Raw genomic sequence first — 72089 nt, forward strand, 5'->3', positions numbered from 1 at the left:
GAATGGAATTCTTCATCAGACATCTGATCCATATACACCGGCTCATAACGGAGTCGTAGAAAGAAGACAAGGGGTTCTACAAACCATGATGCGTTGTCTTCTAGAAGATGCCAATCTCAGTAACGCATACTGGGGTGAAGCAATCAAATATGCAAATTACATTGTCAACCGTACTTGGAGCAGTGTAATCAATCAAACTCCTTTCTACATGCTGTATGGCTACAAGCCTGATCTCAAGAACCTCCACATTTTTGGTTCATATGCTATGGTGAACACTCCCTTAAGTCAAAGAAGAAAGGGAGGTACAGTAGCAAAGAGACTAAGATTTATGGGTATTGATGATAATTCAAAATGGTACAAATTCATTGATACTAAACATGTGATTGTCATTTCACAATCTGCTAATTTTTGAGGAAAATATTGACTGGTCCAGGATTCATTCCAATGATCCTGAAGTTTATTTTCCTAGAGATGGTGTTCCAGATGCCACGCAGCCTGATGACAATTCGCAGGCAGATGTTCCTTCTACCAGTTCTTCACAACCTGATGTTCCGTCTTCGCAAGCCGCGGATGCTGATGCTAGCGACGAACGTGAGGACGAGGATGATGATGATGAAGAAGAAGAAGACTGGTCTGTTGTTCCTAGACGCTCCAAGAGGGCCACAAAAGGAATCCCTCCACAACGTTATTCATGGCAACTGACAAAGTCACCATTACCTTTGATTTGCAACGTTACTCTTCCTCCAGAGACATTCACACAAATCAAACAGCTTCCTGATTCAGAACAAGACAAGTGGTATGATGCAATGCAGGATGAAATGGACAGTTTAAAGAAACTTAATGTATTCACACCTGCAAAACCTCCAGCAAACAAGAAAGTCATTGGCACCCGATGGGTCTACAGAATCAAGAAGAAACCAAATGGTGAGTCTTTATACAAAGCCAGACTTGTAGCTCAGGGTTTCGCTCAACGTTATCCTGAGGACTACACAAACACTTACTCACCAACAGTCAGAACTGAAAGTGTAAAAATTGCCTTAACCACTGCAACTATTCTTGGTTTAGAAGTTTTCCAGTTTGATGTGGACACAGCTTATCTACATGCAGACCTAGATGAAGAGATCTACGTGAGAAGCCCTCCAGGATTCCGAAAGCAAGAAGGGGATACCTGGTTCCTGAACAAAAGTCTTTATGGTCTGAAACAGTCAGGTTTAATGTGGTATTTATGTCTTACTGACAAACTAAATTCAATGGGCTTTATTAAGTCCAAAACTGATGAATGCGTGTTCACAAAAAGATCTAACAATGCATATGAGATAATTCTTGTTTATGTTGATGATATTGTTTATATTGGTCCAAATAAGAAAATGAGTGAGATTTTTGCCAAAAGTTTGCAGAGATACTTCACACTAAAATCTTTAGGACACATTAGCACTTATTTAGGTGTTCAAATTGAAAAGACACAGAAGGGGTTTAGTCTTTCACAAGAAGAGAAAATTGACCACATTCTACATCATTGCAACATGAAAGATGCTAGCACAACAAAGACACCCATGCAAACAGATTTTCACAACTTAACACATGAACCAAGTCCTGAGTTCGAGGATCAAACACTTTATCGTTCAGTCATTGGTTCACTATTATACATTAGTAGTTGGACCAGACCTGACATCGCACTTAGTGTTAATCTTTTGTCACGACACGTAGGTAAGGCAACACAATTTCATTGGTCATGCATTAAGAAGTTGTTGAAATACCTAAAACACACTAAACACATGAAGTTATTGCTAGAACCAACACACACTGATCAACCAAAGTTGATTTGTTTTGCTGATTCCGACTGGGCGAGCGACAAGAAGTCACGCAAAAGCACTTCTGGTTACATGATGTTCCTAAATGGTTGTCCTGTTTACTGGCAAGTGAGAAAACAGAGTTTTGTTTCATGTTCATCTACTGAAGCTGAATATGCTTGTGTTTCAGATGCTTGTAATTCTCTAACGTGGTTTGATGCTTTGATCACAGATATCTGGACACGTCCGATTCGACCAATCACCGTGATGGAAGATAATGTATCTGTTGTTTATATTTCTGAGTCACATTTCACAGGTTCTAGGTCCAGACACATTGACATTCGTTATCAAAACACAAAACAATTAGTTAAGCAAGGTTTTGTTAAATTGCAATATGTTTCTACACATGATCAGATCGCAGACATGCTTAACAAACCACTTGCCGCAAATCAACACGAGTATCTGCGAAAGAAGATGTGCCTTAATTGATGATTTGATGACGTCAGCCCAGACTAGCAAAAGAAGGGGTGTCACGATGTTAAAAAGTTTGCTAGGCCTGAACTGAATGAATTGACATTCAAGAGTTAAACTAAGAAAGCTTTATTGCGCAGGTCATAAAACAAAATGTTATCTGAAAGTGATTTATTGCGCATGCGGTTACACATTCCAAAATTCCTTTCTTCTTTGTTCGGCTGCCAACATGGCAACCGGAGCTTTCATTATCAAAATGTAACAATTTAGTTAACTTTCTGTTTTATTTTATTATTAAAGTTTGTTTATTAATTAGAATATACTTGTCAAAGACTTTTATTTTATTTTTCTTAATATCTCAAAAGATATGCGGAAGGGAATCAGCCATGGTCCATTGATCTCAGATATCAGGCGTTTTTTCCCCCTGACACTCCTGGCCGGTATTTTAAATTTTCGGGGGTTAACTTTTTAAGCTGTTCTTAATTTTTACTATTATTGTACAGACTCCATATTTAATTTGTTTTTAAGGGGTTTCTAATATTTTCTTATTGTGTATATGGTTTTTTAGCAATTCTGTCTGTGCACCACCCCGAGTCCCTTTGGGGAGAGGGGGCGGTCTATAAATTCAATTAATAAATAAATAATAAATAAATAAACATTGGTATTCTTGAATTGTGAGCTCTCAGGAAAGTATCCCCTCCTTGTATGTTGCAAACAGCCATTTCCAGTGGGAAAAACAGGACAAAGCATAGGGGGGGGGGGATATTTTCCTTTGCTATATTTCCAGTCTGAATTAGACCATGGCAGGGTCCCTACAAGAGAGCCCTATTAAGGATTATGTGTTAGGGATGTAACCCTAGGCTTTGCTTGGCAATGTATATAAGCTATGATTACTTTACTGTTACTTTAAATGCTTAAGAGATGTAATTGGTTTGTTACCTCAAGCAGCCATAAGAGGGAGCCAGAATGGCTGTTAGATCTCTGTTTTGTTAGACGCTGGTTGGTGTTTTGAGGTATTGTGGTTTGCTACTGTTTAGCTATACTTTGTGTGTTAGACTGACTATTTTGATAACTGAATTACTGAACCGTGTATGACTTGGACTGTTAACTGGACTCTGAATACTTCTATATTTCTACATAGTAAACTACTATATTTTTATACTATTCAGTGTCTCTGTATGCTGGTTTGTGCGTGTTATTCCATATCACTCTCATTACACTTCTCTGCATACTCGCTCTCCCAATGGGGAGCTTAATTACTTAACACTATGTATTCATAGGAAAGCAACTAACTTACCTCTGTTTCTAAAGTGCTAAAGCTGTTGCACATAACAAACAGTGGAGCTCTGATCAACTATCACAGTACAGCCACAGCTGTACTGTTGTGTGTGGATGCCCCCACTAAATGCAAGTACAGGATAAACTGAGCCTGGTTTGTTCTCATTCTTTTAAGTGGCCATGAACTACTAGCAAAAGTGGCATTTGATCACAACAGAGGCATCGAGAAATGTTTCCCCTTTTGCATTTGAGCATCAAGAAAGGACAAGAAAGGAGAAAGGGGAAGAGGAAAGACAAAGAAAAAGAAGGAAAGAGGGGAAGAGAGCAAGGAAGGAAAAAGAAGGAAAGGGGAAGGAAGGAGAAAGAATGAATGAAGATGGAAGGAAAAAGAAGAAAAGGAAGGGAAGGAAGGACATTATAATGAGAGTGAGGGAGGGTCTGAGGAAAGTCCTACCTTAGCAGTTGGCCATCAGCAGCCTTGCTGCCTTTTTGCCATCAAATCCAGGTCTCCTCGCATGAAGGAGGAGTGGGCCTTCCTCTGACCCAAACACTTTGCCCTCACACACACATCATGAGCAACCTGGCCAAGGAGAGAGAGCACAGCAGCAGTAGCCTCGAGGAGGAGGTAAGTGCAACCAGGCAGCCCCTTGGGGAAGTTAGGCAGGGTTGGAAACTTGCCCTCCACTGCCCAGGGCTCCAGGCAGTCTGCGCCGCCATCCAAGGGTCCTCCGCGTGGCCTGAGAGGGATGGCAAAGCTTCTCTGGTGGACAAGGGTTTGGCGCTCACTCTGGTCTTGCCTTCCTCTGCTGGAGACAATGGATCCCCCCAGCCCCACCTGGGCCACCACCAGGCGATGTCAAGCTGGCCACACCTACGGTCACACCCACCACAGGCCCCCAAGGTCAACCACAAGCCTAATGCGGCCCTCAATGAAATTGAGTTTGACACACCTGTTTTAAAATATCTGGAACAAATAATATCCAGAAGGGATATTACTTCAGTCCTTAAGTAACAAATGTCATCAACACAATTTATATCCCACTTTTTGAGTCCCCAATTTGTGGGCTCCTGCTTTTGTTGGCATTAATACAGGAAATGTATGGGCTTTGTTACTCAAAAATACTTGGGGGGGGGGTGCTCTGTTGAATTCTGCAAAGTTATACATGCAAAAGCTTGCATTGTGAGTTTCTTTGAAGCACTGGGGAATATTTGGTAACATCAAAGTTCTTAACATAGAGTCCTGAATGGTATTCCAGTTTTTCTCCAACAACCTTCCTTAACTCTTACGCAAATCCTGATTTTCCCAACATAGTCACTTGAGTTTCCTGATCATAAACTGAAATGTTGATTTTTCCACTTGCAAGGACAAACCCAACTAAAATGTTTATCTACATCTCACAAATTTTTCTTTGGAAGATTCATTCAGTGTGATCAGTTTTGATGGATCTGATTAAATTATCAAATTATCACTGCAGCTAAGACTGAACTGGAGATACTATCATTTCTTACATATCCTTTTAATATTCACATGAGATGGAGAATAATGAAATGTGATACATCTTGGCTTCTCTTGCATTGTTATTCACATCTGCTCCCTACTTCTGCCTGGCTTTAACTTGCCTGCAGCAAATATAAAATTGTTATGGAAAGTGGAAATTAAATGCTGGAATACTCTCTTGTAATGGACAAACATTTCCCAATTGCAATCTGAAAATATTTTATTTGGATGTCTTTCTTCCAGTTTTCTTACTGCTGAACTACTCCTGCTTTGACAACTCAGGAAATATTGGTCAAAGATCCACTGCAGATAAAATTCTTACCAGCTTTCTATAAAGGAATTGTTTTTTGACAGTGAACTAAAGATTGTCAGGCTGTGTCACATCAGTATTTAAAACATTTTCATTTTTCTCTGCAATCTCTAGAGAACATCAGGGCAAAATGTTATTTATTTATTGAAAGAACAGCCCGATTGCAAATTTACAATTTAAAAAGAAGGAAAAGGGACATTGAGGAAAGTGGGGAAAAAAGCAGGACAGGCATCCATTATGTGAAATAGTACTGTAGCACTGAAATCATATGGTTCAGGGAAGAGACTGATGAACTTGATCTTTCAGGTCATTTGATAGCTGTCCATGTATGTCTTTGCTGCTTGAGAAATGAGTCCAGTGGAGCTGGTTTTCAAGAGATATGTAGGTAGCCATGCTTCTGTTTTTAAAGTCATGCTGGACCTCAGTTCCACCAGGAAACAATCCTTGCACTCTACTGGAAGACATATGCCTGATAGGTAAAGGCTCCCTCAACTGTGTAGTAGCAAAAGAAACTACACTGAATAATTTCATGGGTATTTAGTTCTATTCCACACACACACCTGAGGGTTTAAGATAACTACAGAAGAAATTAACATGGGGGAGCATGTGTGGATGAAAATTTCATAATTATCAAATACTAGCCTAGTGTGCTCACCATTCTAAGCCACACTTTGATAATTATAGTTTACAGAACATATCACTGTTGGTTGGGTTGAGCAACACAGAGGCCAAATGTGAACTAATCATATTGTAATATGAGCATAGTCGTTATTAATTTCAAAGTAGCCTCAGCCTTTGTTGTCAAAACACCTTTCATCTACCATGACTTCCACCACCCTCTTTGTTGCAGCTGATGCGTCCACCTAATAAGGGTAACATGTCAACTTGGCTCTCACTGGCTGTTCCATCATCCGTCAAGGATTAAAGCATGTGATCAGGAGCACCATGGAGGTGAGTGGCTTGAGTCATAAAACTAGGGGTGAATATAACAGGATGGAGAACTGGAATTATTTTTCCCTCCTCCTTACAGTATTTTCAAAGTAAATTATTCTAAGCTCACCTGAAATTAACTTGGCAATAGTCCATGTTCTTTTATCCTCCTCTCGGCTCCCCCTTGGTGAAATACTGAATTTCAAAATCCATTGAAACTGGAAAAAGAAACACTTTTAATAGGGGTAAGATGGAAAAGATGTATTTATATATATTTATTTATTTATATAGAAATTTTCTGACAGTTAGAACAATTAATTAGTGGAACAGCTTGCCTCCAGACGTTGTGAATGCCCCAACACTGGAAGTCTTTAAGAAGATGTTGGATAGCTATTTGTCTGAAACGGTATAGGGTTTCCTGCCTAGGCAGGGGGTTGGACTAGAAGACCTCCAAGGTCCCTTCCAACTCTACTATTGTATTGTATTGTATATATTATTGATTTTAATTACTATATCCTACTTTTATGGATACTGGGGGGTGGGTGGGTTTAACAACTAGGTTACCATCAAATATTCAAAGAAAAAGTAGACAACTTAACTGAATACTGCCATTGCAATTCATAGCCAGCAGATACAGAAGATTTTTTCAAACTTGCCTGCTAAAAGCTTCTTCTCATGTCGGAGAGAGACTGGCAGAGGAGTCAAACAAGGAATTAGTCTGGAATCTCTGTGTAGGCACAAGAGGGCAAGGTCTGACTCCTTTTGAATGCCATTGAACCTTACGTAGCCTGGCCTAAATGCAATCCACCAGTCTGAGAAGATTCCTGTGTTATAGGCATGAGCAATAAAACAGCTAATTGAACTCTTCACGTGTGGATCTGATTGTTCGCACCTGACACAGGTCTCTTGGCATCAGTTGGGGGGGGGGGCAGAATTGGACATAGTGTGTTAGAAATAGGAGTTTTCATGGGTAATAAGCAAGATAACAGAAGTCCCACCTCCATAGAGAACTCTTGAACGTAATGGGACAATTCCAATCTATTCAATTCAGTGAAATTAAAAGGAGGGGGAGCAAGGAATCCCAACAATATTTATTATTAATTTTACTATAAGCCTAAAATGATTCCTGAGGTTAGCCTTTGACAATCCCATTAAATTTGTTTTGTACTTTAGTTTTGTATGTCTCTCTCTCTCTCTCTTTGTTCCACTTACTGGTCTGAAGGTCTTACCTATTCTTTGGTTCACAACCATGTTTTACTGTCTTATCACAGGATATAATTCCCCAAATTCAATCATGTTTTTGTTGACACACAGATTTATAAGTGCTGATTGATTTTCCAAAATGCTCTTAGTGAAGTTGGGACACCTGCTCTTGGGAGTCTCCCTTTTCCTATTTCCCCTAACAATAAAGCAAAGCTTCTGCTTTCCAGTCATATGAAAAAAGGTTATTTGGCTGCTTTTTTCTCAGCCTACATGTGGAAAATGCTGAGTGGAAAGGTTGCTGGCTGAGGACAGAAGGGTTTCTGTTTGTTTTGTACAAAGACTTCATGCCAACCACCAGTTTGCAAACTGCATTGAGAGAAATCCAGAGCTCTGTCTCATTCTGCAAGGAAGTTAATGTCATTCTTTTTTTCCTGTACCAACAAGCTGTTATGCTATATCATTGATTGAAAAACACACTTAGGAAAAGAAATGATTCAGTATAAAGGTTTTAACTTTCTTCTTTCCCCCTTCCTTCCTACAGGGTGCAGATTACCAATTGCCTTCAGCCAGTGTTGCCCTTCCTTCTCCTTCCTCCTCTTCCAGTGATGAAGCTGACATTATGGCTTTTAATGGGGAGCTGGACTTACAATATTATTCTAATGGGCCAGGGGGGACAGGAGGGGAGGCTCGTCCTTATCCCTGCCCTATCTGTGGCAAGCGTTTCCGCTTTAACAGCATCTTAGCATTGCATACCCGCATCCACACCAGCTCCTATCCACTCACTTGTCCCTACTGTGGCCACCGGGCAGGGCAGCGTGCCAGCTTACGTCTTCACTTGTGCTCTCATTGTCCTGAGGCCCACACCCGGTTCAGTCACCAGAGCCGCCTGCTGCTTGAATTGGAAGAGCGGGCACTTCTGCGGGGTCAAGAAGAAGAAGAGGAGGAGGAGGAAGAGGAAGAGATGACTGCTCCTATTCCACCCCGACATCTACCCACCTTTCACTGCTCTTTCTGCAAGGGCAGGTTTCGCACTGCAGGGGAATGTGAGCGCCACCTTCGCATCCTCCATCAGCCATACAAGTGTGGGCAATGTTTTTTTGCTGCCACACAGGAGTCAGAACTTCAGTGGCACAACCAACAGGCTCATAACTCCCCAGCAGCTTGGACACCTACCCCTGTGCCCACCACTACAGCTCCACCCACCCCTCCTGCTTCAACACCCACCCGTTCCTCCTCTGCCTCCACCCCTATAGAGTTCTGCTGCCAGATCTGTGGTCAAGCCTTCACCCAGTCCTGGTTCCTTAAGGGTCACATGCGGAAGCACAAAGACTCCTTTGACCATAAACGTCAGGTGTGTGGGCGTGGCTTCAAGGAACCATGGTTCCTGAAAAACCACATGAAGGTTCATCTCAGCAAGCTGGGCCTCCAGAGTGAACAAACAGGACCAGGACCAGGATGGTCAGCACAGAGTTTACTTGTTGGTTGTGAGACCCTGTATCCATTTCTCCTCTCTCCTCTGCCAACAGACAAAGCCAGTAGGGGCAGTTTCCTGGGTTACAGTGATGCGAGCTGTGCTGAACAACTGCAGGTCACAGCTCGTGCCGTGGAGAGTAGTCAGCAGTGGTGGGAACATTCTTATATAGTAGGGTCCAAGCTTCTGAGAGAAGACTCAGGGGGGAACCATTGCTGCCCAGACTGTAACCAGACCTTTGGTACATTCCAGCAGATGGCCTTGCATCAGCAAAGCCACCTATCCTGTGTGAGACAGTGGAACAAGGGACAGTCACTGGGTTCTCACCTTTTCAGTGGACACTGGCTTCCCACAAATGCGAGAGCTTCTACTGCAGCCAACACCAGCTCACCTCTGCTGACCCAGAAGGAAAAAGGCAAGTACAGATGGAGTCCAGACCACACTTAGCAATTTTATGGGAATGAATGAGCTGGGTGGAGGTGACTGCCTGTGGTTACAGAGAATAAGAAGCAAGACTTTCATTTAGTTTGAGGCAAACAGTGGCCCAGGGCTGCATTTAACGTGGCCAGAATTGAAGTTTCAATTAATAGAATTAAGTCTGTTTTGAATTTTGTAAGACAATTTGTGTTTTTTCTTTAAAAAAAACCCAAACCCTAAAGTTGCATGCATGAATGTAGGCATCTCTAGTGAAATTATATGCTTTAGTGAATGCCCAAGCAAACAGAAACTGACACAACCTCTACATGATACAAACCTAAACAGGCCATCTTGCTGCAAATTTGAATGCATAATTACTGTTTACATGCAGCTGTTTACAGATTCAGAATAAGAAAACTAGTACAAAGTCTGGAAACCAGTGATGAAATCTAAAAAAATTTCCTACCGGTTCTGTGGGCGTGGCTTGGTGGTGGTGGGGTCATGTGACTGGATGGGCGTGGCTATGTAGGCATGTGACCGGGGGGGGTGTTCAAAAGACAGAAACTCGCTTTAACAATGTCCTGCTGGAGCAGGGGGTTGGACTAGAAGAACTCCAGGTCCCTTCCATCCCTGGATTGCTGTGCTCTTTCAAGGTATCCTCTGAAGCTGCGTCTAGTGCCAGGTTTGTGGTCCTTCCTCCCTCTCCTTTTTCCCTCCTTTCTTTCTTTCTTTCTTTCTTTCTTTCTTTCTTTCTTTCTTTCTTTCTTTCTTTCTTTCTTTCTTTCTTTCTTTCTTTCTTTCTTTTGCAGCACCCCCACCCCCACCCCGTTTTTGGCCTAGCAGGCCTCTGGGAAGCCTCCTGGGAACAAAAACGGACCCCAAATGCTAAAAAAAAGTAAAAAAAAAAGTTCCTACCATTGTGCAGCACAACTGATCGTCGGAACTTTTTTTTACTTTGTTAAGCATTTTTTTACTACCCCTTCAGGCGAACGGTAGCATTTCACCCCTGCTGGAAACCCTTAAGACTGTACTTTTTAATTCTTTGACAAAAATAAGAAACATTTCGTGAAGCCGGGGAAGAGTCTCCTCCTCCTTTTTCTCTACTTCACCCCTCTTCCTCCTCCTCCTCCTTTTCTTGGAAGTGTTTTACCTCCTTCCTAGGGCTGATAAGAGTGTGACATGTTTGGGATCTTTTCCCTCAGATTTTCAAAAATATTCTTGTTTGAGAACTGTGACAGCCACCCCAAAAACTTTATCTTTATTTCCTGTAAGTATTTATAGATGATTTAGAAGTTTTTTCATGTCATAACTACAATGAAATATCTGAACATTTTTCAGCTTCAATTTTCTCAGTTATAGAACATGAAGTTGTACAATATGTGAATATTTAGTTAATTCCACCCCACAAGTTGCTGTCATACAACCCCAAATATAATACAGCCACCTCCATTCTTATTGGATGATAACGTTTTTCTTAAAAATGATTCATCTTTTTACTTCCAAATGTATCTTGTGAATGTCATCATTAGTCCAAAGCACTTTCTACCAAACCATTTCAAGCTTGTCAAGGTTTTCTTCTGCTATTTTAAATGGTGACTTTTGTGAAGAGGTCAGAGACAACGTCCCTTCTAAACTGCGTGCCTGCGCGGCTGCGCACATCACAAGAAAATGCCGCGCAGAAGTTTCAAACTGCAGCGCAGTGTTTTTTAATGTCTTAAAATATGACTGAAAATATCCCCCCTCGCTCCCTTCTCTCTCTCTCTCTATCTGCACCGAACTCTCTCTTCCATCTGTGATTGGTGAAATCAAGAAAGACTCTGCCCAGAGACAGATGATGCTGCAGAAGGGAGAATTCCCATTGGTCCTATGGGGCTTCGTTGGTTCCTGGGAAAACATGATTCGCTGGTTGTAGCCTGCTTTTCTCTGCACATCCAGGGTTTCTCAGGCATTGCGTTGTCTGAAGCCCCGTTCTGGACTGGGCAGTCTTTCTGCGATCCCTTTGCTTTTGGGAGAGAGGGAACCAGCATGGAATTGGACTGCCTGAGCCAAAGGGGTCCACGGGATCTTGAGACTTGATTTTTGAGCCAATCCTTTCCACTCTTTCCTTTCCCTTTCTGTCCTTCTTCTATCTTCCTTTCCCTTTCCTTTCCTTTCTCTTTTCCTTTCATTTCTCCTTTCCTTTTTCCTTTCCTTCTTTTCCTTTCCTTCTTTTCCATTTCCTTCCTTTCTCCTTTCCTTTCCTTTTTCCTTTCCATCTTTTCCATTTCCTTTCTCTTTTCCTTTACTTCTTTTCCATTTCCTTTCCTTTCTCTTTTCCTTTCCTTTTTCCATTTCCTTTCCTTTCTCCTTTCCTTTCCTTTCTCTTTTCCTTTCCTTTCTTCTTTCCCATTTCCTATCCTTTTTCCTTTCCTTCATTTCCATTTCCTTTCCTTTTTTCCCATTTCCTTTCCCTCTCCCTCCCTTCCCTTCCTTCCTTCCTTCCTAGGGGTCTGAGGGAGAGGGAGGGGACCCTTTTCCTCCTTGCCCCCCTCCCCAACATCTGCTCTGATGGCAATTATGGCTAAAAAAAAATCAGGTGCCCAGGCATGAAAATGTGCCGCTCAAACACTATACTTTTCTGCACACACTGAAAAAAAATTTAGAGGGAACATTGGTCAGAGAAAAGGTTTCCTTCTGATAACATTCCCATGCACAACATTATTGTGAAGGAGGGAGAGTTCCCCCCCCCTGAATTAATGAGGTGTGAATCGTCAGCTTTTCAAGCAGCATATTTCCAGATAAGCAGAAAATAAAACCCGAGAACATATTCTAATAAACAACTTTTAATATGGAATAAAATAAAATACAAATCTTACTATCTAAATCTTACATTTTGGCAAGAGCTATTTTGCCCACCTCCTTCGGCAGGCGAACGGAAGATCAGAAGGAAAGTAAGAAAATGTGTGACGTATTATGAGACATGCGCCTTAATCATTGTCAGATAAGAAACATTTCTACTGTATAACTCAGCATATAAGCTCAAGTTGACAAACTAATTAATGCAGTGACAATTATTGCATAAGCAACACTGTACTGTGGATAAACTTTTCAGCAGGCTTTTCAGATCTAACCAGCTTTCATATAATTATAACAGATTTTTCCTGGTCTTCCAGATCTTGTTGACTTCAGCAATTCATGTAACTTTCATTACCTAATAATGTTTCTCAAAATTAAAGTTGTTAGCTGGAAACATTCAAATATTTTATAGCCTTTCCTTGCTTTACTGCTTTATAAGTAATTTATGTTCATTTTCAAATATTCCAAGCAGGCAACTGCTTAGAAGAACTGTTGGTTGTTGAAAATAAACAGAACACTCACAACTTGAGAAGTTAGAAGGGTTAGAGCAGGGGTGTCAAACTCATGTCCTCACGGTGGCGTCACGTGATGTATTGGGACTTTTTTCCCCTTTGCTAAACCGGGCATGGGCGTGGCCAGCACATGACGCATCCGGCCCATGGGCCAGGAGTTTGACAGCTCTGGGTTAGAGTATTTGCTTACCAGTGGAGTTGTCTTCACTTGAGTAACTTTAGACCTAACAAATAAATCACTTTTTGAAGCTTTAACAATTCGATGATAATAAAAGAACAGTGAATTAGTGTTTCTAGTCTCATAGTGATGGAAAATCACATTGGAAATGTTCATCAAAATTGATCAGAATGTCAAAACCCCCTGCTTTGTAGGGCACATGCGCCTGTAGATCTAAACTGATTTGTGCTTTAAATGCTACAAGCAAGTCTTTGTCCCAGAACCCTTCCTTCCCAAACAATACAGCGAGAAATAAAGATATTAGACATGCTTGCACAATGTGGCTGACCCAGCCAGCTGCTCTCCTGATTACTCATCCCATACACTGCATGATCAAGAGTCAGCTGGGAAGCAGCCATTTTCTGTGCCTTCCAAATTACTGCAAAGGAAAACAGAATGTGTGTTTGGGCATAGGATATTTTGGGGAGGAGCAAAACCTCCCACCCCCAGTGTAAAAATCCTCAGTGTTTCAGTTTAGAGCAACATCAAGAAGAATCTTTACCCCTTTGGTCTCTGACCAAGATTATGTCATTTGTTCCTGACAATGCCAACTTGTAAACATCTCTGGGAAAGCAAAATTTGGATTTCCATGTCCCATACAAACTGGTTTGATAGGATGTACCAGATAATACATGTGCCATGGAAATAAAAAAAAAAAAACCTCTTCCGCACAGGTAGAAGATATATTTCAGTTGCCCTGATGCACTTCTCAAATTGCCTCTTCCAATGCTTTTCCCTGTCCTTCAACACACTACTGTTTTGATGTTATTGCCTTTGCTTCCTAGTTATAAGAAGTTTGGTTAAAGAAATGTTGTCTGCCTCTCCCAATTCAAAGTATGCATGAAAGAGATTCAAAGTATGTTGTGAAAGCATAGGGTACATTTATGCAAATGAATACAATATGATGTAACATTGCTTCTAAGTACTTTTTTATTGCATGCAGGCATTCCAGTTTCATTCATTTCATTGTTCTGAATTTTCTTAGAAAATGCAAGGAATGCATCTTGGTGACAGTGTTATACATTTTCTAAAGTTACTCAAGTGAAGTCAACTCCACTGGTAAGCAAATACTCTAACCCAGAGCTGTCAAACTCCTGGCCCATGGACCAGCTGCGTTTTCTAAGACTTTTCAAGCTCCACAGAGACCTACAGTTCTAATAAAGGAGAATATTTGTGGCTTAGGGTTGAAATGATGGGTCCTTAGCGCTCTCTGAGCTTGGTTGTTTTCTTGCAGACATTTCATTACCCAAACTATGTAACATCAGCAGCACTGATGATGTTACCTAGTTTTGGTAATGAAACATCTGCAAGAAAACAACCAAGCTCAGAGAGCACCAAGGAACCCTCACCTACAGTTCTCAGTCTTCTTGATGAGAAATAATTTCTTATTAAACAAGATTACATTTGTAGTGTAGAGGTGGACTAATTTTCATACTATTTGCCACTTTGGGGGGCAAAACCTATACTGTACAGTTGGAATCACATCAGGTTACACAAGAAAATTTGGCCATGTCATTTTGTATGGTGGATATGTTATGCCCTCGGGTGGCAAGAGCTGGAATTTATCACACTACACACAATAATTATTAGGCTTTGAGATGATATAGTCTGGTAAATTGTATTCTTTCCACCTGAGGCTCTTTAACAAAACATTAATGCAATAATGCAGGGCAGTATCCCTCATCTGTCTATATTATATGTGAATTTCATCTTTACTTCAAGACCAGTATAAAGCCAATTAAAAACATTTTGCCAGATTTTTTTGATTTTTTTTATCTCTGCTACTGGATGAAACTGCTGAAGGAAGAGATTTGCTCATTTACAAGCTGGTTGTCAGGAATGAAAATAATTGGCCCGTTAGGGTTTTCTGAATATTTGCATATCTTTACTACTGAATGTTGAACAGAACTCATATGAATCCTAGTAATATGTAAAGGAACTTTGAGAAAACGGATAACACTGAGGTTTGGTGTTTCATTTATTTTATAAATAAAAACATCTAAGATGAGGTCTGCCAGTATGGAAAATAATGTCCCTTTCCATGTTTTATGAACTGGGATAAGTAGGGCTAGCACTTCTTTGAACATTTGGAGCTGTTAGCCTGGTCTCATAACAATCTCACAAACTTTGGCTTCCCTCATATTGAAATTCCTACTACACAGATTTAGAGTCATATTAGGCTTCTTCAAAATAAATTTCTGAAGTTCTACATAAACAAATTATTAATGTTCTTTAGTCTGGAAAAGTTGCAGAACCATTTCAAAAGCTCTGGAGCTCTACAATCCTCAAAGACACTGTCTTGAAAGGGAAAAAGTAGTGAATAGTGAATCTTAGAATTACCATCCTGTCAAATCACTCCCAAGTTCAACATACCATTGTCAATGAAGTCACATAGAACCCCAGTACAATATCTAACAATCTACCAGCCTAACTTGCTTTGGTTAAAAATAAGAGTTTATGACTCCATGATCAGAAAAGCGTTGGATAAAAAGAGGATTCCTATGTTCAACCCTAAATTGCATAGAAATGTTATGGCAGGATGAGAAATGAGCATTTGTTCCTAGAAAGCCACAAAATATTACTGAGTTGCCTAAAATTAAGTCAGGTAGTGGAGGTGCAACTAGTTACAGAATATGAAGGGGGGGTGGGGTGGGGTGTTACAATTTCACTGGCACCTCAGTTTGTCCTTCCAGCAGACTTAGGCCACTATGTTTTGTGGTTTTGGTTTAGGTTTAGGTTTATTGGATTTATATGCCGCCCTTCTCCCAAAGGACTCAGGGTGGCGTACAACATAAAAACACACATTACAAAAGTTGAAAGAAAGATTAAATAGAATACCCCCCCCAAAAAAACCCAATAGACATTTACAATGAGATTTAGAAATTAAATTTAAATTAACAATTAAAATTAATAATTTATTTTATTCAGGCCAGGCCGGCTTGCTGGAATTGTTGTTGGAATTGTTGTTGAACAGAATACGTGGGTCTGTTTCTGTTTCTGCTTATTTGGATTTTCTTCTAAACTAAGCCGCGTATCCAGGAGGACTCCCAGATTGCGGGCCCTCTCTGAGGGGGCTAAAATTTCTCCCCCTATCATCAAAGATGGTACAAGTTGCACAAATTGGAATGACGGAAACGACAGCCACTCAGTCTTGGAGGGATTGAGCTTGTGCCTGTTCGTCCCCATCCAGATCCGTACAGCCTCCAGGCAACGGAACATCACATCGAGGGCATCGTTTGGGTGGTTTGGAGTAGAGATGAAAAGTTGGGTATCATCAGTGTATTGATGATACCGTACCCCAAAACCACGGATGATCTCACCCAGCGGTTTCATGTATATGTTGAACAGGAGGGGTGAGAGAACCGACCAATGTTCCCTCTAAATTTTTTTCAGTGTGTGCAGAATAGTATAGTGTTTGAATGGCACATTTTCATGCCTGAGCACCTGATTTTTTTTTTAGCCATAATTGCCATCAGAGCAGATGTTGGGGAGGGGGGCAAGGAGGAAAAGGGTCCCCTCCCTCTCCCTCAGACCCCTAGGAAGGAAGGAAGGAACGGAAGGGAGGGGGAGGGGAAGGAAAGGAAATGGGAAAGAAGAAAAGGAAAGGAAATGGAAAAGAAGGAAAGGAAAAAGGATAGGAAATGGGAAAGAAGAAAGGAAAGGAAAAGAGAAAGGAAAGGGAAAGAAAAAGGAAAGGGAAAGGAAAAGAAGGAAAGGAAAAAGGAAAGAAAAGGAAAAGAGAAAGGAAAGGAAAGGAGAAAGAAAAGGAAATGGAAAAAGGAAAGGAAAAGAGAAAGGAAAGGAAATGGAAAAGAAGTAAAGGAAAAGAGAAAGGAAATGGAAAAGATGGAAAGGAAAAAGGAAAGGAAAGGAAAAGAGAAAGGAAAGGAAAGGAGAAAGGAAAGGAAAGGAGAAAGGAAAGGAAATGGAAAAGAAGTAAAGGAAAAGAGAGGAAATGGAAAAGATGGAAAGGAAAAAGCTTCTTGTTCTGCCCTCAGATGCCTTGGAGAATAGCTTGACTCCCTCTTCTTTGTGGCAACCCCTGAGATATTGGAACACTGCTATCATGTCTCCCCTAGTCCTTCTTTCTCTTAAGCTAGACATACCTAGTTCCTGCAACCGTTCTTCATATGTTTCACATTCATTTCCTTCATATGTTTCACATTCATTTCCTCTTTTTCATATCTCCTTTTTTCTAACTTCTGTTTCTATTCTCTAACCATTGATAAAATACCATATTTTTCGGAGTATAAGATGCACTGGAGTTAAGACGCACCAAGGTTTTGAAGAGGCAAATTTTTTTAAAAAAGTTTTTGCACTCTGCAAACCTGCTAAAAACTGCCCATTTTTCACAAAAATGGGCCAGGGTTTTTTTTCCCAAAAAGGGCATGAATAGCCCTTAGGAAACTTTTAGAGTGTTCCTGGGGGGGGGAGCCAAAAACGAGCAAAAAATGGGCCCATTTTTTGTCAAAAGGGGGGGGGCATTAGGAGTGCTCCTGGGGACTAGGGTGGTGGTGGCAAAATTGAGCAAAAAATGGCCCGTTTTTTGCTCATTTCTGCCCTCCCCAGCCCCCAGGAGCTTTCTGAAAGCCGCCTACAAGCTATGCACAGCCATTTTTCAAAGGGGGCGGGGTTTCAGGAAGCAAAAAAAATGCTGAATTCAGTGTATAAGACGCACCCAGTTTTTCAGCATCTTTTTTGAGGGAAAAGGGTGCGTCTTATACTCCGAAAAATACGGTACATCCCACGTCAGAAAATATTTAGTTTCTTCTTTATCCTTAATAATAAGCCTTAATATATCCATTTCTGCACATTCTAATATTTTCATAATTACACTATCATCTGACAGTATTTCGTTGCTTTTCCACTGTTGTACAAATACAATTCTAGCTGCAGTTAATATATGTAAAATCAGATCTTTTTGTCATATTTTTCTGGTAGAATGCCCAACAAAAATAGCTCAGGTTTCAAGTCAATATGCTGTTTTATCATTTTTTCCAACCAAGTGTGTATTTTCGTCCAAACTTTTTTGGCTTTTGGGTAAGTCCACCACATATGGTAGTATGACCCTAATGATTGATTACATTTCCAACATTTAACAGATCTATTTTTATACATTTTGGCCAGTCTTGCCGGTGCAAAGTGCCATCTATAAAACATTTTATGCAAATTTTCTTTATATGCAGTTGACATAGTCAATTTAACATTTCTATCCCATAGTTTCTGCCACTTATCTAGTTCTATTGCATATCCAAAGTTTTTGGCCCAGGCAATCATTGTCTCCTTTACCTGCTCACTTTCAAGTTTAATACTTAATATATAACAATATAATCTCTTTATCAGTTTATCATCTGTTCCAGTTCTTCTAATATCTGGCCTAACTTTAACTTTATTCAATTTCTAGACCGCCCCTCTCTCAAAAGAGACTCGGGGAGGTGTACAGTCATATTAAAATAATTGAACAATAAATATACATGGTATAAATACAAAATAAATTAATTAAATATGGGACTGGAGGAGGTAGTAATGATTCACTGTACAATTTAGTTAAGTTAGATTAAAATTTTAAAAATTATAAAAACATTTACCCTAAAAATTATCCCAGATAAAATATCCGCCAGGAGGTAAGAGTAGAATTATAAGTGGGCCAGGCCGGCTAATCGGAACAGGTGAGTCTTAAGTTTTTGTCGGAAGGAGCGGAAGTCGGTAGTAGTTCTAATATCGGGGGGGAGGTCATTCCAGAGGGTTGGGCCCATCACAGAGAAGGCTCTACTCCTAGGCGCCGCCCGTTGGCATTGCTTGGTGGACGGCACCCGGAGGAGTCCCTCCCTGTGAGAGTGAATTGGTCGCAGGGATGTATGTGGTAGGATGCGATCCCGCAGGTAGCTAGGTCCTGTGCCATGGAGCGCTTTGAAGATGGTGATCAACACCTTGAAACGCACCCGAAAAACCACAGGCAGCCAGTGCAGCTCGCGCAGGAGAGGTGTTATGTGGGAGTACCTAGTACTCCCCGTGATGGCCCGCGCGGCCGCATTCTGAACTAGCTGTAGTCTTCGGGTGCATCCCAAGGGGAGCCCCATGTAGAGAGCGTTGCAGTAGTCCAGACGAGACGTCACCAGCGCATGAGTGACTGTGCGAAGGGCATCCTGGTCCAATAGGGGGCGCAATTGGCGCACCAGGCGAACCTGGTGGAACGCCCCCCTCGCCACGGCTGCCACATGGTCATCCATCGACAGCCCTAGGAGGACGCCCAAATTGCGCGCCCGTTCCACAGGGGGCAATTGTTCGCCCCCTATGGCCAGTGATGGAATCAACTGATTGAACCGAGGTGCCGGTAACCACAGCCACTCGGTCTTGGAGGGGTTAAGCTTGAGTCTGTTGTCCCCCATCCAGACCCGGACGGCTTCCAAACACCGGGACATCATTTCGACAGCCTCGTTGGGGTGGTTTGGGGTGGAAATGTACAGCTGAGTGTCATCAGCGTACAGATGGTATCCAACCCCAAAACCACGGATGATCTCACCCAGTGGCTTCACATATGTGTTGAACAGAAGGGGCGAGAGGACCGACCCCTGCGGCACCCCACAGGTGAGTGACCTCAGGGTCGACCTCTGCCCCCCTGCCAACACACATTGCATCCAGTCGGAGAGGTAGGAGCCGAACCACCGCAAAACGGTGCCCCCAACTCCCATCCCCTCCAGCCGGCGCAATAGGATACCATGGTCGATGGTATCAAAAGCTGCTGACAGATCTAATAGGACCAGGATAGAGGAGCAACCCCTATCTCTGGCCCTCCAGAGATCATCAACCAACGCGACCAAGGCCGTCTCCGTGCTGTGACCGGGTCGGAAACCGGACTGGCACAGGTCTAGATAATCGGTTTCTTCCAGGTGTCGCGGAAACTGCTGTGCCACCACATTCTCTACAACCTTCGCTAGAAAGGGAAGGTTGGAGACAGGACGATAATTAGCTAGTTCCGTCGGGTCCAGGGAAGGCCTCTTGAGTAAGGGCCTCACCACCACCTCTTTCAAGGCGGCCGGTAAGGACCCCTCACCCAATGAGGCGTTCACTAGGCCCAGGAGCCAGCCTCGTGTCACTTCCCAGGATGCCAGTACCAGCCAGGAGGGGCACGGGTCCAATAAACATGTAGTGGGTCGCAGCCGTCTGCGTAACCTGTCCAAATCCTCGGGGGCAACAGAATCAAACTCCTCCCAGAATGGTCTCTCAAGACTCGTTGTTGATGGCTCCTCCGGTCCACTGAAGGGGGCCCATCCACTCCGGATCTGAGCGATTTTGTCCTGCAGATTTTGTCCTGCCTAGTTCTGTTAACTATTAAAACCATACAGTTTCACATCTTTGTCATAATGAGATTGTATCTGCAGTTGTGGCCACCATGCTATATCTATCCCTTGACAACTAAGGTCTTGTTTAGTTTAGTTTTAGTTTTTAATTCCCCTTCGTTGTTCAATATTTCTTTATATCTTACAATTTTTTCCATATTAATAAAATTAGGATGTACCAATGCCTCCATAGTGGAAAGCCAGATTGGTATTTTCAAATAATGCTGATCTTTTAAGCCAAACTGATAACAATGCATTTCTAACATAGTGTCTCTGGAAATAACTATGCATCTTATTCTTCCCATACCATAAAAAAGTGTGCCAGTCTAGTTGAAGATCATGCCCTTCTAATGTTAATAATCTTGTATGTCTCAAATTAATCAATTATTTCACCCATGTAAGTACTGAGGCCTGGTAGTATAATTCCCAATCTGGTAGTCCAAAACCCTCTCTTATTTTGGCTTGCAACATTTTAAAGTCTATTCTTGCTTTCCTTCCTAGCCAAACAAATCTTAATATTATTTTATTTAATTCTTCAAAGTATTTTTTTCTCCAGTTTTATTGGTATCGTTTGAAACAAGTATAGTATACTTGGCAGAACGTTCATTTTTATAGTTGCTATTCTTCCTGATAGTGACAATTGTAAGTCCTTTCATTTTTCCAAGTCCTGCTTAATTTGCCTCATCAGTTTCATATAATTATCCTCTTTTAATTGTTGCACATTTCACTGTCAATTGTATACCTAAATACTTCACTTTTGGATCACTCCATGTCAAGTGGTCTGATTTCAGAAAAGTGCCCAGCTTGACCATCACGGATTTTGATGAAATTTTGTCTGAACATGCACACATGTCCCCAATGAACATTGGTAAAGTGTTACGTGTGCCAATGCAATACTTGCGGAGATATAGTCATTTGTTTGACCCCATACCGCAGCCTTCTACAGTATGACTCTGAGCTTTCAGCAACTTTGAGACATAATATCTTTGGCAATATTTTGTTAAAAGAAACAAAACTTGGCCATCTTGTACAACTTGTGCTCTATTAAACAAAATAATAAAAACATTCTCATCTAGATAATTTGGAGCAAAGTTGGCCAAAAATGACTGCAGCTCCAAAAAAGGTTAAAATTTGGCTTGTTATATATCTGGAAGGAAAGGTATGAGAAATGTGAAACTTTGTGCATAATAACTTAGCAACACAAGGTTTTCGAATATAAAATTTCATTCTCCTACTGTTTTCCAATAGTTCACAAATTGAGTGTAAAGTTGACGATTTTTGTAAAAATGCCAAAAATAGGGTATCTTCAGCCCGCTTTTACAAAAAAAGACCTACATTCACATGCATTCTATTATTGTTTCATCTTTTTTCTTTTATATAGGCATCTGTTCTGACCCCCCTCTCTCCACGCCTGTGAACAACGAAAACACAGGCTTGGCTGTTTGCCACTGTTTAACTGCAAGATAACAAACCCTTTGGCCGAGGACCCAGATAACTCAAAATACAAGAAAAACAAACCAGATATTCAAACACGGTTCTAAGACATTGACTTTCTTCACTGCTAATTTCGAACGGTTGTTTCCTGCAAATGTCCCCTCCCAATGCCTCACCTATAAGCTCTCTTGGGAGGGGCCAATCTACAACCACCTGTGCTAATTATTGTCTGTGAGCCTGCCTATGAAGCTGCTGCTTTTGTTTCTCAGCCCTTCTCACTCTAGCATCAGGGACTGACTGCCTTTGATCCTCCCCACTGCTCCATGCCTCAGGTGCCTCCTGGTGGCCAACCAGTCCCTCTGGTCCTTTCTCTGAATCTGCAACCTGCACAGGGTCTTCCACATCATCCAGGGCAGACTGAAATGATCCCTCGCTATCCGAGTCCAGCAGCAGCTGAACCGGATCCTGCTGGGCCACAACAGGCATTATTACTACTATTATATTGCATTGATCCATGGTGACATTGTCACTACCAGTTCAGGCACTTGACCCAGGAACCCCATCGCCATAGGGGGCACACCCAATAGCCATGCAATACCAGCCACCAGTGGGTTTCTTGGTTCAGGATCCCAAGCCTGTAGTTTGGTTTCTTCCTCAAGGTTCCAAAGCCTTATGTGAGTATCTGTCCGGTTCCCAAGCCGACAATTGGGCAGCTTATCCTAGGTTCCCAAGCCTAAAGTGGGTATCTTATATGGTTCCCAAGCCAAAGTCCATACTGTTCATACTGCCAAATTCCAACAATCACTTATTTATTATTGAATTTACATGCCATGTTCTTTAGCGTCACTTCTGGGAATTTATACTGTTGACCTGATGATGTAACTGAAGGCGCTGGAAGCACGCATATGAGATGTGGTTCTGGAACCCAACAAACTCAATTTATGGTCTACAAGTTAAAGAACCTTTTTCCAACAGTGACCACAGCATGATTGATTTTTGTCTCAATTTACGTCCTTGCAAGGAGGGTCATAATGATGGGACACCAAATTATAATTTTAAAAACACTAACTATGATCTCATAACTGCCGACCTCACATCTCTGGTTGGCACCTTTTGTTCACTGGCTGTAATACTGCAGAAGACCATTATAACACTTTTTTGCTCAAAGTCAATAGAGTAATTTATTTTATTTTTATTTATTAAATTTGTTAGCCGCTCCCTCTCCACAAAGGGACTCGGGGCGGCGTACAATAAATAAAAACACATATTATAAAATTACACATTGTACGGAGGAGGTATAAAACACAATACAATCATTATAATAACATAGAAATATTAAAATAAGTTAAAATTAAAACCCCAATGGAAATTACAAGTTTAAAAATTGCCAGGAGGAATAAAATGGAGCTATGGTTGAGCCAGGCCTGCTAGTTGAAAAAGGTGGGTCTTGAGTTTTGAACGGAAGGAGAGGAGGTCGGTGGTAATCCTAATATCCGGGGGGAGGTCATTCCAGAGGGCTGGGCCCATCACAGAGAAGGCCCTACTCCTGGGCGCCGCCCTTTGGCACTGCTTAGTGGACGGCACCCGGAGAAGTCCCTCTCTGTGAGAGCGAATTGGTCGTAGGGATGTATGGGGCAGGATGCGATCCCGCAGGTAGCTAGGTCCTGTGCCATGGAGCGCTTTGAAGATGGTAATCAATACCTTGAAGCGCACCCGATAGACCACAGGAAGCCAGTGCAGCTCGCGCAGGAGAGGTGTTATATGGGAGTATCTCGTACTCCCCATAATCACCCGCGCGGCCGCGTTCTGGACCAGCTGCAGTCTTCGAGTGCATCTCAAGGGAAGCCCCATGTAGAGAGCATTACAGTAGTCTAGGCGGGACGTCACCAGCGCATGAGTGACTGTGCGAAGGGCATCCCGGTCCAATAGGGGGCGCAATTGGCGCACCAGGCGAACCTGGTGGAACGCCCCCCTCGCCACGGCTGCCACATGGTCATCCATGGACAGCCAGGCATCCAGGAGGACGCCCAAATTGCGCGCCCGTTCCATGGGGGCCAGTTGTTCGCCCCCAATGGCCAGTGTTGGGATTAGCTGGTTGAACCGGGGGGCCGGAAGCCACAGCCACTCCGTCTTGGAGGGGTTGAGTTTGAGTCGGTTGTCACCCATCCAGACCCGTACGGCTTCTAAACACCGGGACATCATTTCAACGGCCTCGTTGGGGTGGTTCGGGGTGGAGATGTACAGCTGTGTATCATCAGCGTACAGATGATATCCCACCCCAAAACCACGGATGATCTCACCCAGCGGTTTCATATATGTGTTGAACAGGAGAGGCGAGAGGACTGACCCGCGCGGCACCCCACAAGTGAGAGGCCTCAGGGACGACCTCTGCTCTCCTGCCAACACACACTGCGTCCGGTCGGAGAGGTAGGAACAGAACCACCGTAGAACGGTGCCCCTTACCCCCAGCCCCTCCAGCCGGTGCAGGAGGATACCATGGTCGATGGTATCAAAAGCCGCTGAGAGATCTAATAGGACCAGGATAGAGGAACAACCCCTATCCCTGGCCCTCCAGAGATCATCTACCAACGCGACCAAGGCCGTCTCTGTGCTGTGCCCGGGTCGGAAGCCGGACTGGCGCGGGTCTAGATACTCAGTTTCCTCCAGGTGACGTGGGAACTGTTGGGCCACCACACTCTCTACAACCTTCGCTAAAAAGGGAAGGTTGGAGACGGGACGATAATTAGCTAGCTCAGATGGGTCCAGGGAAGGCTTCTTGAGTAAGGGCCTCACAACCGCCTCTTTCAAGGCGGCCGGTAAGGACCCCTCGCCCAATGAAGCGTTCACTAGTCCCAAGAGCCAGTCTCGTGTGACCTCCCAGGATGCCAGTACAAGCCAGGAGGGACACGGGTCCAATAAACATGTGGTGGCTCGTAGTCGCCCACGCAACCTGTCCAAATCATCGGTGGCAACCGAGTCAAACTCCTCCCAGAATGGTGTCTCAAGACTCGCCTCGGGCGTCCCTCCTGGCCCACTGAGGGGGACCCATTCCCTCCGGATTTGAGCGATTTTATCCTGCAGATATTCCCCAAATTCCTCTGCCCTGCCCTGTAAGGGGGCTTCCCACGGCCTCTGTGACAGAAGGGAGCGGGTCACCCGAAACAGGGCGGCAGGGCGGTTATCTGCGGACGCAATAAGAGCGGCACAATGTCGACGTTTGGCCGCTCTTAATGCCACAAGGTATGTCCTTAAATAGGTTCTTACCTGTGTTTGGTCAAATTCGGAACGGGAGGATCTCCATCTGCTCTCTAGGCATCTCTTGTGGCATTTCATCACCCTTAGCTCCTCGGTAAACCAAGGGGCCAGGGTGGTTCGTTGCCGCAGGAGAGGCCGCAAAGGCGCCACCCGGTCTAAGGCCCCGGCAGCCGCATTATTCCAGGTCCTCTATCCGGGGGCGGGTCAGGTCTACAGGAGGTGGCCCAAGCTCCGTCTGGAACCTTTCCGGTTCCATCAGGCGCCTGGGGCAGAACCACCTAGGATATTCCGGTTCCGCCTCCCCGCGGCGGGGGGTAGCACCAGGGAAGTCAAGTCGGAGAAGTGAGTGGTCTGACCATGACAGGGGAGTAATAGCTATGTCCCCTATTCCCAGATCACTCGTCCACTGGTCAGAGACAAAAACAAGATCCAGTGTGTGGCCTCCCTCGTGTGTGGGACCCTGAATTAACTGAGTCAGGTCCATGGCTGTCATGGAAGCCATGAACTCCTGAACCACCTCAGATGCTTCTCCCACCGATGGCAAGTTGAAGTCCCCCATGACCAAAAGTTTAGGGGTCTCAACTGCCATCGTTGCGATCAGCTCGAGGAGCTCAGGCAGGGCCGCTGATGTATAGCGAGGAGCCAGGTATACAATCAGCAGGCCCAACTGTCTCCCTGGGCCCCATCTCACGACAAGGGATTCACACCCGGATGTCTGTGGCACAGTGAACTCTCTCGGCTCCAGGTCTTCCCGGATAATTACCGCTACCCCACCGCCCCTACCCTGGGCCCGTGGCTGGTGGAATGCTCGATAACCTGGTGGGCACATGTCCACTAGGGGTACACCTCCCTCGTGGCCCATCCAGGTCTCTGTTATTCCTGCGAGGTCCGGCTCCCCCTCCAAAATCAGGTCATTGATGAGGGGGGCCTTGTTAACAGCGGACCTCGCATTGCATAACATCAGCCTAAGGCCCTGGCTCTGTAGATCCTGGCCACCTAGAGTGCGGGGGTTGGTACAAGCGACCGGGTTTAACCAACAACCACGGTCTCCCAACTGACTGCAGGTTCTTAGTCTGTCCTCGCACCCACCCCTCCCCATGACCGTTGGTATAACAGAGCCCTGTACTGGAATGCTATTGTCCCCCTCCTCCCCCACTCCGCTCCCTCCCCTCCCGACCACACCTGTTTGCCTGGCTCTACTTTCCCTCCTGGCCTGAGTCCCCTTCCCCCCTACCCTGGAACCCCTTAAGACTGTTAAAAAACGATTAATTAAAAAAACCCTTAATTTCCGCTTCCTCCACCTCTCTGGGTTAATTAAACTACATGTACCATTAATAACCCCCAAAGCCAAAAAAAACCAAATTAGCTATAACACAGTGCTTCTCAATTATTTTCTGTCATGCCCCCCCTAGGAAGAAGAAAACATTTCGCGCCCCCCCCCCCCCCCCCGTGCGACTGTAAATAGTATAATTTGTCTATAAAATTGTTATAAGTACACCTCTGCATAACATAGCACACCGGTCTTTCCTCGTCTCCCACCGTAGTCACATGCTTTCTTTCCTCTTTCCCTCTTACTTGTCTATCCTTCCTTCCACCCTCCCTTCCTCCTTCCCTTCCTTCCTGCCTCCCTTCCAGTTCCCTCCTTCCTCTTTCCCCCTGCCTGCCTGCCTTCTTTCCTCTTTCCCTATCCTCCTATCCTTCCTTTCTCCCTCCCTCCTTCCCTGCCTCCCTTCCAGTTCCATTCTTCCCTCCTTCCTTCTGCCTCCTTCCTGCCTGCTTGCCTTCTTTCCTCTTTCCCTCTTGCTTGTCTATCCTTCCTTCCACCCTCCCTTCCTCCTTCCCTTCCTTCCTGCCTCCCTTCCAGTTCCCTCCTTCCTCTTTCCCCCTGCCTGCCTGCCTTCTTTCCTCTTTCCCTATCCTCCTATCCTTCCTTTCTCCCTCCCTCCTTCCCTGCCTCCCTTCCAGTTCCATTCTTCCCTCCTTCCTTCTGCCTCCTTCCTGCCTGCTTGCCTTCTTTCCTCTTTCCCTCTTGCTTGTCTATCCTTCCTTCCACCCTCCCTTCCTCCTTCCCTTCCTTCCTGCCTCCCTTCCAGTTCCCTCCTTCCTCTTTCCCCCTGCCTGCCTGCCTTCTTTCCTCTTTCCCTATCCTCCTATCCTTCCTTTCTCCCTCCCTCCTTCCCTGCCTCCCTTCCAGTTCCATTCTTCCCTCCTTCCTTCTGCCTCCTTCCTGCCTGCTTGCCTTCTTTCCTCTTTCCCTCTTGCTTGTCTATCCTTACTCCCTCCTCCCTTTCTTCCCTCCCTCCCTGCCAGCAGCTCCTCCAGCATCCCAGCTGGAAGCAGCAGCACAACAGTCGCCGTTACCAGGGGCGAAGGGGTGGCGGTGGCAAGATCGGGCGACCGCCGCCCCTTTGTCCCTTCCCCAACAGCGGCTGTTGCGCTTCCGCTTCCAGACGGAATCCTGGCGGTGGAGCTGCTGGCGGGGAGGCGAGCTACCTGCATAAAGACACCGCCGAGGGCATGGCAGAATATATCCCGGCTTGAAGTGGCAGCGCTGGGGACTGCTCAGAGACTCATCAGAGCCGCGGGCTGGAGCTGTGCAAAAAGTCTGCTTGGGTTGGGGGGGGGAAGGGAGGGAAGCCTGGGACAGCCATGCTTCCCTCCCTCCCACCCCCGCCCGAGCAGGCTTCTTGCACAGCTCCAGCCTGCGGCTCCAATGAAAATCCACAGTCCGAAGTGCTGCCACTTCCAGGCGGGATATATTATGCCTCGCCCACGCCGCCGCCGTTGCACCCAGATGGAAAGGGAGCCTTCGCGCCCCCCTTTACGGAGCCTCGCGCCCCCCCAGGGGGGCGCGGCCCACTATTTGAGAACCGCTGGCTATAACAATAAGAAAGCTTCAATCAAAAAAAAAAATCTTTGGTGAGAAACCAAAACTGGCTACGTATCTAACTTTAAAAACCACTACAAAACCTTATGCCGCCAGATAAAGACACAATGCACCAATTACCATTGCAAACAGGAGGAAGAGCTGTTACACTCAAAATCCACCCGAGCCGTCTATAATTTCGTAAATGCCAAACTTAAAAGACTCGAAAACTATCCCACCCCTAAAAGGGCCTAACGAGGGAGACTGTAATGATGAAACCATTAAGGCCAACCTCTTCAACATGTTCTTCAGTTCAGTTTTTGTCAACAGCAATGGCTTCTTCCCCAGATTTCCTAGTTGTACCACAACTAATTGCAACGATCTGCTACATATTGATTTTACAGTAGATAACGTTGAAACGGCACTACCTAACCTAAAGCCATCTCTACTGGCCCTGATTGATTATGTGCCTACTTCTTGAAAAAGCTTTCCACTGCCATAGCGGAACCTCTAAGCACAATCTATGAGGTATCTTTCAGAACCAGCTCCTTGTCCAACCTATGGTCATTAGCCACAGTCATACCTATCTTCAAAAAGGGAGACCCCAGCCTAGTAGAAAATTACAGACCAATCTCACTGTGTTGCGTCACCTGTAAAGTCATGAATTAATTATAAACCAATCCATCACCCTCCACTTAGAGACAAACAATCTGCTTTCTAACAAGCAGTTTGGTTTCAGGAAAAATTTGTTCTGTAATCTACAACTCCTACACTGCAGAAACATTTGGACCACACAACTTGACAAGGGTAAAGCAATAGACACAATTTAAATAGACTTCTGCAAAGCCTTTGATTCAGTGGTACATGACAAACTACTGTTAAAACTAAGCTCTTACAGCATTTCCGGATCCCTGCACAAGTGGATAGCCGCGTTCTTGTCAAACAGGCAACAAGTAGTCAAAATAGGGAGTGCCCTATCAAACCCGGCACCAGTTAACAGCGGTGTCCCCCAAGGCAGCGTTTTAGAACGCACACTCTTTCTGCTTTACATAAATGACCTTTGCAATCATATTATAAGCAGCTGCGTCCTCTTCGCTGATGAAGTTAAACTATTTAACACCACCGACAATGCTGCTGCCGTACAAAGCGACCTTGATTATGTGTCAGAATGGTCACGCAATTGGCAATTCCAAATCTCTGTCTTACACATTGGCAACAAAAATCAGAACACCAAATACAAGCTGGATGGATATGACCTCGTAGACGACCCTCACTCTGTCAAGGCCTAGGAGTACTCGTCCCAAACGATCTAGGCCCCAGAGCTCACCATAACAGCATTGCCAAAAAGGCATTAAGAATTGTTAACCTAATTTTGCAAAGCAGCTTCTCAGGTAACATTGTACTGGAAACTAGGGCATACAAAACCTTTGCCAGACCAATTCTCAAATGCAGCTTGTCTGCCTGGAATCCACACTGCATATTAATACAATTGAGCGGGTCCAGAGGTATTTTACGAGAAGAGTACTCCATTCCTCTGCTCACAATAGAATCCCTTATGCCACCAGGCTCAAAAGTTTCGGCTTGGACAACCTGGAACTACGCTGCCTACAGTCTGACCTAAGCATAGTACACAAAATTGTCTGCTACAACATCCTACCTGTTAATGACTACTTTAGCTTCAACCTCAATAATACACGGGCAAACAATAGATACAAACTCAAGGTTAACCACTCCAAACTCGATTGCAGAAAATACGACTTCAACAACAGAGTGGTCAACTCCTGGAATGCTCTACCTGACTCCGTTGTTACATCCTCAAACCCCCACAGCTTCAACCTTAAACTGTCTACTGTGGACCTCACCCCATTCCTAAGAGGTTTGTAAAGGGGGCGTGCATAAGCGTACCAGCGTGCCTACCATCCCTGTCCTACTGTCCCCATTTATTTGTACTCATTTCTTTTGTTCATGTCCATGTTTATACTTATACCTGTTATCTTTTACATGTTTGACAAGCTAAATAAATAAAATAAATAAACATCTTGTCTTTCAAGCCAATAAAAGGAATGAGGAGGGCCTCGTGGATGCATAAATGTTACCAACGCATCATTTTGTTCGATCGAAATTTCCACGGTGTTGCCTACCCACCATTTTTTGTCATAAATGTAGGCAACATAACAACCAGGAAATATGTCAGCCAATTTTAAATTTGGATCGATAGTATTGGACATTTTGGTCACAAAGTTAATTGTGTAATTTCAAACTTTCCTGAAAGAAATTGAACTTAGATCAACTGGCACAAACTGGTGATGATCTCTTATGCCAGCTATTGTGCTGCTAACTTTCCATGCTCTTGCAGCATCCTGCTTTTTTCGATTTCTTCCTTCAGAACGTGTATCTATTTAATTCCATTAATGTTTCTGTCACAAAAGTTGAACAGATCTGTCGGCGTCAGTACTTGGTCGGTTGATAGTCGCTGGAGGCTGGAGCAGCCAAACGTTTAGTCGTGCTGCCAAATCTGTCGCATGGTGATTTGGTGAAACAAAATCACATGGTGAAACATTCACAGAATTATATATATATACATTCTGAAGGAAGAAATCGAATTGTTGGCTTGGGAAGTGGACAGATACCCACACAAGGCTTTGGAACCTCAAGGAAAAAACCAAACTACAGGCTTGGGATCCTGAACCAAGAAACCCACTGGTGGCTGGTATTGCATGGCTATTGGGCATGCCCCCTATGGTGATGGGGCTCCTGGGTCAAGTGTCTGAACTGGTAGTGACAATGTCACCATGGACCAAGGCAATATAATAATAATGATGCCTATATAAAACAAAAAAGACGAAACAATAATAAAATGCATGTGACGTTGCCATACAACATCCTCAACTTTGTCCCTATTTTTAGGCCTTTATGCGTCAGCGATGAAAAACCAACCATACTTTTTTAGGGGTTTTGAAACAGGCTCTTTCTAATGAGAATGATTTAACAGAGTTGCCAGAAGGTCTTTTTTTGTAAAAGCAGGCTGAAGATACCCTATTTTGGCAACTTTACACTCAATTTGTGAACTATTGGAAAGCAGTAGGAGAATGAAATTTTATATTCGAAAACCCTGGGTTGCTAAGTTATTACGCACAAAGTTTCACATTTCTCATACCTTTCCTTCCAAAGATATAACAAGCCAAACGTTAACCCTTTTTCAAGCCGCAGTCATTTTTGGCAAACTTTGCTCCAAATTATCTAGATGGAGATCACTCATGAGAATGTTTTTATTATTTTGTTTAATAGAGCACAACAAGTTGTACAAGATGGCCAGGTTTTGTTTCTCTTAACAAAATATTGCCAAAGATATTATGCCTCAAAGTTGCTGAACCCTCAGGATCATACTGTAGAAGGCTGTTATTATGCACAAAGTTTGACATTTCTCATACCTTTCCTTCCAGAGATGGGGTCAAACAAACGACTATATGTCCACAAGTATTGCATTGGCACACGTAACACTTTACCAATGTTCATTGGGGACATGTGTGCATGTTCACACAAAATTTCATCAAAATCCTTGATGGTCGAGCAGGGAGCCCCAGACTACTTGACATGGAATGACCCATTCTTTTTTGTGTATCTGTAAAATTCTTAACTAAAATCTTTGTCTTATCCCTATTTATTTTCAATCCCGCTACTTCCCCATATTCTTCTATTTTTCTAATCAGCTTTGGTCCGGTTTCTAGGGGGTCCTCTAGTTGAAAACCAGATCATCTGCCAATGGCTGTAATTTATATTTCTCTTTTTTTAGTTCCATTCCTTTTATTTCTTCATCTTGTTGGATGTTTCTCATTTAACACTTCCAAAGTCAATATGAATAACAATGGAGATAATGGACATCCCTGTCTAGTGCCTTTTTTTATATCAAAATACTCTGTCATGTCTCCATTCACTATCACCTTGGCTGATTGTTTACAACATATTGCTTTGATCATATTGATAAACCTCTCCCCAAAGTCCATATATTTTAAGTGTGCTAACATAAATTGCCAATTAACGTTGTCAAAGGCTTTCTGTGCATCTAGAAACTTCAACACCATTTGTTTTCCCTGATGTATGTCGTAGTACTCTAATGTGCTTAAGATCATTCTCATATTGTTTTTAATCTGTCTTTTTGGTAAGAATCCATTCTGGTCTGGATGTATAAATTCATTCAAATATCTTTTTAATTTCTCTGCTATTATAGAAGCATATATTTTGTAATCTGCATTCAATAGAGATATTGGCCTATAGTTTTTATTTGTGTTAAGTCTGAGTCCTCTTTCGGTATAAGGGTGGTGTTTGCTTCCATCCATGACTTTGGTATTTTTGCTTCTAGTAGTACTTCATTGCAAACTTCCACCATCACTGGGCTTAGTACTTCTTCTAGTTGTTTGTAGAATTCTGCCGGTAACCCATCTGGCTCTGGTGTTTTGTTGTTTTTTTGCCTCTTAATCGCCTCTGTGACTTCCATCATAGTTATCCGTTCATTCAACATGTCCTTAATGGTATCTGGTATCTTAAAAAGTTCAGACTGTTCCAAGTACTGTTGTATTTTATTTTCCAAGATTTCCTCCTTATCATATAGTTTCTCATAGTACTCTTTTATGATAGCTTTTTTCCTTGTTCTGATAATGAAGAGTTCCTTTCTCATCAGTCAAACAATGTATCAATGTATTCTTTCTTTTTTCAATTTATATGCCACCCATCTTCTTGAAGACAGATTAAATTTGATTTTGATTTCTCTAATTTGTTAAAAAGTTTCGTTTCATTGGTGAATTCAGTTCATTTATGTTAATTGATAGTAATTTTACTTCTTCCTCCATTGTTTACTTGTAAATAGGTTTAGTTGTCCTAGTTGATCTTACTTCTCTCTGTTCTTTCTGTTTTGCTCCTTCTCTTTCCCTTCTCCCTTTTTCTTCTGCTTCAGTAGCTTCTTGTTGTGTCTTTCCTTCTACTGTTGCTTCCTGGTATCTTTACTTGCTCTCTTTTCTTTTCTTCCTCTTGTCTTGTACTTTAAAGTGTTGATCGTAGTGACGTAGGAAAAAGAGGGGACTAAGCCAAGCACTTCGGTGTGGGAATGAGTTTATTATGCATAGGTTCAAACGTCCAAAACAGGGCAATGTGTTTGAACCCTGAGGGGTTTACAAAAGCAGGGTTTTATACCTCAAATTACGTATACATTAGCTGGGTGTTACATTTGACATATATGGTCCTAAAAGGAACTGAAAACGCCTCGTACAGATTTTTAGTTGCTGATTACAGAAAGGAAAGGGGGTTACATGCATCTAATGAATTATGCAGACGTTATCGTATTCCATCTACTGCTTGAGGGGTGAAAAGCAGAAGTGAACAACAGGATACACCCGTCTGGGTCAGTCTGCTCTGTTACAGATAAAAATACCATATGTCATTTCAGCAACTCCTTCAAACAGGAAGAGGAACCTAACCTTGACCAGAGTTTCGGGCCTTTAATATGAACACTATTTTGCCTGAACCAACGTTTCAGCCTAGCTCACTCCCCCCTTTGTGACTCATCTGACATATCCAGAAGAGTCACATATTCCGGTTCTCCTTCAGGTTCCTCCCTTGGGCGAAGCCTCTCATATTCCCACATAGCCATTACCTGAGCGGTTGCTTTCCTTTCTGCTAATAGGGATAAACTATTAGTGATAGCTTTAACAAAGATAGGTAATACACACGGGAGTAATACACAACCAGCAGCAATTAACCCCACAAGACCCACAATGGCTTGTAAACCAGGCAATTTAGGCCACCATCCTGAGAATATGTCTTCTAAGTTAAGACCTTTCCAGGTTTGTACTGGTACATGGGCTATTTTAACCATTTTATCAGTGATTTCTTCAATTACCTTGCCACTTTCATCTATTTCAATACAACAGTTGGTTAAATTGAACTTTCCACATACTCCTCCTTCCTTAGCTAACAAATAATCTAAAGCTAATCTGTTTTGCATGATATAAGTTCTTGATTTTGCACTTTCTCTGGCTAACTGGGTGAGACCCTTTACTGTTTCATTAGTTATGATTTCAACCACTGCTTGCAAACGAATCAGGCGATTTAGGATGTACACAGGGGTGCGATAGCCATACATGCCATTTTCCGCCCATGTAGCCGGTCCATATACCTGGATGATTCGTTCGGCAGGCCATTCTTCATCTCCCCAATTATGATGATTACCTCCTACATTGACTTTCCCTATAATGGATGTGTCTACATCTCTTTTCCTTCTATTCACATTTCCAACCTCATCATAAACGGGGACACCCAGGACCTGCCTAGTTTTTAATGGAAGTAAAAGGAATCCAGGCCTAATTATGCCAAGAACACATGTTCCACACCAATTTTCAGGTAGATATCCATATGCCATTTTCCCACAGATCCAGTATAGTCCATCGGGGGCTAACCATACAAGGGTTCGATTATCAGGATCATTCAAAAACTCCAGCCCCTTGATTTTAAACAGGGCCTGTTCATCAACTCCCTCTGTGGTATTGCTCCCCGACCACCATACTCCACTTTCCCATTTTCCGATGCATATTAAGTTACCTACTTCTTTGCATCCGGTTATACTTCTCCTCCTGAAACATACGTTTCCTACCAAATTGGTGGTAAGGGTCCAATCTCCATCTTTTCCTTAAGAGAGGTTACCTTGTTGCTCCATTTCTAACACTTTAGAGTGGTTAAGTTCTTGGGCTTCCCACGGCCATTTCTCTCCCATGTTAGTTCCTCCACACACAAAACAGTTAGATACATTCAGAGTATGAGCTATGTCTTCAGCTAATTTAATAAAGGTATTGGTTACATATCGGGGAATTTCTGGTATGTTCAATTTTTCCATTTCCAGATAAAATGACCAAAATAAACCCTTAGTGTCCTGTAATTTTCTTGTAATTTTGGTGATTTTCCATTTAAGTGTTACATGAGGGTCTGCTCCTTTTGCATAAATTCCTAAACCATACAACCCTTCCCAGGTTTTCGTGGGGGTGCAAGTTAGCTTTACGGGGTTTCATCTATTTTTCTGACAATTACTAGTTGCCACCCCTGTTTCCAATTTACACATTTGATTACCTCCTGGTGGGTCTCCTGACCACATGATTACACAAGACCAATAGGGACAGTAGCTATAAGTATCTCGATCAAAAAATTCTCCCTTATTATGACACATATATTTTTGTTCTAACATGTAACTCCTTTCCCATTCTAGCGTACCACATGTAGCCTTTAGGCAATTACGGTTAATAGCCATGCAGGCATCAAAGGTCAATTCCACTGGTTTGTTCAAGGACCTAAATTCAGTTTTATTTAATAATTCCTCTCTTCCACATTCAGTTTTATATATGGACATTTCATATGTAGTAATGGATTTAGCCTCAGCTGGATTGTAGCACTGAACCTTGCCCTTCAAAGTACACATGTGATATATAGTAGTGTTTACTTGACATGTGGGTGGTGCGTGAGGTGAACATCCATCAGGCTTACTAGTATGGTATATCAGGGTGTTAGATATTAAAGTACCTCGGACTGTAACCTTGATACAGGGACTGCATTCTTTCTTCCTTTCTAATGTTGGTTTTACCATAGGTGTTACTAGGGGCTTTATTGTAGGGTATGTGTTCTGACCCCCTCCTCTTGTATACCAAGACACTCCGACACAAAGTCTCTTCAAATATGTTTATTGACATACAGGTTCCACCTTGGCAGCAATCCAGCCTGCCAAGGTCAAGATAGCACTCTGGGCAACAATCCAGCTACAGCGACACCCCTTGGCAGCAATCCAGCTACCAAGCTCCAGATAATCACCTTAGCAGCACTCCTGCCTGCCAAGGTCCAGGGAACAGATTGACAGCAATCCAGGTAAAACCTTTAGCAGCAATCCAGCCTGCCAAAGTACGACACAGATCTGAGCTTCTCCAACTCCAATGATCAGTTGATTCCTGCAAAGGGTGTGTCCACAAGCAGTCCCTTTATAGTCTGGAGAGGAGTCTAATGATCAGCAGCTGAGAGCCATTATCTCCTGTAATTGCTCAATTGCTCCTTACGCCAGGAAGCACGTCGGTAACGAGCATCTAATAGCTCACTGCTGATGTCTGACTCACTGTCCTGTGACTCCTCCCCACTGCTCCAAGGCATGACATCAGGAGCCCCCTTCCTTTGGCTTTCACCACTGCTCCATGCCTCAGGCGCCCCCTGGTGGCCAACCAGCCTCTCTGCGCCCTGCTCAGCGTCGGAACCCTGTCCAGGGTCCCCCACCTCCTCTTGAGCCGACTCAGAGGACACCTCGCTGTCGGAGTCTGGTGGCAACTCCAACGGCTCCTGCTGGGCCACAACAGGTATGCTTTAGTTACTGGAACAAAATTTCCCCCAGTGTGATGTGTGGGTACTAATGAGGTAGTCCTTTTTGTGCGTTCCCCAAGTGTTTCCTCCAATGTGAACTTTCCCTTTCTTGGGGTATAACACAGCACTCCCTTTGTCCCATTGCATCTGTTAACCATTAGGGGGTGGTCGGTGCCAAATACACTTGTAGTCAGGTCAAACTGTTCACATGTTTTAGGTACTCCCACCTTCATTCGGATAACGCAGCCATCCTGACGTACACATGGAGTACATGGACCTAATCCTGTATAGCCTTTGGCCTCTCTAATTGTTCTCAACTTTCTTTGGTTTCGTTGGTTTTTTATTGTTGCTCCAAATTCAATAGAAGTCACCTGTAAAACACACGTCCCCTGCCATCCAGATCGTAATTGGGAGGGAGAAATAACGCGCCCCCATCCCCAATACTGAGGTGTTCCACAGTCCAGGGTGAGTGAAGTGCTCCCTTCCTTTGATGGGGTTTCCCACATATTGACAAGCCTTAGGATTGGAATATCCTCGAGCCTGACAAACAACTGCAGCTATTTTATCAAACAATTTCGGAGTTGTACAAGGGTGGGGCAGAATGCCATTCCAACAATCTGGGGTAAACAGGATAGGTGGCGGGCCATCACAGCTCCCTGCTCCAATATTAAATGCTTGTATTATGCGAGGCTGTTCCTCTGGTTTACTCCACTGGCCCAAGTTGCTAACACATACCAGGTTACTATTCACTCCTTGCATCATTGCACTTACCCATATCCATACAATACCATATCTTAGGAGCATGATTATCAGCTTCACGTTCCCTTCGAGCTTCCTTGCAAGCTTCTTCCAGTACCGTCCTGATGGTGGGGCAGGATTTGAGTGTATAATAGGAGGGTTTGCCTACACCTACTACTTTATAATGTTGTAATCTGTCCTCTATAATTACCACGTCACACTCCACATTACAATGTATGCAAATAACACAATCAATACAATGCGCACAGCAACAACATCCACATTTACATTCGCAAAACCAACACATATAAGCAATAAAAGGAAATTCTTAATGACTATTAGTAAAATCAAAAACCTTCTCATCCGTTCTTCCCCCATGCGTAGAAAGTCAGCTTCCGGTGTGACTTAGCAAGGGTCTCTTCTTTCTTCGAGGAACTCTCGCCACGTAATCAGTTCTGGAGGAGAAATTGACTGGGGCGGGCTAGCCCAATTATTAAAGGGTTTTGATTGTCCACAAAGTAGGAGTTTATAATGATAAAATAAAATTGACACCAATGCTATTATTGCCACCAGCCAAAGTCCCCACACCCAGGACTCCCACATAGGTCCTTACCAATCTTCTGCCATGCGCAGGAGACCAGCTTCCGGTGTGGTCCAGCAGGGCGAATTCTCAGCCTTTACAGCTTGGTCTGTTAACAGCGTCCTATTTACATACACAACACACATAATCTAGGTACGTTTAAAAGTAAGCTTGGTTGGGTTTTTCTGGTCCACGGACACCTTCCAGCTTGCGTCAGCTGCAGCTTTGACTCAGGTCCAGTGGATACAGGACTTAGACCCTGCAATTTTAACTGCAAGCGGAGAGGACATAACAGTAAACGGCCCTTTCCACCTTCCCTCTCGCTGTTCCTTCTTCCAGTGTTTTACCCATACTTGATCTCCTGGTTTAAATGGATGACAGCGAGTCACTAACCTAGGGGGTACCTGTTCCATTACATATTTCTGGAGTTTCTCAACTTGTTTACTCAGTTCCTGTACCATTTCCATATTCCAAACACCCCCCTTATGACCCAAATCAGGCCATTTTGCCAGACTCCTTCTTAGGAGGTTTGGAGGCCGACCAAACATCAGTTCATAAGGTGACAACTTATGCTGTCCTCTAGGAGAGCTTCTAATTGCGTACAGGGCTAACGGCAAAGCGTCTGGCCACTTCAAATGGCTCTCCGAGCATATTTTTCTTATTCGTTCTTTGAGGGTCCTGTTCATGCGTTCAATAGAACCCCCACTCTCTGGGTGGAATGCACTGTGGAGCCTCCATTTTATGCCCACCGCACTTGATACAGCTTGATTGACCTGATGTACAAACTCTGACCCATTGTCAGATGACATATGACTAGGAATCCCAAACCTCGGGATTATTTCTTTCAACAACACTCTTGCCACCTCCCTAGCTTGTTCAGTCTTAGTAGGGAAGGCTTCTGGCCATCCAGTGTACATATCTATCATGACCAACATAGCTTTAAACAAGCCACATCGTGGCATATCAGTAAAATCAATCATAACATAATCCATAGGGATATATGACGGTGGTATTGCTCCTGGGGGTAGCAGAGGTCCTTACCTTGGATTTACCCGTGCACAAGTGACACATTTAGCTACCACCCCAGCAGCAATGCCAGCCAGGCCATTGATAAAGTAATCCCTCTTTAATGCGGCTTCCAACACCGTTTTTCCCATATGAGTAGCATCATGGGCCAATTGAGCTAGTGTCCAAGCTACGGATGACGGCACAAAAACTCTGTTGTCAGGTAAGACATACCATCCATCTTCCACTCTAGCCTTCAAATCAGTCACAGCTTTCACACTTTCTTGCTGGGAATATGTAGGTTTAATCTCAGGTGCAATCACCCACATATCCATTGCCACACATACAGATAAGTCAGGTGTTGGTTCAGACCTCTTAGCTGCCTCCCGTGCTTCTAAAACAGCTGCCCTATTTCCCAATGCCACCCTTTCATCTCCTCTCTGGTGTCCTTTACAATGCATCACTGCTACCTTTTGGGGTTTCTGTACTGCTTCAAGCAACCGGCTAATTAGATGTCCATGCAAAATGTACTTTCCTGCTGAGTCTCTAAATCCCCTTTCTTTGTATACGGCCCCATGTGCATGTAGCGTAAGGAAAGCATACTTGCTGTCTGTCCACACATTTAAGGTCTCTCCTTTAGCTCTTTCCAATGCTCTTATCAAAGCCCATAATTCTGCTACCTGTGCGCTATACCCCTGTCCCAATGGACCACTTTCTACCACTTCCTCATCATCTACAATTGCATATCCTGACACCCTTCTTCCCCCTAACATATAGCTGGATCCATGGGTATACCAATTTAGTTTTGCATTTGGCCATGGTATGTCTGTCAGATCTGGGCGGCTTGAATATACTTTCTCCAGAACCTCCAAACAATTGTGTATTGGTGTTGTCTCTGTTGGTAATAAAGTGGCAGGATTTAACCTATTTGAAATCACTAGTCTCACCTGTGGGTTTTCAATCATGATTGCTTGGTATTTGGCTAAACGCTGCCCACTAATCCACAGATGACCTTTCGCATCCAAAACAGATTGCACAGCATGTGGTGTGTGTACATTTATAGTACTTGAGAAAGTGAGCTTATTACAGTCTTGGATCAGCTCAGCAATGGCAGCTAATACCTTCAAACAGTGAGGCCAACCTTTTGCAACTCCATCTAACTGCTTAGAGAGATAGGCTACTGGCTGCTGCCAGCTCCCAAGGGGCTGGGTCAGCACCCCTAATGCAATATTTCTGTTTGTGTCTACATATAGGTTGAAGGGCTTTTGTAAATTTGGTAATGTTAATGCCGGGGCCTGTGTTAGAGCTTCCTTAACGTCATGAAATGCCTTCTTTTGTTCCCCTCCCCAATCGAGGGGTTCTAAGTTCGCACCTTTGGTTGCAGCATACAAAGGAGCTGCTATCAGGGCAAAATTTGGAATCCAAATACGACAAAAACTTGCTAATCCCAGAAAACTCCTCAACTGTCTTTTTGTCCGAGGCTCAGCCAAAGCCAAAATTGCATGCTTCCTTTCCGGTCCTAATGCACGGCAGCCTTGTTCTATAACATACCCTAAATATCTGACACGCTTCATCACAAGCTGGGCCTTTTTGCGGGAAACTCTATACCCACACTCTAACAACAGATTTAACAATGCCTTGGTATTATCCCAACAAGTATCTTCTGTCATTCCTGTCACTAAGACATCATCTACATACTGCAAAATTGTATCCCCTTGCTGACAGGGTACATAGTATTGTAGATCTCTTGCTAAGGCGGTACCAAACAAGGTGGGGGAATTCTTGAACCCTTGGGGAAGCCTAGTCCACATATACTGTGATTTCGTTCCAGTACGGGGATGTTCCCATTCAAATGCAAACAGAGGCTGACTGACTGGATGTATTGGTATTGTGAAAAAGGCATCTTTTAAATCTATAACAGAAAACCAGGCAGCTCCAGGTGGAATTAAACTAAGGAGGGTGTAGGGGTTTGACACAGCCGGATGTAGGGTCACCGTCAGGGCGTTCACTGGGCGTAAATCCTGCACAGGTCTGTAAGACCCATCTTCTTTTTTATAGGGATGATTGGGGTATTCCATGGGGATTGAGCAGGCACTAAGACTCCGGCCTCCAAATATTTCTGGATGCTTTCATACACAGCATAAACAGCTTATCTAGAAACAGGCCACTGCCCTATGCGTACAGGGACTGCCCCTGGCTTTACTTCTACCACCACTGGGGAATGGTGGGCCGCAAATCCTGGCGGGTTGTCCTCCGCCCACAGCCCTGGCACATCAAAATGGTACCAGATACCATCTTGGATCACTTTCCCAACATGTCTGCCCACCATCAATCTCCAAGTTTCTTCCGGCGAATGTCTTACTGTCACTCTCTGCCAGCCCTCGTCAAAGGAAATAGTTGCTCCCAATTTGCTAAGTAGGTCCCTACCTAACAGCGGAATTGGGCATTCAGGTATATATAAGAACTCATGCTGTATTTTGGCTCCTTTGAAATCACAGGATACAGGCTTCAAGACCTTGTGGCCTAAAACCTGTCCTGAAACCCCCTGGACCTGAATTGTATATGGTCCAGGTGCTGATATGGGCCTATTCACCACCGATCTTCCCACTCCAGTATCCACTAAAAAGGTTGTCTGTTGACCCCCGACGTTTACGGTTACCAAGGGCTCAGATGGGGCCTCCTCCAAGCCTGGTCCCCATCAATCCGTCCAGTCTGTTTCAGCCAACCCCACCGTCTCAGATACCTCTTGGAGCCGATTAGGATTTCCATAGCCTCTATTGAATCCTCTACCACCTCTTCTTCCCCTAAATCCACCTCTTCCAGTAAACTGACCAGTTCCCTGGCCTCCTTGGCTTCCTCCTTCAGGCTGCTGTCTTCCTCCTCCTCTCCATGTCCCCCTTCCTCTCTGCATACGTTTCAGACACTCCCTCTGCCAATGTCCCTCACCTTTACAATAAGCACACTGGTTTGGGCCCAAGGACATCCCCCCTTGTAAAGCTACAGCCAACAATTCAGCCTTCTTCTGCATCTTAGCCTCTTTTTCCCTTTTCTCTACCTTGTCTCTATTCACATACACTTTCCTCGCAATCTCCAGCAACTCACTAGTATTCTTTCCTAAAGCCCCTTCCTGTTTCTGCAATTTCCTTGTGATATCTTCATAGCTCTGAGCAATAAACCTTTCATTCAACATTCTTACATTTTCTGGAAGTCTTGGATCTACCTGGGTATACAACTCATATGCTTCTATCAACCTCTGCAGAAAACCCTCAGGACTTTCATCTGCTCCTTGCGTTACTAATGAGGACTTAGACATATTCACTGGAGGCTTCCCTGCCTTCCTGAGAGCTTTCACCACTGCCGTCCGATACTCAGTGAGGCGGGTCAAATCATTATCATCTCAGGGATTCCACCCAGGGTCCTCCTCTGGCACTAGCAATGGTAATTCCCTAGCAAAATCAGCATCTCTATCAAACACTTCTCTAACCCCTTTCCTCATAGCTGCTTTCCACTTCTCTGTCAGGCCTGTAATTCTGTTCCTTTTAGGATCTTTGGCCTGCCACATAATTAAAACATATATATATTATGCTGTTTCATTGGTATAGTAGTTGGGAGGGGGGAATAGAAGGGAGTAGGATTGTGGAATGTATTGTTATGAATTTCTTAGAAGCTCAAGGTCGTCTTTTGTCTCCGCACCTCGACACCTGGCCGGAAGAAGAGGGGTGTACATGCCAGCGTGGAAGATGAAGATTGGACCATGTGATGAATTATGGGGTGTGGGGAAAAATGATGAACTTTTAACTGGGTGAATTCACCGGATGTACATTAGAGTTGAAATTCACCAGCTTAATGCCAACATGCCTGTCTTATTAAATTGGAGTTTTAAGGACTACTTTGCCTTGGACAATGATTTAATTCTGCATGATATTTGGAACGCTGACATTATTTCAACTCTCCCTTAAAAAATTTTTTCTTTCATCGGGGTACTGAATCCCAGCTCTGACCCAACCTTGGGCAGGACGAAATTTCAGTGAAGATGGAGGAAGGAAAGAATGCAGCAGAGAAAGCTAAGGATGATGGATCGCTTATTTTTGTCGAAACCATCTATGCACCTTCTAAAGAAATGGTTCAACAAGCAGAGGCGAAGCAAAGGGAGCTTCAGCAGGGCGCCCGGCGAAAGGAACCGAAACCAAGATATCCCTCACAGACGGAGTTTGATCTGCGGGAGGAAGTTTCGGGATTTATTGCTTCTCAGGAATGCCTGCTGGAAGGAGGGGGCCCCCCCAAGGGAACTCTGACAGACGGCTGGAGCATGGGGAGAAGAGCAAATGAATGGAGATCTCAGTCGCTATCACGCAGCCAGTCTTTGATGGGCCTTCCGGACCAATTCCGACGCCTAAATGTGAGTGAACAAAAACCCCTGGGGCCCCCAGAACCACCCGGGTGGAGCCTAGCAAAGCCCACATTATCCTTTCCCAGCAGAGAAACTGCTGCGCAGTGGAGTGGAGACCTTGGTTCTTTCCACACAGCCATCAGCGAATCAGCACCGCGCCCTCCTGGAGTGAAAAAAAGTTGGGAAGTAAAACTTAACCAGCCGAAAGGGGCCTGGAACACTTTCACCTCCCCCCCTCTGCAAAGCGATGGCTCTGGACCCATCAATCAAGCCAATTCAGGTTGGGCTTTCTTCCCGGGTCATGGATGGGCTCAATGCCAGTGGACGCCTGCCCCTTCCCAACTAATGGCGCCACCCCAAATAGCTGCTCAGAGGCAGAGCCAGGGACTGGGACCACCACAGGGCCCAGCCCCCCCACCAATGCCTCAGCAGGCTTTTGCCCAACCGATGGGTGTGGCCCCACAAAGAAGCTTACCACCCCAAGCAGCAGGCCGACAGGTTGCTCCGGTTCAACCACCAGCAGCCCCTCCTCCTCCCACACCCCCAAGGTTCCGTGCAACCTATGATGGCAGCCGAGACAAACTAGCTTACTTTATGAATCGAGTGTTGGCATACGTTGACCAAGTAGGCCCACAATACCTGACGGATCGAGAACTGATCCAAGAAATAGCAGAGGGGATGAATGAAGGAGAGGCAGCGCAATGGATAGCGGAACTCCATGAAGAAGCAGCTCCTGAGTTAGATGACATAACGGGGTTCATCCAACTGATGCGGGCCCGATTTTACGATGTGGCCCAACAGGTAGATGCTGAAGACCAGATCCAGGAATTACGACAGGGGGGTCGGCCGGTCAAAGAATTAGTTTGGGAATTCCGGAGAATAGCTGGAAGACTACGTTACTGGCCAGAGAGACTATTGGTCTATACGTTCAAAAAGGCCTTAGATCCCAAACTGAAACAAGCTTGTGCTGTAAGGGGGACCCCAGATCGTATCCAAGAATGGTACACCACTGCAATCATACTGGACCACGAGATTAACACCTATCCAAAGCCAGGTACCAGAACCCCTGAAAAAAAAAACCGTTAGCCCACCGAACGCAGAGGCAGCAAACTGGAAAGCTCCCGCCAACCCCGCGTTCCTGGGGCCCCAAAATAAAGTGCTACCGTTGTGGTCAGCTTGGCCACCCGGCATCTACATGCTGGGCTCCAGCCCCAGTTCCACAACCTCGCCAACGACCTGCCAGCACAGTCAAGAAAACCCCCAGAAAACCCCCAGAAAAAAGTCGTCTGGCACAACAGCCAGCAGGGGCAGAGAGCGGAGCCACTGAAAACGCCCTGGCCACCTCAGAGGAGGAAGAGGAAGGAAACCCAGAAGACGACCCAATGGTGAGTGCACCTATCCGCCCCTTCCAAATAAAAGCCAAACTCCAAATACCGAAAACGGGGGTAGAAGGGGAAGTTGGGGTGATTATAGATACCGGCTGCACCCGATGCTTAATCAGCATGTCAATAGTGGAGCAACTAGGTATACGCACCAGACCCCTGAAACATCCCATTCCGTTTGAGGAAGTGGATGGAACCCTAATTGGGGGAGCTCCGGCTACAAAGATCACTGAGTTAGTAAAACTGGTGATAGGCCACCACTATGAGTTCCTCAGATTCATCGTGGCCCCCGGAATGCAGGAGTCAGTTATCCTAGGGCTTGCATGGTTGGACAAGTGGGAACCTACCATAAAGTGGGAGGATGGTGTTAGAAAGGTGACTATTGGACTTGGGCCGTTACCACCGGTGGAACCAAAAGGCCACCCAGGAACATTGGAACCTAACAGCCCAACCCATCCAGAACCTGCAGCAACCGCAGCAGACACTAAACTTCCGGGAATCCAACGAGTCCCAAAGATCTATTGGGATCTGGCGGAGGTGTTCAGTGAAGAAGATGGAAACTACCTTCCACCTCACCGCGCCACAGATTGTGCCATAGAGTTCAAACCTGGGGTAACCTTACCAAAGCCCAAAATGTACTCTATGACGCCTAAAGAGATGATAGAATTGAGGAAGTACATCGACACCAATTTGAAAAGAGGGTTTATTGAACCAGCAAAATCAAAAGTAGCGGCCCCAGTGCTCTTCAGGGAAAAGAAAGATGGGAGGGTTCGCCTCTGTGTGGACTTACGAGCTTTGAATGCGGTATGCGAAAAGAATACCTATCCCCTCCCTCTCATGAAAGATATGTTGAACCACTTGGCTAAGGGCAAGATCTTCACCAAACTGGATTTGAGAGAGGCGTATTACCGTATACGAATCCGGAAAGGGGATGAGTGGAAGACCGCTTTTAATACTCCCTTAGGCAGCTTCCAATATAAAGTCATGCCTTTCGGACTACAAGGAGCACCCGCAGTATTCATGCAGTACATAAATGAAGTGCTACACGACCACCTGTACCGCGGAGTACTCGTTTATTTAGATGACATCTTGATCTTCTCTGAGACCATGGAAGAACATGTGAAACTGGTACGGCAAGTCCTGAAAAAACTTATAGCTGCCAAACTTTATGCAAAATTGTCAAAGTGTGAATTCCACAAGACCTCGCTAGATTATCTGGGATATCGTATCTCCAATGAAGGAGTAGAAATGGACCCAGAAAAAGTGAAAGCGGTGTTAGATTGGAAACCTCCAAGCACTCGCAAACAATTACAAAGCTTCCTTGGATTTGCAAACTTTTATAGGCAGTTTATTCCAACCTTTGCTGAAATTGCCCTACCATTGACTGACCTATTAAGAACGGGGCCTTCCCCTACTAAACCAAAAGCAAACCAACCATTAAAATGGACAATCGACTGTCAAAAGGCTTTTGAGAAATTAAAACGGCTCTTTGCCCAAGAACCCATATTGCAACACCCCGATCCAGAGCGACCTTTCATAATCCAAACGGATGCCAGTGATGTCGCGATAGCCGTGGTGCTACTACAAAAGAATAAAGAAGGCCACCTCTTACCATGCGCTTACATCTCCAAGAAACTCACCACTACGGAAAGAAGGTGGCCCATTTGGGAAAAGGAGGCATTCGCGATCAGGTGGAGCATGCTCACCTGGAGGCATCTCCTGGAAGGGGGGGATATACCGTTCGAGGTATGGACTGATCATAAAAACCTCGAAACTCTCCTTGCCCATCAAAAGTTATCCCCCAAACAGGTCCGTTGGGCCCAATATTTCCAAAGGTTCAAATTTGAAATTAAACACATCCCCGCAGGGAAGAACTTGTTAGCAGATGCACTGTCGAGGAAACCCCAGTTTGACAGTAAGAAGGAAGAAATTTTCCACCCCATCATATCTCCTTCTCACCAAAAGGCAGCTCAAGTCACCAGTCGAAGCCAAGATAAACTGAGAACCGAACTGAAAGCAGCCCTCCAGACAGACCCATGGTTCAACAACAACAAAGACATCCTAACGATTAATGATGGCGTAGCCTGGAAGGGATCCAAACTGTACGTCCCTGCAGAAATGAGATTGCAAGTGCTACAGCGGAGTCATGATGCGAAACTAGGAGGTCATTTCGGATTCCTGAAAACTCTCCACCTCGCTAGACGTCAATTTTGGTGGCCGAAGATGAGGTCGGAGGTGGAAGATTATGTAAGAAGCTGTGCTACTTGTGCAACAATGAAAACCCGTCCGGGAAAGCCCCCTGGACTACTACAACAAGTGGCCAACCCTAGCCGTCCATGGGAAGAGATAGCAATGGACTTCATTGTAGAACTTCCAGATAGCAGTGGTAATAAAGTAATCTGGACAGTTATTGATTTGTTTTCCAATCAAGCACACTTTATCGCTTGTTCAAGCCTACCATCCGCAAAGAAATTAGCGAAAATGTTTGTGAAACACATTTATCGCCTACATGGAGTTCCAAAAAGGATCATTTCAGATCGCGGAGTTCAATTCACCGCCAAGTTCTGGAGAGAATTCCTAAAATCGATCGGGTCCACGCAGGGACTCAGCTCAGCATTTCATCCCAGCACAAATGGAGCAGCAGAGAGGGCCAATGCGATGGTGGAACAGTATATCTAGTGTTATGTGGACTATCAGCAAGACAATTGGTCGGACTTGCTACCTTTCGCTGAAGTAGCATATAATAATGCGGTTCACAGCAGTACCGGATTAACTCCTTTCCAGATTACCAGTGGCATGGAATTCATTCCCATGCCTGAACTACCTAAGGAACCTCCCTCATCCATGTCCCTGAATGAATGGCTGGAGGCACTAAAGAAGGGATGGGAGAATACCAAAAAGGCGCTAACAGATGCGGCAGAAGCCTACAAGAAGCAAGCTGATAAACATCGTTCCCTACAACCCCCCTTTCGAGTGGGGGACAAAGTTTTTTTGTCTACTAAATACATAAGATTAAAGATGCCTAGTAAGAAATTAGGTCCAAAATTTCTAGGTCCTTTCCCAATAGAAAAGATAATTAAGCCAGTTACAGTTCGACTCAGCCTACGCAGACTCTTAGGGAAAATTTACCCGGTATTCCATTGTAGCTTATTGAAGCCGGTAAGGGAGTCTAGCACGAGACCATCCACCCAAACTCCACCTCCTCCCGTAGTGGTAGAAGGGGAAACACATTATGAAGTGAAAAAAATATTAGATTCCAGGCTGTATAGAGGTCGTTTACAATATTTAGTGCATTGGAAGGGATACCCTTTGTCAGAAGCTACGTGGGTGAAAAGTTGGGATCTGAAAGCAGATAAATTAGTGAAGCAATTCCATGAGAAATTCCCTGATAAGCCAAAGGGTCCCCCTGGGGGAGGAAGAGGTGGTTAAAATTTGATGGTTAACATTTATGTTATTCTCTTTTCAGGAAACGTTTTTCTCTTGAGGATAGGCCGCCTGTCAGGCCTGTAATTCTGTTCCTTTTAGGATCTTTGGCCTGCCACATAATTAAAACATATATATATTATGCTGTTTCATTGGTATAGTAGTTGGGAGGGGGGAATAGAAGGGAGTAGGATTGTGGAATGTATTGTTATGAATTTCTTAGAAGCTCAAGGTCGTCTTTTGTCTCCGCACCTCGACACCTGGCCGGAAGAAGAGGGGTGTACATGCCAGCGTGGAAGATGAAGATTGGACCATGTGATGAATTATGGGGTGTGGGGAAAATGATGAACTTTTAACTGGGTGAATTCACCGGATGTACATTAGAGTTGAAATTCACCAGCTTAATGCCAACATGCCTGTCTTATTAAATTGGAGTTTTAAGGACTACTTTGCCTTGGACAATGATTTAATTCTGCATGATATTTGGAACGCTGACATTCTCTCTTTCTTCCGGGGTCAGTAAAACATTCAGCAACTGCTGTATATCAGTCCACGTGGGGCTATGAGTTTGCATAATAGTCTGAAAAAGATCTGCCATTTCTGTAGGTTTAGTAGAGAGGGGCCCATAATGTTGTTTCCAATTCAAAAGATCAGTTGTGGAGAACGGAACGTATTGAAACATAGGCTTTATTTCTGCAACACCCTGCTGATTTATTACTTGCTGGTCCACCTGCCTCAATGGAGCAGTGAATTCAGCAGCAGCAACCTTCGCTTTAGCTTTGGCTGCACGGGTTTGCACCCCCTCTGCTGCTTCCTCTGCTCCTCCAACTGCTCCCAGAGCCCCCTCATCTTCCTCTTCCATGTCACTGTGTCCACTTCCATCAGTAGACGGGCTAGTTTTAACCCGTGACCTTGTCACATCCTCACGTTTGCCTGCCTGATCTACCCCTATCACTCCTCCAACAGCACCTCTCCCCTGGGGGGGCTGATAGGGTGGTAACGGCGGCGCACAGGGAGGGGGTCTAATTATTTCTTCCTCATCGGCAGCTAGAACTCTCCGCACCCTATATTGCTTCTTTATGGTATTCCGCCTACTATACTTATTCTTAGGTCTCGCCACACACAAACGCACCATCTCCGCCTGACACTGCAGCAAATCATCAGCTTTTTCAGTCAAAGCATTCACCCACTGATCTATATATGGAAACTGATCTGGGTACTTCTCCTGAGCTACTGCTATTACCCCCCACAGCTCATCAGCAATGTCCTCCTTAAAAGATCCCTCTGATGGCCACCTTGTTCCCATGTTTGGCCATACATGTTTACACAAATACTTCAATCTATCCTTAGTTACTTTGGGATACGAGGGGTCTCTAAAGTAGTTATCAAAGCCTTTCAATATGCATGCCAACGGTGTGTTGGGCACACTCTGAGTCCCCCCCATCCTAACACACTGTCACTGACTCGCAGCCTCGGTGCTCACAGTCACTAACGAGAACTGTGGTGACTTAACCTTCCCACACAGTTACCTCACACGGACTTCGTTAGGACAGCCGTCCCGAGTCCAGGGGAGAGATCAAGTCCCCTCTTCTGTCTTCAAGTGAGACAGGTAACAATTATTACAGGTACTTGCCTGAGGCGTCACTTCACGCGTCCTGGCCAGGAATCACACGAACCCTCTTTCCTACACCGCAGGGTTCTTGGACTCATTCACAGCACCGTCGGCCTCACAGGGAAGTCACTGCCGCCTCCCGGAAGTCAGGAAACTCCCGTAGCGCCTGGAGGATGTTCAGGAGCGGCTGCCCCAAGACCCCGAGGGGTTGAACGGTCCTCAGCAAAATATTGCCTCAGCCCAAACGTCCCATCTGGGGTGCCATCTGACGTAGGAAAAAGAGGGGACTAAGCCAAGCACTTCGGTGTGGGAATGAGTTTATTATGCATAGGTTCAAACGTCCAAAACAGGGCAATGTGTTTGAACCCCAAGGGGTTCACAAAAGCAGGGTGTTATACCTCAAATTACGTATACATTAGCTGGGTGTTACATTTGACATATATGGTCCTAAAAGGAACTGAAAACGCCTCGTACAGATTTTTAGTTGCTGATTACAGAAAGGAAAGGGGGTTACATGCATCTAATGAATTATGCAGACGTTATCGTATTCCATCTACTGCTTGAGGGGTGAAAAGCAGAAGTGAACAACAGGATACACCCGTCTGGGTCAGTCTGCTCTGTTACAGATAAAAATACCATATGTCATTTCAGCAACTCCTTCAAACAGGAAGAGGAACCTAACCTTGACCAGAGTTTCGGGCCTTTAATATGAAGACTATTTTGCCTGAACCAAAGTTTCAGCCTAGCTCAGTAGAATTGATGTGCACTGTCAACTGTGTCTAGTCTATATGTTTTTTCTCTTCAGGTCACTAATATTCCCTCTGGTATTAGCCATCTGAAGTTTACCTCATATTTTATCAATTGTTTTGTCATCTCTTACCCTTCTTGGTATTTGCTTCAGAACTACTATCTCTAGTCCTTTGTATTTCAGTGGTGCTTCTCTTGCCCTTTGGAGTATCCCTGCTCTCATTGCCTTCTTTGAGAACCTCGCATGTACCTCTCTGGGAAGCTTATGTCTTCTTGCGTAGCTTGTATATACTCCAAATATTTCTTCCATCCTATAGAGAGCTTCCTGCTTATCTATTTCCAATGCCTCTGCCAGTAGTTCTGCCATTTTCTCAACATAATATCAGTGGAGCGCTGGCTGGCTGTGCTCGATGCCGCAGAAGATACTGCTGAAGATGGTGCAGATGATAGTGTCTTCCTCCCTGTTTTACTTGAATTTGTATTGCTTGCCATTTTGATAATTTGATAATTTATAATTAAGGTTTAGGATAGTCAAATATTTCAGAATTGTCATTTTGCAAAAAAACAACCCATCAATAAACCAACAGTCAACCATACTATGAATCAGTCACTATAATACACCACAATATCTAACTATAAAGTATATCTAATATAGTCCATCAATTCCTTTCTTAATTCCAGTTCTTAATTCCAAGCCCCAAGTCACTTTCTGTTTCTTTTTATAAGTGTTATATTTCGCACAATCAAACCAAAATATCCATAATCCAAGTTCTTTTCCACAAAGATTATCTTCTTTCTTCTTCTTTTCTTTTCAATAGTCTCTATGTTATAATCCACAAAATTATCAATTATAATCCACAGGGATGCGGCATATTGTAATCCATAATGGCCCACCAAGACCCCACTTTCTGTTTATAAATGCTATATTTCACCAAATCAAACCAAAATGTCCATAGTCCAAGTTCTTTTCTACAAAAGTTATTTTCTTTCTTGTTATTTTCCTTTAATAATTCTATATTGTGAACCACAGAGTTATTAATTATAATCCACAGGGACACACAAAGTTGTAATCCATAAAGGCCCATCAAGACCCCAGAATTATATCCAACAGATTGTAAAATCCCAAGAAGAGGAGTTCGAGGCTAAAATATAAAAGTCTTCATTATCTTGTAAGCAACCTCTATTACTTCCCAGTTCAGTTGCTCAATTACTCAGTTGCTGAAATCTGTATCTAGTCCAGGAGCTGCAATGTTTACATCTTACACTATTTCCACTCTTTTCTCTGTGATTCTTTTCTATCAACAATTCCCAGGTGCAGGCAGCTTATCTAAGTCTTGCAGTCTTGTAACAATGTTCAGGGTCAACAATTTCTCACTTTCTCTTTCCACTCTCTTCGATTTCCCTTTAACTTTTCCCTCGCCAGTAGATGTTGCTGTTGCTCTGTTTCTCTTCTGCTCCTCTCCTTAAACTTATTTGGTAAGCACCATTTTTCCCTTTTAAAAATTCCAGAGTCCAAGTTTTAATAATCCCAAATAAAGTTTAGGTTCAATAAATTAAGCAATTCGATTTTCCTCTTTTAGCACTTTTATCCTTCAGTTATCCAAATAATTCAAAGTTCTTATTCAGGTCTATTTCAGCTTTGTGCTTATTCGCCGCTATTTCAGGGGGTGGGAGATCGAGGAGAGGGAGCGGCTTATAAATCTAATAAAATAAAATAAATAAAATAAATAATAAAACCACCCCCTTCTTTTTCATCCCCACTATCACTCAGTCAATTTTAAATGGGGCAATTTTGGCAGAAGTTAGAAAGTTCTCACCCAGTCACCATACTGTTCTTTCAATATCTCTTCATTCTTCTCCAATTGGGCTGTCACAGCCTTGGATGGCACACAATGATTGTCTTTGCCTCCTTGCCGGATTGACAGCTTGCCTGGATCAAACAAGGAATTTGCAGCCTCTTTGTGATCTACAGGGTCTCCTCTCTTACTCACCACCCCTCCAAGGTGGCTTAGATCCATTAGGGCCCTCTGGCAAGGGGAATTTGATGAACCTCCATAGAGCCCTATAGAGGGATCGTCGTACCACTGCGATGTCAGCTCCCTCTGCCCGGGTATATAAATTCTTACAGTTCAGCTGCACTTGGACATTTTTGTATTTTTTAAAACTTTTATAGTTTGTTCATATAACAATAAAAAATAGAGAAAAAAACTAAAATGCAATCAAATGTGACTGTCCTCAACATTGCCAACATCCCTGGTTTGTACATTTTTCCTTCCTGTATTTCTGCCTCTAGAAAATGTTCCCATTTTATTGCAATTTTATTGCATCCCATTTTCTTTTCCTAAATGACAGTCATCTTGCTGAAGGCAGTTTCTTGCTAATAGTGTATTTTATTTCAATTTCAATCTTATTTCAATCTTTATTGGAATCTTAGAAGAAGTTCTGCAGCTATTAAATACACTAGGTATAATTCCTTATACAAATTATAGTTCAATAAGTAGCATCATTTTAAATCTAAATCTAAATCTAGAGTGGTCTAAAATGGAGGTCCCCAACCCCCAGGACACAGCCCACTACTGGGCCATGAGCTGTTTGGAACTGGGGTGCGGAAGCAGTGGGCAAACACATGCATCCCCACTTACATGAGCAGCAGGACAAGCATGTGTGTGCATGCTCCATTGGCGTGAGTGGCAGGCGCATGTGCTTGCCCACCACTTGCATGGAACCATCCCCTCCCCCACCAATCTGCAAATATTGGGGAACTCTGGTCTAAAAGAGGCTGGCTGTGCTAGAGAAGTGAAATGAGACATTTGTGCTTCTAAGCCTTTTTTTAAAAAAATAATCTGGTTCTAGCAAGCAAATAATATAAAATACTAAAAGAAAACAATATGCAAAAGAAATAAGAACCATCAAGCAACCTTCAGCTCATGTTAAAAATTATCTTTGTCTTCACTTTGCCTTTTGCAGAAATACAGGGTCAGTCATGCTTGGATGGATCCCGACGAGGCACTGGGAAAGACTGTCCATTCTGTGGAAAGTCCTTCAGATCTTCCCACCATCTCAAAGTTCACCTCCGTGTCCACACAGGTAAGAGTCAGGGAGCGGCAACACGGGGTAAGTAAGTATGGAAGTAGGTGGTAAGGTTCATTTGCCTACAACTTAACCTTTCACATTAAATCATCTCTGAAACTGATCCTTTTGAAAATATAGTACAGGAAGACCACTTGGTTTAGACCACAAATTTCAGTGTCCAGGTTGGCTGAAAAACACCCTTCCTTCCATTAGCATGGTACATAACCAGAACTGTCTTCAAGTCAGACACCTAAATGGATTCTCTTACCATATGTTGCAACCAACCAGAAAAGAAATCACCCCAAAGAAAAATAATTATGCATCATTGCTGTGCCAATTAATTCCTCCCCTTTTTTTCCTATAGGTGAGCGCCCATACAAGTGCCCTCACTGTGACTATGCCGGCACTCAGTCTGGCTCGCTCAAATATCACCTGCAGCGCCACCACCGGGAACAAAAGAATGCTGCTGCAGCTGTAGCAACAGTGGAACAGTGCCACGTGCCCCTGGCCCCTACTGCAGTCCCTGCCTTTCCCCCTATGCAGCTCAACAAGAGCCATGGGTCCTTCCTTCCTCTAGGTGGAATGTGGGCAACTCAGTCCCACCAATCCCGCCGCAAGCCACTGCTAAACGGGAGGGCTGATTTCCAGCCATTGGATCTTTCCCTACGTCCAGCCCTGGCAGGAGGAGCCCTCCACCGTTGCCAGTTTTGCCCCTTTGCCACCTCAGCTCCTGAACCTATGGAATTACACCTTCAAGTCCATCACAGTAGGAAAGCTCGTACCCACCGCTGCTCTCACACAGCTCCTAAAGCCCAGGTGATGTTGGAGGAAGAAATTGTTGATCTGAAAGGACCAGAATCCCCAAGCCTAAAGGGGGAGATTTCCAAGACACACAATTTCTGGTCCTCCGAAGATCAGGAAGTTTCTCACCCTCTCAAGTTGCCTCATGGGAAACTGAGTTCTGAGGAAGCAATAATTGCCAGCCTTTCTTCTGAAGCTACACTGAATCAGCAAGGATGGGAGAACCTATCACAAGACTCTGAGGAGCCAAAACATGAGAAGGAATTGTCTGGCCCACTGCTCCAAAAAGGACCACATCAGGAGGCTTCAAAGACAGGCCAAGGCCTCATGGAATTCCAGCTGGAGCTGGTACAGGCCTGAGTTTACTCTGCATATATAAACCAGTTCAGAATCTGTTTATGATGACTCTTGTCATTATGACTCTCAACCAAGGGACCTGGGAATTGTAGCTCTGTTCTATCTATTAGATAATAATAATTCCAGGTCTTTAGGAAGGACTTGATAGGCAGATAAAAATGCCAAATCCAGTCTAAACATCTGGCTGACTGTGACAAAACCATAATTAATAATAATAATAATAATAATAATAATAATGCATACAAAGCTACATTTCCCAAAGTTCGTTTGCAGGGGCTTTGCAGAGCCCATAGCATAGTGATAGAACACATGCTTTGCATGCATTGAAGTTCCAGATTCAATATTTCCTTTCTATCTTCAAAACAAAAAAGTATCAGGGCCAGGAAAAGTGCCTGTGATCTTGACTGGACGTTGCCTCCTAGAACAGGCAGTAAGAGGCTAGAGGGACCAATGTCTGCCTCAAGAAAAAGCAGATCTATAAGGCAGTGAGAGCAGTTTCAGATCTGTTTATAAGTAGCCTAGATTTGCAGAGACAGCTTGTGAGTGGTCACCTCACATATGACAGGGTCATGCAGCCATCTGCAAGAGGTTTTGCAGTAAGACTTAGTAGAGTTGTCGATTATTTCTTAAAATAGTTCTCTCTATTTTTAACAGCAGCAAGGCAAACATAGTAAGATACAGTTATTACCTGCCAAGCAGCTAATAGCAGCACAAGAGCTCCAGGAGGAAAAAACAAAACTACAACGCAACCAAGTACTGACCCTGGAAATTAAAAGCTGTAGCTGCAGTGGAGCACTGGTTAAGGGCCAGGGAAAGTATGGTGTGGAAATTCAATTCATGCCTTGAGTTGATGGGGGAAATTGCAGTTTGTCTGAATGGGATTATAATCCTCCGCATGATCAAGAAAACTGCTTGCTGGGGGCTCCCAATTGCAAAAACAAAACACCCCAGTGAACACCCTGCAGAAACTCCCCATCAACACAAAGAGGACAGGTTTAAAGGATATGCTGCTGGTACAGGTTTCCCTGTCTCCTCTCCATGCACTGGATATTTGAAAGGGCTGCTGTAGCAGTTCTATTTAGTCAAACAGGGTTTGGAGGTGGTATCACTGAGGTGTATTAGAGTTCAACCCCTTGTTTTTTCCTCTGTTCTGAGCTTGATGCAGCTTCTTTTAGGTGCCACAGTCTGGGGACCTGGCCCCTTGGGGAACCTACTGTTGGGACGTGGAGGGATGCTGGGCTTCATGGGGACAAGATACCTCTAGTAGTTCTTGGAAGTTTTCTTTCTTTTTTTAAGGGGAGCATTTTTGCAGTTGTAGCTTTTCTCACCCAAGTGTTCATGTGGTGGGAGAAGCTGAGCTTGTCCAAATTCTCTATTCTCCAATTATTCATAACCCAGGAGCCCTGTCCCCATTACACTGCCATATCTCCTAGAGGCAGGGTAGGCTTCACCAACCATTCTTGGCCCTAGGGGATTTTAAGTACCTGGGATGCGGCTTTGTCTCATCAAATCCAGGTGCTTCAGCCTCTCATGCTCCTGTAGCAAGCTACCTGATGCCAGTATCTTATCTCTGTAGCGACCCAGCAACAGAGCTGTGTTTCTGTAGTGACCTGGCACATCAGGGTGCTTGACAACTTCTAGAGTTTTCTATTTTTTTATTGTTTTCTTGTAGAATATTTGAAACAGGAAATAAAAATTACATTGAAAAATTATGTATAGTTTGTATGGGTCTGCATTTTAAAACAATGTCTTAAGCAGCAATAGATTGTGCAATGAGAGGCGAATTGCAGTTTCCTCAAATCTTTAAGGAAAAAAGTCTTCCCCTTCCTTTGAAGGATTAAATCGAATTCCCTGAGAACCATAAACATAATCAAGAAGATAGCATAACTGAGCTTCCACTTTCACTTATTTTAGCTACCTCTTTCTGTTTGAGTTGCTCGTCCTTTCTTTTTTGATCCAAGACTCCACACGTTTTAATGGCACTTGAAAACATGTACACAATAAATATGAAAGGCTGCTGCATGGGTTTGGGTACATAGGAAAAATAAGATTCTAATCCTAGAAACCAGATGAAAAAAACAAAGCACAACAGAGTTTTGCAAAACTCAAAACATGCAGCAAAACCCAGGATTTGACAATGTAAACATGAATTTCATGATAATTTTATTCTTCCTCTGAATCTCTCATTTGTACCCTAAAATAATTTGTGCTCTGCCTTCTTATGCTCTCAAGGCAAGGCAGACAGAAACAAAACAAATCAAAGCTTGCAACGAACTAAAAAAATTACAAGCTTAAATCAAAGCAGCTACTCACACACATATACCGTTATCAAAACAAAAAACCTACCATTTTTATATTATTACATTACAGACATAATACAGCTGGAAGTAGGTGCCAAAGATTAACCAATCAACAATGAATCACTTCTGTCAAAATATATAAAGATCTCAATAAATTCTAAAATGGTATTTTTAAGGTTTAAACTTCTTAAATAATAACTCCTAACTGTTGAACTGTGGTAGCCTGATCCTATTCATTTAGAAGTGAAACAGAACCACATAAAATAAAGTAGTGGCTTCTACATCCTGATTCCCGAGACATGTAGAAATATATTAATTTTGTAATCTATTTTAACACAAAGTAGCCTGACAAAAGTCAATGGCTCTGATTAGAGAACACATTTAACCTGCTGCTTAATTCATTTTTTTAGATTCATGCATTAAACAGGCTGGGTTCACACAATAGAGTAAGTCACACAGACATACATACACGACCAGCTAATTAAGGTTAGCCCATCTTGGCATGGTGTGACAATGCATACAGTCTTTACACATTCTGCTTAAATGCTTAAGAGAGATTAAGGAAAATGGTGAAGTGACCAAGGCAAGTGATGGTGAAAAGTGCACATCATGTTAAGTATTTTACTTACGTATTGCATTTTCTAGATTTATATACCGTGTTTCCCCGAAAATACAACATGTCCTCATAATACAGCCATGCCACATTTTTCTGGTGGGCAAAAATATAAGCCCACCCCCCGCATATAAGCCCCCTGGACAACCCACCACCTCCAGTCAGGCAGAGTGCCACTCACCAGCCTAGGAGTATCCCGAAGGTGCCAAGCCGCGGGAAACTGGGGAGAGGCAAAGGTGATCACGTTGCTTGGCACTTCGGGATACCGCTAGGTTGGTGAGCAGCGCTGTGCCCAGCTGAAGAGGGTGGTTTCGGCAGTGGCCGCTCTGGGCACACGTTCTATGGTTGTGGGCCAGCTGCCTGCAGAGCGTACAACCATAGAGCGTGCGCCCAGAGCGGCCGCTGCCAAAAGACTCAGGTTGGAAGCCATGGAAAAAGCCAGGCTGGGATGGCAGTGGTGGAGGTGCCCTGGCTCCGTAATGAGAGCTAGGCCATGCATTGGGAGGTGGGTGAGCGAGAGCGGAACAGCCGCTCGCGCAACCCCCCTCTCCAGCCGTGCAGAGCGCCATTCACTGGCATTTGGAAGGCGCCAAGCCGCGGGAGCTGGGCGTTGGCGAACAGGCACTCACGCGGCTTGGCGATACCCCCCCAGCTGCAAAGGGGGTTTGCCGGGTGGTTGCTCGTGAGCGTGGTCGCTTCATGGCTGTTATGTTGCGTTGCTGCGACAGCGCAACACAGCCATTCGCCCATGAGGCTGTGCCTGGCTCTTTGGGAGCCTGCTCTCAAGAGAGCAGCCACCCGGCAACCCCAAAACAATAAACCCTCTCCCCATAATAAAGCCCAAGCCATATTTTGTAGGTAAAAAGAAAATAAGACCCTGTCATATTTTCAGGGAAACACAGTACTTCCTCCAAGAGCCCAGAGTATAATAATATATATAACAGTTGGTCCTCTGATTTTCTCCTTGTGAGTTGGGACTGGCCCCAGAACCATATGTTACCATGGGTCTCCCTGCTCCTAGTTCAGCACCTTACCCATTTTAACCCATTGTTCCCTATTATGTGTTTCCTCTTCATCTAGCTGCATAGCAGAGAAAGGGTTTAGGGTTACAACAAGGCTCTGGTGTCAGTACCAGCCAGCCCAGAGGCCCGGAGCTGCCATTCAGGGGAGAAAACTGGGCCAGCTGCCAGGCCTTCTGCTTACCAGATGTAAAGTTCCTATTCCACAAGCAGTCCAGCAGAGATATCTACAAAGCTCTTGATAACTGACTGTGAACAATCCATGATTAGTTGCTGGGTGGTTTTCACTCTGGGACATGAGGTGATGGGTGTGCACATGTGTGGGGGTGGGGTTTATCCTAATTACCAAGTAACTATAAAAGGTGGTGGGGAGCACCGGGTGGCAGCTCTGACAATTTATTCATTGCCTTGGTGCTTCGTTGGTCAGTCCGTGCAGGGGGAAGAAGATAAACTGCATTTGCAAACTGTTTCTGTGTTTGGCTGTTTTCATTAACCCTTCGGAACCTGACACCTGGAAGGTGGGTGGGGGGGAGCGTACAGAGCATAGCTTCTGTAATGACTCCCTTAATTAGCAGTAGCCATAGGAGGAATCTGTATTTTCTTCTATGTAACATGTTGCATCTCTGCATCTGTATGTGTTGCTGCTCTCCCCTCCTATTAGATATAGGTTTGTATGTGTGAACCAGGAAGCACAAGGAGGGCTGCCTACATTCTGCTTTGAGACCAGGAGGGAGGGAAGCTTAAAATAGAGTAGCCACTAACATTCTGAACAGCTATCCTAGCGGCTAGCTCTCATGTAGATGCAAGGGGGGAAACATACTTTTTTTTCTCCACAGGTCTTGAAGATTGGGCCCAGTTTTGAGCCTGGTCTTCCTTTTGCCAGCCTTTTTTCCTCAGACCAAATATGACCCAGTTTGGTTCAGTTTTCAGAGTCATTTCCAGTCATTTCTCTGGGGCCAGCGAGGCCACGCCATCCTCCTCCATTAGTCCTGGCTCTGTCATGTCCTCTTCCTCAGACCCAGACTCCAATGGGGCCATGACACCCAACATGAATGCACTCACTTTGGCTCCCTCTTATGGCTGCCTGAGGTAACAGCAACCAATCACATTACAGTAGTACTTAAAGCTACAGTACTACCATCCTGGTTTATATATTGCTAATCCAACTGTTAGCTTACATTCCTAACATTCTCCCCTTTGGGTAAGCAATACAGTATATATAACCTTACGTTCCTAGTCCATATGCTTCACAACAATGTTTATGTTTCACCTTACCTTGAGCTTTGGTAAAATGATCGGCAATGTTTTCTTCAGACATACAATACTCTAGTGTAATCATTTTACTACTAACACTTTGCTGTACATTCATATATCTTAAGTCAGTATGCTTTGTCCTTGTCTTTACAGCAAGATTTGATGCCATCTGGATCGCTGCTTGGTTGTCTTCGTATACAATGATAGCTTCCTGTACATCAATTCCCATGTCCATTAGGAGTTGCTTGTAACAAATCAAATCCGTACATAACAAAGACAAACATGAGAATTCAGCCTCCATTGTTGATAAACTTAAATGTTTCTGACAAATAGACCGCCATCCAATTCATGCTTTACCTAAGAATATCGCAATACCTGATGTAGATTTACGTGTAGACACATCAGATGCAAAACTTGCATCAGCGTATGCAGTCAATCTCAGTTCATCCTTAGGCTCTAAATATAAGGCATAGTGTATTGTCTGTTTAAGATATCTCAATACACGTTTAGCAGCTTGCCAGTGCCATTCAGTAGGATCAGCATTAAACCTGGCCAATTGATTAACACTATATGCAATATCTGGCCTCAACCAATTGCTAAGATAAGATAAACTACCAATTAGGGATTGATAAATACCCTTATCAAAAACTGGGCTTTTGATATCATCATGGCTAAATTCTTGACCCATTGGAGTTTTAGCCGGTTTACACAGTTCCATTTTGAAATTCCTGAGTAACTGATTGATCTTCTCAGTTTGTGATATTTTATATCCTCCCCTAGTCTTATCTATCTTTAAACCAAGATATTTCTTAATTTCACCAAGGTGTTTTATTTTAAACTGCGTTTTTAATAGTGTAATAATCTCAATAGCCTTTTGCTCTGTTTTAGTAATTAATGCTATATCATCTGTAAACAATAGCAATAATGAAATCATACCATCGCTTTCTTGCTTAAATAAACAAAGATCAGCCATTCCAGCTTTAAAACCTATCCTTGCTAATTCCTTCACTATGCATTGATTCCATTCGTAGCCTCATTGTTTTAAACCACACAGACTCTTTTTTAACTTCCAACAATCAGTGTTGTTATCAGTGTTTAACCCTAAAGGTTTCTTTAAATATATAGTATGTTGCAACGGTGCATGGAGATATGCCGTCTCAACATCTAAATGATTTATTACATATCCATGCTTAGCTGCCCAAACTAATGATGCACGTAATGTTGTAGCTTTTAAACTATGTGCAAATACCTCATCATAGTCATTGGCTGACTGATTAAAACCTTGTGCTAGTAATCTGGCTTTATGGGTAACAGCCCCATCTACACTTGTTTTAATCTTGTAAATCCATTTACATCCTATTACATTTTTACCTGGTGGTAATCTCACATTCTCATATACCTCCAGATCTTGTAAAGATTTCAGTTCCCTGTTCATTGCTGTTTTCCAAACTATTTGCTCCTCTTTAGGATACGTTGACATGCTATACTAGCTTGATATCTGTCAGGTGGTCGTGTTACACAGGTAGAGCGCCTAGGCAACTCAGGGCTCACCAGTGGACTCTCCTGTTGCATCTGCTCCCATTCTTCTAACTCCTCCTGACTTTGCACTTCCTCCTGACTTTGCACTTCCTCTTTAATTTTTATAGCTGGTTTTTCTATTTCACCACTAGGAAATACCTGGGTGTCAATAAGTACGTCATTGTTATATTCCAATTTATCCCACCCAACGGATTCAATAAATCGAGCACTAGCGCTACAGTGTACTTTCATAGTGCCTTTTCCCCAAAATCTAAACGATCTATGATTTGCTTCATAACCTATGAAAAACAATTGCCTATCTCTATTTTGTCCCTTCAGTCTTACTTGTGAAGGAATATGTACCCATGCCGGAGCTCCAAATGTGTGAAGATAGCTTAAATCAGGTTTTCTACCATACCAACGAGTGAATGGTAATTCACCAGTTGTTGTATTTACCACATTATTTAACACATGGTTACTACACATCATAGCTTCACCCCACAGCGTTTCAGGCAATCCTGAATCAACTAATATGGTTCGAGCCATGGCTTGTAATGTTTGCCCCCTTCATTCTATAAATGAGTTATGTTGTGGCCTATAAGGAGCAGAACGTTTATGCTCAATACCAGCTGATCTCAACATTGTTTGAAATTTAAAGTTTGTAAACTCAGTTCCGTTATCGGTTACAACAGTAATCACCTTAGATTTCATTTTTCTTTCAGCAAATCTTAACCAATTAAAGAAATGTTGAAATGTTTCTGTCTTGCCCTTCAGTAAATAGCAGAAACCGTATCTTGAATAATGATCCATGATACTCAAAACATAACAGGCACATCCCAAACTGGGTTTCATAGGTCCAATTAGATCAGCAAAAACAACTTCCAGAGGTTCTTTAGTTTTAAACCCATTTTGTCTGTTTGCTGGAGTAACCTTGCTTTTTTCCTGACTACACACATTACAATTTAAATATTTCCTGCAAGGTTTTAACTTTACTCCTTCTAACAATTTAACAGTTTGCTGCAGCATCTTGAAATTAATGTGCCCCATACGCTTGTGTAGTAAATGTATGCATTCATCATGTGGCTTCACATTATCATACACTGAGTTAGCTTTATGGGCATCAGATATAACATATAAACCATTTGTTAATTTGGCAGTAACCCTATTACCTTCCTTTTCTATGATACAGTTATCTCCCCTAAAGGTTACTACATAGCCAATATTAACTAGAGCCCTTACTGATAATAAATTAAATTTCAGTTTAGGTATATACAACATGGATAAATGCTCATTTACAAATGAACACCTTGCCATACCTTCACCAGATGCTTTCACCTTTCACTTACTTAACAGAGCATACCCATGTTTATTCCAAAATAAAATTAATGAACGACAAATATACCAAAGCTTCTGGTGTCCTGTCTTTTCCAGACACTCTCCCCACTCCCTTTTGCCATTCTCTTTCTAGTATTCTCCAATCAATCAGGGAGTAAAAACATTTATGAATACAGTGTACCCCAGGATAGTCTCACGATCTCTCCCAGATGCTCCACCACGCTTTCTTCTCTTTCTTTGTGTGGCCCAGCAATGGCTGTCTTTCTTGCCGCTGTGTTGGGAGGTATTGCTGGCGCTCCAGGGGGTTTGCAGCGCCCCCGTTTGCATCTGCATGTGCCCCCGATCCTCACTGTCCCTACGAGATGGTTCTGACCCCCACTGGATCCCCAAAATGGCAGGATATCACTGCTTCTCTGGAGCCCCTGAAGTTCATGCGCATACAGCTGCGATGCTGGCCACGCCAATGTTTAGAGACTTGGCAAACAGAGTGGTGATAACAACTGACTCCTAAGAAGACACAACACCAACTGTGGGCTTATCTGTTGTTGTATTTCTTTTTTCTTTCACTTTTCTATTTTTTTCTTATTATTTATTTTTATTTTTCAGTGGTCTATTTTGATTTCATTTAGATTTAATTTTTTATACTTGGATTTATTTTTTGACAGAAACTTTTCTTTTTAAACCAGCCTTCTCTTTGTCTTTTTTTTGTTACTCTCCACTTACTGTTTTTTTTTTCTTTTTTCACCAGAGTTGGAAGGAATAAGGGGGATCAAAAACCCATTTTTATTATACAATTGTGGACTATTTTTCCTTTTGGCTAATTTTTTTCTCTTGAACTTGGTTTTTTCCCCCTCTCCTCTTTACTCTTTTTTTTAATTAGAACATCCCACTGTTTCTTGGTGGAAAACTCTTGCTGGGAAAATATAATTGGATTAGGGTAACAAGAACCTGAAGCTTGAACCATCAGATTTGAAATAGGCGAATCTTGGAGATAAAAAGTGTTTTGGTGGGACGAACTTTAAAACTTGGATTGCAAATTTTCTTGACATTTGGATTATAAAAATAATTTACGAAGATGAAGAAAATATTTTCAGCCCTACAACACAAAAATAATCAAAAACGACAACTCAACAAGATAAAACCAGTATGGAGTTAAAGAGTATCTTACAGGCTATGCATGAAGACCTCAAGGAAAGAAAAAACAAATTGATGAAGATCTGAAAGAGGTTAAAGAGATAGTTGGGAAAAATGAGAAAAGATTGCAGAAAGTGGAGGAAAAGGTGGAAACAACAGAGAAGAAGGTGGAGGAGATGGACTACAGACTTGCAATAACAGATAAAAGTCAATAAAAGATAAACAAATCTTGGGAGATGGACAAGGCTGACTATTATTTAAGATTCCAAAATATTGAAGAGGAAAAGGGGGAGAACCTAGTGGAAAAGATTGCAGAGATTTTATTAGACGGACTGGAAGAAAGCAAGAAAAAGGTGTTAAGCGGGATTGATGAAATATATAGGGTCCACACATGATATGGTATAAGAAATAAGCTGCCCAGAGAGGTACATGTAAGGTTCACTAAGAAAACATTGAGAACAGAGATCTTGCAGGCTGCAAGAAATACCATGATAAAATATAAATCCAGAAAATAGTAGTCCTAAAACAAGTACCAAGAAGGGTGAGAGATCTAAGCAGAGAATATCAATTCCTGACCAAATGACTAATAAAAAAAGGAGTCAATTTTAGATGGTTACTACCAAAAGGGATACTAGTGACTTGGCAGGAGCAAAGACAGTGTCAATTCCTAAAGTTGCCATGGTGAGGAAAGGGGGGGAGCACATTCCACGCTGACTTTCGGCTAGAGTCTGATCTCAGATTCGGTGTTCATGCAGTTAATAAATGAGGTGCTACACGAGCACCTCTACAAGGGGGTCCTCGTCTACCTGAGTGACATCCTCATTTATGAATGACCACATACCCCTGGTCCAACAGGTACTAGAAAAACTTCTGGCAGCCAACTTGTATGTCAAGCTATCAAAATTTGAATTCCACCATGCATGTCTAGACTACCTGGGTTACCGAGTGTCAAATGAGCGAATAGAGATGGACCCAGCCAAAGTACAAGCTGTCCTAGTCAGGCAACTCCCCTCGCACCCACAGACAGCTACAAAGCTTCCAAGGTTTGCGAACTTCTATAGGTAATTCATTCCCTTCTTCGCGAAGATCGCCAAACCCATGACAGACCTTCTAAAGACAGGGAGCCCAGGAACAAAACCTCACCCAGGACAACCTATACAGTGGGAGCTTACCTGCCAAGAGGCATTCGAAACACTAAAAGAAATGTTTGCAAAGGAACCGGTGCAGAAGCATCCTGACCCCGAGCAACCCTTCGTGATCTAAGCAGACGCCAGCTACGTGGCAGTGGGAGTGATGCTACTCCAAAGAAACAGCCAAGGAAACTTACAGCCTCCCATAATCTCACAGACACAGAGAGACGATGGACCGCATGGGAAAAGGAGGCTTTCACAGTGAGATGGGCACTGCTAACCTGGTGACACCTGTTGGAAGGGGGCCAGAAACTATTCGAAGTCTGGACTGACCACAAAAAACTGGAGGTTTTCAGGACGCCGCAGAAACTATCACCCAAACAAGTCCGCTGGGCTCAATACTTCAACTGTTTCGACTTCGTACTAAAGCACATTCCGGGGGGGGGGGGGGGAGGATTTTCTAGCTGACACCGTCTCCCGCATGCCCCAGTACAAATGCGAAAGGGAGCAGGTGGTGGATGCCATCATTCCTCCTACTCAAATAGCTGCCCAAGTCACCACCAGACAACAACCCGCAAGACCAAGCAGCAAGAGACCTAACCACGAAACTCAAACCAAACTGCTAGCAGACCCCTGGTTTCGAATTAATCAACACATCTTGACAAAAAGAGATGACCTTGCATGGAAGGGGATGAAACTCTACGTCCCAGAATCCCTACGCACCCTAATTCTCCAGAGGAGCCATGTCACCAAACCAGCAGGCCACTTTGGGTTCCTAAAGTCTTTACGCTTAGCCCAGGGGCAATTCTGGTGGCCCTGCATAAAGAAAGATGTGGACAGTTCCGTGAAAAGTTGCACCATCTGCACCACAATGAAGAGACGACCAGGAAAAAACCCCGGACTGCTGCAACCAGTAGCAGAGTCAACGAGGCCATGGGAGGAGAGCACAATGGACTTTATAGTAGAGTTGCCGAAAAGTGGGGGAAGCATGGTGATTTGGACTGTAATAGATCTGTTCTCCAAACAGGCACACTTCATACTCTGCAGCGGACTACCCTCAGCTCACCATATGGCCAAACTGTTCCTGAAGCACATCTACCACCTGCATGGAGTACCTCAAAGAATTATCTCAGACAGAGGGTTTCAGTTCATGGCTACGTTCTGGAGGGAGTTCCTGCAGTCCATTGGGTCATCCCAGGGCCTTAGCTCAGCTTTTCACCCAAGCACCAAGGTGGGGGGGGGGGGGGGCAGAGAGACTGAATGCCATGGTAGATCAGTACCTGAGGTGCTATGTGAACTATCAGCACTCCAATTGGGCAGGCCTTCTGTCTTTTGGTGAGGTCGCGTACAATAATGCTGTTCACAGTAGCACGGGACTAACACCATTCAAAGTAGTGAGCAGCATGGACTTCGTCCCAATGCCTGAGTATCCAAGGGATCCCCCCTCCTCAGTCAGCTTGACTGATTGGATGTCAATGCTAAAAGCAACCTGGGAGAATGTCAAAAAAGAACTGGCTAAAGCAGCACAAACCTATAAGAAACAGGCAGATAAACACCGAACTCCTCAATGGCCATTCTGGGTGGGAAAGGTTTACCTCTCCACAAAATATTTGAGGTTAAAACTCCTTAGCAAGAAACTGAGGACAATGTTTAAGGGACCATTCCCCATAGTAAAGATCATCAACTCAGTCACAGTGCAATTGAAACTGCCCCGACTGCTAGGGAAGATACACCCGGTATTCCATAGTAGCCTCTTAAAACCCATGGTCAGATCCACCCTGAGACCACTGCCCCAGGAGCCCCTGAAAAAGCCCCTGAAAAAGAAGAAGGTGCAGTAGGCAGCATTGTGGACCCTAGAGAACAACGAGAACCGAGATCTACTAGAGCAGTAAATCCTTCTTATAAAGTATAATTATGGAAGAGAAAAAATTGATTACAATTAATATAAATGGACTTAATTCAGCTATTAAAAGAAGGAAAACATTTCATAAATTAGAGAAATTAAAATTGGTCATAATCTGCCTACATGACGTACATATTAAAAAGCAACAAGAACAAATATTGGTGCAGCCAAAATTAGGGAAAACATTTACTGCATTGCCAAGATGTAAGAAAAGAGTTGTTTTGTATATTAAGGATACAATTCCAGTGGAACAAATCTATAGAGATGATGATGGAAGAATCTTGATGGTGGAAATTATCAACAATAATAAGAAAATACTTTTAATAGCAATTTACACTCCTAATGACAACCAAGATGAATTTTATAGAAAATTACACATGAAAATAATTGAATTTGGCTATGTTAATATTTGTATGATGGGAGATTTTAATGGAATTGTAGATCAGAATATGGACTATAAAACACAAAAAACAACAAAACCAATGGAATGGAAAAGGAGGAACTAGCACAAAAAATTAGAGGTGCTAAACAGAATTACTTTGAAAATGCAAGTAAACCAGGCAGATGGTTAGCGTATAAATTGAAAAAAGAGAGAGAATCAAGAAAAATAATGCAATTAATAGATGAGCAAGGGCAAATTTGTTACGGAAATGAAGAGCAGAAAAAAATTATACAAGATTACTATGGAAAATTGTATGAACAAGAGAATATAGAAGAGGGAGGAGCTAAACAATATTTGCAGAAAGTGACTCTACCCCAGATACCTAAAGAAACTGAAATGATGCTAGATGGCAATATAACGATGATGGAGTTAACTGAAGCACTTAAAAAACAAAACAATGGAAAGGCTCCAGGTCCGGATGGACTTCCAGTGGAATTTTATAAGACGCTGCAGGAATCGTTGTGTCTCCCACTACTAGAAGTTATGAATGAAGTTATGTTAAAGATGAGGATACCCAAATCGTGGTCAGAAGCATATATCACACTTGTACCAAAAGAGGAGGCCGACCCACTTCAAATTAAGAACTATAGACCCTGCTAAATTCAGACTATAAGATATTTGCCTCAATATTGGCAGAAAGACTTAAAAAATATTTAAATAACTATATTCACCCTGATCAAAATGGCTTTCTGCCAAAGAGACAAATTAAAGACAACATGAGAATAATTCTGGACACTTTGGAATATTATGAGGCACATCCTGAAAAACAAATGGCTTTGATGTTCTTAGATGCACAGAAAGCCTTTGACAATGTGAACTGGCGATTTATGTTGCTACAGCTGGAACAGATGGGCTTTGGTAAGAAATTCACCCAAGCCATAGAAACTGTATATACCACAAACAAACAGCAAAGATAATGATAAATGGAGAACTGACAGACTCAACCGCACTCAACGTGTAGTTCTCAATGGAACTGCATCTACATGGAGGGAAGTATGCAGTGGAGTACCCCAAGGCTCTGTTTTTAGGCCCAGTACTCTTCAACATCTTCATCAATGATTTGGATGAGGGAATAAATGGGGAACTCATCAAATTTGCAGATGACACCAAGCTGGCAGGAATAGCCAACACTCCAGAAGATAGGCTTAAGATACAGAAGGATCTTGACAAACTTGAACATTGGGCACTATCTAATAAAATGAAATTCAATGGTGAAAAGAGTAAGGTTCTACATTTAGGCAACAAAAATGGAATGCACAGGTACAGTATAGGTGATACCTTGCTCAGTAGTAGTAACTGTGAAAGGGATCTTGGAGTCCTAGTGGACAACCATTTAAATATGAGCCAGCAGTGTGCAGCAGCTGCCAAAAAAGCCAACACAGTCCTAGTCTGCATCAAGAGAGGGATAGAATCAAGATCACATGAAGTGTTAATACCACTTTATAATGCCTTGGTAAGGCCACACTTGGAATACTGCATTCAGTTCTGGTCGCCACGATGTAAAAAAGATGCGGAGACTCTAGAAAGAGTGCAGAGAAGAGCAACAAAGATGATTAGGGGACTGGAGACTAAAACATATGAAGAATGGTTGCAGGAACTGGGTATGTTTAGCTTAAGAGAAAGAAGGACTAGGGGAGACATGATAGCATTGTTCCAATATCTCAGGGGTTGCCACAAAGAAGAGGGAGTCAAACTATTCTCCAAAGCACCTGAGAGTAGAACAAGAAGCAATGGGTGGAAACCAATCAAGGAGAGAAGCAACTTAGAACTGAGGAGAAATTTCCTGACAGTTAGAACAATTAATCAGTGGAACAGCTTGCCTCCAGAAGTTGTGAATGCCCCAACACTGGAAGTCTTTAAGAAGATGTTGGATAGCTATTTGTCTGAAACGGTATAGGGTTTCCTGCCTAGGCAGGGGGTTGGACTAGAAGACCTCCAAGGTCCCTTCCAACTCTACTATTGTATTATTGTATTGTATTATTGAAATAAGGAAAGGGGCAAGACAAGGTTTTCCATTATCGCCTCAACTGTTTGTCTTAACATTAGAAGTCCTAAATGGAAACATTAGAGAAGAAAAAGACATAAAAGGAATGAAAATTAAAAAGGAAGAATATAAATTGCAGGCATTTGCAGATGACCTGGTCTTCATCTTAGAAGATCCACTAGAAACTGCACCGAAATTGATAGAAAAAAATAGAGGAATATGAAAAAGTAGCAGGTTTGAAAATAAATAAAGACAAAATGAAGATTTTGACAAAGAACATGTTATTAAGACAAAAGGAAGAATTGGTGGAAGCTTTGAAGATCCAAGTCACGAATAAGGTCAAGTATTTGGGGATTTATTTGACAGCAAGATGTAGTACACTTAAAGAGAACAATTACCATAAACTTAAACAACAGATTGTGACAGATTTGGCAAAATGGGAAAATGTACAACTATCTATAATAGGGAGAATATCAACAATCAAGATGAATATATTACCCAGGATTTTATATTTATTCCAGACAATTCCAATTAGATTAGGGAAATATTATTTTGACAATTTAAACAAAATAGTATTGAAGTATATTTGGCAGGGAAAGAAAGTGAGAATAAAATTAAAATTGTTACAAGATGGTAGAACAAGAGGAGGATTTGGTCTACCAAACTGGGAGTTATACTATCAGGCAACAAGTTTGATGTAGGTAAAGGAATGGATAACATTAAGAAATTCTAGATTATTGACTGTAGAAGGACATGATTTGCTGTTTGGATGGCACGCTTTCTTATGGTACAAGGGAACTAAAACACAGGGGTATTTTAGAAGACATTATATATGTGAGGCTTTGCTATTAAATTGGGAGAAGATTAAAATGCAACACTATTTAAAAATTCCAGTCTGGTTATCAACTGTTGAAGCTTTCTCATATCCAATAATATACAAAAAGGAACATACAGTTAGATATGGTGAAATATTGAATGCAAAGGGTGAACTTAAGGATTTAAGTTCAAAGGTGAACTTAAATCTATGCAAGAACTGGAACAGCAAGGTATAAAGATGAACTGGTTTTCATATGTGATAAAGATCTTAAAATGGAAGGTTTCCATGATAAAATCTGAGTTAGATAAAATTTTGATAGGTACTGATGAAAAGGTGATTAAAAAACTGTATGGATACTTGTTCTGACCCCCTCCTCTTGTATACCAAGACACTCCGACACAAAGTCTCTTCGAAGATGTTTATTGACATACAGGTTCCACCTTGGCAGCAATCCAGACTGCCAAGGTCAAGATAGCACTCTGGGCAGCAATCCAGCTACAGCGACACCCCTTGGCAGCAATCCAGCTACCAAGTTCCAGATAATCACCTTAGCAGCCAAGGTCCAGGGAACAGATTGACAGTAATCCAGGTAAAATCTTTAGCAGCAATCCAGCCTGCCAAAGTACGACACAGATCTGAGCTTCTCCAACTCCAATGATCAGTTGATTCCTGCAAAGGGTGTGTCCACAAGCAGTCCCTTTATAGTCTGGAGAGGAGTCTAATGATCAGCAGCTGAGAGCCATTATCTCCGGTAATTGCTCAATTGCTCCTTACGCCGGGTAGCACGTCGGTAACGAGCATATAATAGCTCACTGCTGTCTGACTCACTGTCCTGTGACTCCTCTCCACTGCTCCAAGGCATGACATCAGGAGCCCCCTTCCTTTGGCTTTCACCACTGCTCCATGCCTCAGGCGCCCCCTGGTGGCCAACCAGCCTCTCTGCGCCCTGCTCAGCGTCGGAACCCTGTCCAGGGTCCCCCACCTCCTCTTGAGCCGACTCAGAGGACACCTCGCTGTCGGAGTCTGGTGGCAGCGGCAGCGGCACCGGCTGGGCCACAACAGATACTTATTAGAGGTTACGTTAGAAGAAGAACAAGTTAAAGAATCTATGATTGCTTGGGGGAAAATTTTGGACATGGGAATTACATGGGAATTGGCAGAAATTGTGGTCTCAAAATTATAAAATGACAATGTCAACAGCATATAAAGAAAATTTGTATAAGATGTTTTACAGGTGGCACCTATCCCCGACGAGAATAGCAAGAATGTTCAAGAACAAATCGGAAAAGTGTTGGAAATGTCATCAGATAGCAAAAAGATATTGGACTAAAATCCACACCTGGTTGGAAAAATGATACAAAAATATATAGACTTTAAACCAGAGATCTTTTTATTGGGAATCATACCGGAAACATACAATAGAGGATTGAAATATTTGATTGTAAATGTGTTAACAGCAGCTAGAATTGTATTTGCAAAAAATTGGAAAAATGAGAAAATACCAACGCAGGAGGAAGTTATTCATAAAATAATGGAATGTGCTGAAATGAGTAAATTGACATTTGAAATTAGAGAACAGGAAGATAAACAATTTTATAAGATATGTGATTTATTTTATCAATGGTTAGATAAAAAAACATGGAAATGAAAGAAGTTAGAGAATGTTATAAATACAAGAATAATAGAATGATACAGAATATAACATAAATATATATTATTATTGGATAGATTTAAGATGATGTAATTAATTGTTATAAATGAATCCAATGTCTAGAATATATCATTTAAGATGAAGAACTAATAGTGATAGTTAAATAAATTTGGTACAATGATAATAAGGTATACAAATATATTTGACTTGATAATATATGATTTCATATAAATTGTAAGTGATGACTATGGAAAGGATGCACAAAAACCTTGTAACCAATCAACACACTGTATGTAATTGAAGATGGTTTTATGTTTTATGTTTTGTTTGTCTATGTCTGTCTAAAAATAATAACTTAAAAAAGAAACAGGCAGATAAACACCAAGCTCTGCAATGGCCATTCTGGGTGGGAGAGAAGTTTTACCTCTCCACAAAATATTTGAGGTTAAAACTCCCTAGCAAGAAACTGGGGACAAAGTTTATGGGACCATTACCCATAGTAAAGATCATCAACCCAGTCACAGTGCAATTGAAACTGCCCCGACTGCTAGGGAAGATACACCTGGTGTTCCATAGTAGCCTCTTAAAACCCGTGGTCGGATCCACCCTGAGACCACTGCACCAGGAGCCCCCAGGCCCTGTGGTCATAGGGGGCCAAACCCATTATGAGGTGCAA

At 43.3% G+C, this 72089-nt stretch overlaps 1 protein-coding gene across 1 annotated transcript; it reads left to right on the top strand.

The window, feature by feature from the left end:
* Positions 1-6292: 6292 nt before the first annotated feature.
* LOC309400295 (zinc finger protein 219-like) lies at positions 6293-54316 on the top strand (the record flags this gene model as incomplete). The annotated part of the gene is made up of 4 exons (XM_081968702.1): positions 6293-6298; positions 8022-9366; positions 53051-53170; positions 53520-54316. The coding sequence occupies 4 exons, from the start codon at positions 6293-6295 to the stop codon at positions 54314-54316; spliced, it is 2268 nt and encodes a 755-aa protein (XP_081824828.1).
* Between the last annotated feature and the right edge of the window lie 17773 nt (positions 54317-72089).

The sequence above is a fragment of the Natrix helvetica genome (assembly GCF_964273705.1).
Source record: "Natrix helvetica genome assembly, chromosome: W".
NCBI classification, from domain to species: Eukaryota; Metazoa; Chordata; class Lepidosauria; order Squamata; family Natricidae; genus Natrix; species Natrix helvetica.